The following is a 72,089-nucleotide window of genomic DNA, read 5'->3' as shown; positions in this document are numbered from 1 at the left end:
AAGCTTCCCAAGTAGATGGTTTCACAAAAACAATTTCTAACATGCAAAATATATGCCATGATGCAACTAACATTTATACATCCTAATGCATATGATTCTACCAACTAGTATGCCGAATAAGCTAAATGCAACTCCTAACAACACATAGATACACAAACCGCAACAACAAAATACACCACATCCTCCTTGACATGTAATCCCATCTTCCTCATATGAATAATGAAAAAGAAATGGAAGAGAAATAGAGATTAGAACGATCATATCAAGCGGTCTTCATTTTCCCTTGCTAATGCCTCAAATGTAGTGTTGTATCTATGTGAGAAGAGAACAAAAGCACAAGTATATACAATTCTACACTACTAAATTAAAGAACATGTTTTTGATTTTTCAAATTTTTAAATTTTTATGGATTTTTGTTTTATGAAATTAAAAGACATATTTTTGTGATTTTTCGAAATTTTTCAATTTTTATCATTTTTGGAATATAAAATCTCATTCCCCACTTTATTTTGGACATTGTCCTCAATGTACATGTAGGAGTAGGAATAAAAAGGAAATACATGTTTTTGAATTTTTGATTTTTTTGAAATAAAGTACAAATGCAATGATATGATATGAATGAATGCATGCTCTAACTAAATGCAATTCTATATGACATATATAACAAATGAATGCAATCTAAACTATATTATATGATGCATGTTTTCTAGTCTATTATGGTCACCTATGATCAAACCTCCCCAAACCGATTTAAACACTATTTCTAGTGTAGAAATGAATAGGTTTGGCCATTAGTAACTATGCATGAATTCTAATCTATATGCAACTATCTACATGAATCATGTGAGATATAATACAATGCAAGCTATAGTATTTAAACTAACTAATGCAATATGAAATATAATATAAGTGCAAGCCTAAACTATATCTCATATGTATGTTGCTTCATGGTTTAACCTCCCCAAACCGATTTTAAACACTATTTCTAATGTAGGAAGAAAGGGGTTTAATCATGAGGCAAATACATAAATGCAACTATACATGAGAGATAGGAAAAGAAGAGGGTTCTTACAATCATTTTAGGAGATGAAGATGGTATATAGGAAGCATATATAGCCATGACACGAGCCAAATGAGAGAAAAAGAAGAATTTTAGCCTGAACCCGCTCCAGACAGGACTGACCCGCTCGGGTTGTGGGTGAACCCGCTCCAGATAGAACCAACCCTCTCGGGTTGACAGTAAAGACAAGCATTTCTCTTAAAATCCGCTCGGATTCTTTGTCAGAGAACTTTTCTTCTTTTTTTGTCCTTCAACCCGCTCGGATTTGTCTCGGGATGCTCATATTTTTTGAAATTTTGACCCAACACCTTTCTTATGATAACAAACTTACTCACAAGCCCAAATTCTCCCTTTTCTTCATTTCTTTACATTTTTCATCTTCTCATTTTCATTAATTTCCTTCAAAAGCTCAATTAAAATATAAGATCCCTCCCTTTCATCTCTCATGCAATTTATTAAATGAATGCAAAACTACATAAAATGGATATATACAAATTAATGGTTATTAAGAAACTCCATCAAACCAAAGATTATCAATAAACAATTTCATGGAAGATTATCACTAGCACTCAAAGCACGTAGAAGTCGATCAAATTCTTGGGAGTGAGAAATAAATAAGCATGGATAACAACACATGATTATGCAATGAAATAATGCCCAAGTAAGAAACCGAACAAGCATGTCAAGAACATTATGACAAAAATCATAAGAGAAATGATGGATGGTAGGAACATGAAATGGGTAGTTGGTTGGCAATTCACTCAACTCATCCTCCAAATAGTCAAAATCACCACATTCAATGCAAGTACTCTCATTATCATTCAAGGTGATTCAAGGGTGTCTATTTGGGTTTCCCAAATGTCCTCATCATATTCCTCATCCCAACAAGGTCCATTATCAAAGGGGTTGTCGTAACATGGCTCACCAAGTTCAACACAATTGTCTCCCTCAAATATGTCATCCTCAAAGGGTGAGTTTTCACTCAAGCTCACATCCATATCATTCTCACTTTGCCCATTAACATCAAATTCTATGTACTCCTCCTCATCATCACTCTCCTCATCTAGCACTCCATCTTCCCAAGGTGGGGTAATTTTGTGGGCATTGTAGGTTTACTCAAGGTTATAGGAAGGTTTCTCATCCTCACAAAACTCATTTTCATCATAGTTTTCCTCAATGAATTTTTGAAATGTGCTTTTTATCGCTTCTATACCTTCCTTGGCACTTTCAAATATATCATGTATAGTTTGCTTAAGACAATGGATGGTCATGAACTCAACAAATTCCCAAAATTCCTCACAACTCATCTCACATATCCTACCACCACTCAAGTGAAATGCCAAGTTGCGGGTTTCAAGGTTCATGCCATCATAAACAACACAACATGCTTCATAATTTGAAAGAGTAAAACCATGATGCCAAGCATGAGTCATATAATCTTCAAATCTTGCAACATATTTATCAAATGATTCATTTTCATATTGCCAAAAAGTGAATGTAGACATGTTGAGCATGTGAAAAAGAACAAGTACAAGAAATAAATTCCCAAGGAACCAAAATTCCTCAAGAAGAAACACAACTAAAACTAGACAAAAGAACAATTCAAATAAACAACATCGTCCCCGGCAACGGCGCCATTTTGATGGGTGATGTCGTCGGGTCACATCCAATCAAACACATTTATGATACTCAACAAACAACTAGTTAGCGGTAAGTCGAGGTCGATCCATGGGACGGTGGTTACTCAATTCATTCAATCTAATTATGGTTGTGCTTGGGGTTGTCACAATTATAATGGGTTGATGATTCTAATCTAATAAAAGCAATAAACAAGAAACAAAAGGAAAGATGTAAACAATTGATTAAAAATGCTAGGATATCATGGGTTCATAAGGGATTCATGGGAGTTGATCATACAAACATGTTTCCTACTAGATACAAGCAATTATTGTTGTGATGGATCGAGTTGGTTTATATCTTACAATCCAAGGAAGGTTTGGGTCCCGGAGCCGAATCGATTAGATTGTACAACACCTACAAGTCGACTTAATCCTCCCTATCCAACTATATGCATGGTCTAATGAGACTCGAGTTGATTTATATCTTACAAGTCTCATTGAAACGATAAGTGATGGTTGTAAATGCAAGGATTCATAGGCTTAGCATTTCATCAAACATAACATGTGCATAAGTTGAAATCACAACAAGCAAGCAAATTAATTATGGAAGCATTTTAGATTAAGCATGAATCATTCCCCATGTTTATTTCCCCTAATTATCCATTAATCCTAGCTAAGTAACTACTCACTCATGATTAAGTTTAACATGTTAATAAGGTTATCAATCATACTAACAAAGCCAAACATTATGAACAAGTAAGAAAGATTAACAATAATTAAAACAAGGATTAAGAGAATTATACCTATGGAGATTCCAAAATAATAATGCAAAGAATAATAGAAGAACTTGATGATTGATGGAAGGTTGTCAATCTCCCAATAAACCCAATAATCTTCTAATTACCCAATAATAAACTTGAATTCCTCAATAATAAACATGAACAATAATTAAGGAATGATTAATGTGTAATTTGTGGAAAGATTAAATGATAATCTATTCTAATCTACTCCTAATCTAATCTAAGGAAGGATTGATTTAACCTAATGAAAACTTTTTGGTTTGATTATTACAAATGGGGTATATATAATAGAGCATCATTAGGTTAAGCAAGGCTAAAATAGTAATTTAACAATGCTAATTGTTGGGTAGGGAATCGCCGGTCTCAAGAGAGACTCCGGTCTCCTTTTTGCCGGTCTTTGAAAAATATGCGCGGATCATTGTTCACGTAGCAAGGGAAGGCTTCCTGTCCAGGAATACGCTCGTCCCCAGCGTAATATGAGCGTCCTGGGCTTCAACCCGAGCGGGTTGAATTTGTCCCGAGCGGGTTGAGCTGTATCATGCCTTACTTGAGCTCGGATTGTAAAACGGACGCCATTTTCTCATCCGGACTCCTATTGGAGTGATTCAAAAGCCTAGATCACTTGATTTTTCGACGCCGTTTCATCTAGCATACATTTAGAGCCTAATGAGCAACTCTTGGATTGGGTTTCGAGCAATTTCTTCTTGCAATGTCTTCCTTCTCTTCATCCTTATTCTTAACCCTTTGATCCTTCTATATACACTTTATTCCTACATCCTTGGTCATCATTCTTGTCTCCTCTTCATACTAGTCCATCCAATATCATCAAAAAGCTTCCAAATATGCACAAAAGACGGGAATTTCCGCCTTATTATCTCCTTTCCTATAAAACATATAAAATGCACTAGGAAAGCAAAATAGAAAGTATTTGACGGATAAAATGGTCATGAAATGTTATAAAAGTATGCAAAATACGTTCAATTAGGGGACTTAATGTGCGCAAATAATGTTCACATCACTCATCTTAGCAAAATCCACCCCAGCCTCTTTATCCTACCCAAACTTCTTTAAAGCATCTCAGAAGCTGCGCGTCTTGATGCTTTAGCATCTTAACTATCTCATCAATACTCATCATCTCAGCCCTAAAATACAACGCAGTTCTCTTTGGCGGCAGCTTTGAACAATATAAGAGAAAAGGTAAACATAAACACACATCCCACAACTCAAACATGTATATGACCTGTGCAGAACCTACTCGATCGAGCAACACAACCTACTCGATCGACTTGAGGCCACTCGATCGAGTTGCCCACTTACTCGATCGAGTGCCTCGACTCCAGAACCTGACCAGAAAGCATCAAAAACCTCACTTGATCGAGCCCACTACTTACTCGACCGAGTTGACCTCGCTCGATCGAGTCCCTTTACTTACTCGATAGAGTGCCCAAAAACAGTACACTGCTCAGAAACGATATACTTCCCCACTCGATCGAGTCACACCCACTCGATCGAGTACCTCACCTACTCGATCGAGTGCCCCCCACTCGATTGAGTCATGTTGACTCGTATACTACCCGCATGCTCAACTCAACTACCTTCCAACCAAATATATATATGTAAATCGATAAACACACGAGTATGAAAAACAAACAACAACCTATTTCACATGTTTCTGATAAGCCACATTAGAAATCATTTGTCATGCAGTTCCGTTACTTAATCAACACATATACTCACGTTACTCATCACCTTTCACGACAACATTCCCCATCCTCCACATGCATTCATCCACCAATTCACACAACACATTTCTATATAGATATACAACATACATAGATAAACACATAACGATCCCAAGACACACCCCATAGTGACCGGTTCAAAGTTGTAGGGCGAGATCGCGACTTTGGGACGTCTCCTAAGTATTTGTATTAGCTCCTAACAACTCCTAACTGGGTTCATTTTATTTTGACTCCCTAAGTTCATTAGGTTCATTAGTACAGGTTACAAAATCATCGCTCTGATACCACTTTGTAACACTCCCATACTCCAAGTGCCTTGCCAGGACCACTTAAGGCATGGGAATGCTACCATCTCGATTACCCGAGGCAATGTATATCAAATAGACAATAAAGAAAGATACTTTAATAAATGAATTTAAAGTGTTACAAGTCCAAAACCAAAACTGTTAAAGAAGATACAACTGTTCCTCAAAACAGTTAAACCAACTAAATAAAATGAATGTTTAAGACACAGCGGAAGACTTCTAGACATCTCGTGGCAACTCAACCCAGCTATCCCATGTGCATCATCTCATACCTGCTCAATAACTGCTCACCATCCCCAAATGGATCACCACAGTTTTCAAAACATTTAAACCGGGGTCAGTTACTATTTATTTAAAAAAATACAACAAAAGCAATACAGCAATCATCCAATCTCCATCACAACTCCACACACCTGACTACACACTAAAGTGTGTAGTCCTGCCAGAATACACATCGCAACAAGTATTCCACTCCGCCAGTGAGGGACCGCAGCCGCCCCCACCTAAGCCCCGCTTATCTCATCCGAGCGATAACCCAAGTTCCTAAATGTGCATATCCCCTCTGTGGCGGGTTCCATAGAGGGCGAATCAAGGGCGTGAAGCCACTCCCGCAATTGACTCCACTCAGTCGACGACGCACCTTGAGTACCACAGACAAACAATCACAACCAACTACATTATTCAACAACAATCACCAATTACCAATTCCAATATGATACAAATCAACAACAATGATCAACAATAAACAAAACTATGTAAACAATAACCGAGTAGGGGAACCTTACCGGAATAGCAACCACAAGACATCACAAAGAACTAATTAGTATTGTTCCTCTACGAATCCTCCTCCTATAACACATATTCATATAATTATCACCTAATCAACATAATACACCTAAAACCTTCAAATCTACTCAATTAGGGTTTTAAACAAACTCAACGAAACATTATAAAAATTATATAAGAAACTTACCCTTGACGCGACGAACTAAACGGTGTAAAGAACAAGACAATCCGACGATCCTAGCCCTTGGGATTTGCTAATAATGCGATGAAGGAGAACTACGTAACTTTTTTTTTTCTTTTGAAAGGTTTTAGAAGGGTGAAAAAGTGATTAAGAAAGATGACGGAATCCTTTTATAATAATCACGCGTTATTAACAAAACCCGGTCAAAAATAACTCGTAAGACTCACTTACTCGATCTAGTGACCCTTACTCGATCGAGTGCCCAACATACTCGATCGTGTACCCATCAGGTAGCCTACTGTTTCGTATAAAAACATACTTACTCGACAGAGTAAGCCCCACTCGATAGAGTACCCATAGACATAGAAAACCGTAGTATTACAAAACCACCATTGAAGAAGTATCGATATGTCAGCCAGGAAGATTGGTATAACTTTATCGCTTATAGGCAGTCTGACAAGTTTAAGGTAATTTATCTGCGACTCATCTAGATAACTTTATTAGTAATAACTTAATAAGTAAAGAAATATGCTTACGTTACTCGATACAATTCACTTTATGAAGACTATGAGTAAGAAGAACCTAGAGAACATTTCAAAGAAAGAGAGCGTCTTTCATGGCTCCGAGGGTGGTTATAGATTGATTAAGAAGAAGCTTGTAAGTACTTAATTCTTATATTATTAGGTGTTTTATACCGATATTATATATATATACACACACACACACACACACACACACACACACACACACACACACACACACACACACACACACACACACACACACACACACACACACACATATATATATATATATATATATATATATATATATATATATATATATATATATATATATATATATATACGTTCATAGTAATCATACATATTTTGAGAGGATATCAATGCGATGAATAAATAGAAGCAAAAGCTTGGAATCACAATCGTCACGACGCTTGGGTGGCCGGTCACACTCCTAAGAATGGACAGTTAAAATCTCCATATGATAAGGCCATCAAAGACAAAAATTGTAAGTTTGAATAAATATGTCACTCCTACCACTGGTGGTCGGTTATATAATTGTGAGTTTGAATAAAATTTAGTTGCATAATGGTTTTTTGTGTATGTAGAGGATCTGTGAGAAGGAGGTAAAGGAAGGAAAATGGAAGCCTCAAGGACGTGATGACATTCTTGCTAGGGCAATCGGCAAAGCAGAGCATCCTGGTCGTTTGAAAGGAGTATCGACGCATGTTGGTATCACTAAGTATTTTGGGAAAACTACTCGAAGGACAATGAGTGGTGATGATAGGGTATATAAATACTGTATTTTATTTAACATAATTTATAAATATATATGCTAAAATTATACTACTTATTTTAATCATATTCATTTCTACTACACAACTACAAACAATGGCCAGGTTGATACTCAGAATAATGGAAACAGGGGATAAGCCTTCTGAAGAAGAGTTGGTTATGGTTCGGCAAGTCGTAAAGGAAGCAGGGGAGGAGAAAGAAAAAGCGGGCATGCGAACTGGGGATGACATGGCAAAGGAGAATGAGGTGGAAGCCGAAGTCATGTTAAAGGATCAAGATCGGGTAGTTGAAGAGGAAGCCATGAAGGCCGTGAGAGAGGAGGTGGAGGTAGTTGATGATGACACGTTCTTATCATCTCCAAATCCGGCTTTTGACGAGGTATTAGCTACTACGACTAGTTTATAATTGTTGTATATATACTAATTAATTACATATATTAATTAAAGTAGTGCATGTATATATACTAATTAATTAAAATTTGAAGGACGTTTGGAATAAGCCTTGTGTTCTTTACTACAATGCCCCTATAATACCATCCGGCAAAATTGTTGTTGCTAGGGGAGCCGCTTTCTATTACTACCAGATTCAAGAAGTTGAGGTTCAAGGCATTGCCCTCGGTCAGAATTGGAGGAAAGTGGAAGTGACCCACTTATATCTCGAGGAGTATGGTACTCTAACAGTACCACTTAGTGATAATTGGTGTTTGTAAAATGTCGTGGGTTTTATTATGCAATGGCCTGAAGCATTAATTAATGTTGACATCTCCGGGGTATTTATGCTAAAGCTAACACGTTGTATATAATGAACGCCTTTAAATTTATTAGGGTAACCTTATCTAACATATAGTAAGTATTTTAATTTTTATATTTGCAGGAGTTACACGAAGCCATTATGGCTGAAATTAGGACTACTACGTCAACATCCAAAGTCACTGATTCAACTGTCTCTCCACCCAAAATTCAAGAGGTAGTAATAATTTGAAAAATAGATTATGAGTTTTTCCTTTTTTTTTGTTATTTAAATTATAAATGACGTCTCGTGTAATGTGTATATATATATATATATATATATATATTTTCTAAATTGTAAACCGAGCTTAAATGAGACGACGTATATTATAAGTCATCTAATTTTGGTCCACACAAGCCTGCTGAACCTATTAAAGCTAAATATCCGAGCGATGATTATAAGCAAAAATTGAATACTCCAACGCTCGTAGCTTTGCACCAGCTGGCTGAAAGGAAGGCAGCTACTGGGGATGTACTCAGTGAGATCGAAGAGGATGTTTTGGCGAAGGTATAGTTGTTATGATGGATGGAGAATCACTGTGTCAGTTTCTCGACCTTGACGGGTTAGATGTTATGCACATTTTAATTTGGATGAAGTAAGTTTATTAATAAAACTTGTCATTTGGTTTTAAGAATAGTGATGTTTATTTAAATCATCAATGAAAATAACGTTCTTCATTCCATGTGATGTAATAGGTACCTGTTTACACACATCGCTGAGGGGAACTACGTTTCTCATGACTACGGATTCTTGTCACCTCAAGTATTCTCTCTAAAGTTGCTTGGATATACATACGGATATCACATCGATAAAATTGCTCAGCGGTTGAGGACGCCCAAAAGCCTATGGTTTGCCCCATACAATGAGAATCGGTATGTATAGTACTTTATTATAATGAATCACGATTCTATTCATTTATTAACACGCTTACATGCATGTATATGAACTAACAGTTCAATTTTCAATATTTCATAGCGACCATTGGCTGCTAGTGGCAATCAATGTAAGAAAAAACATAGTGTACTGGATCTTGAGGACATGCTCCCTCTGAGAAATTTGTAAAGTTTATAACTAAGTAAGTTTACAACCTTACGTTATAATGTCAATTGTTATTGTATGACCTTTGAAGACTAGGCTCCTTTTAATGTCCCACCAATATTACTGAGCCAAATGGTAATTATAATTTCCTATATATTTATGAATTAGTGTGTTTCGAGCAATTGGAGCATTAAGTCCAACTATTGCACGGATAAAAGTAAATGTATTCTTAATAATTACTCCTATCATTTAATTTATATTTATGCGAGAGGTTGATCTAATTTAGCTTATTTGTATGTGATTTATATAATAGTCTCCTCTACAACAAGACGACAAACAATGTGCCTTTTACTGTTGTCGGTCCATGTGGGAGATTATCACCCGAAAATATACCAGCATAGAGTCACCGGTTAGTGTGTTTTAATAACTATTTCAAACAGAACTTGAGTTTAATTCTGTGTAATATTCAACTTATTATGTCTATTTTGATTAAGTATATTTTGATTTGTAGTTCCCACTTTCAATCAACACCAACGACTCAACCTATTCGAAGGAAGACATCGCCCACATGAGAAATAAGTGGGCCACTTATTTTCTTTTATTAACGGATGGTTAATAGTCCGCGCATTGTGTATGTGTGTATATAGAGCCATGTGTATTTAGTTTTGGTCACCCTGTTTATAATATTTTGATGCTGGGTTGAATAGATCAATCTGTGTAATATTCAGATGATGCAGGATTGAATTTTTCAATGCGCATTTCTTTGAAATGCAATTTTGCGGAGCATTTCAAAGAGAACCTCTCTTTGCAAAAATTAGCATTTCAGCAGTTGCTGGAACCTGCTAAAACAATTTTTTAAAAAAAATATTTATAAATTCGATTACGGTTAAAAATAAAACTGTGGTCAATAAATATATAGAAAACGGTCGCATTTAAATAGAAACCCGTTGACATATTCATCCATAATGCTACGACAAAAATATAATATAACGAAATAAAACCGTTGTCGAATTCAGGACATTTAAAACGGTTTAATAAGCATAAACCGTTGTTATATTTAATATTTTACAACGGTTTTGTTTCAGTAAAACTGTTGTCAAAGGTTTTCGTAGAACATTCCAACTAATACTACCACGGTTTCAATATTATAGACAATGGTTTTTGAACCGTTCTTAATATTCTATTAGGGTTATTCGAACCCATTATTTACATTTCATAACGGTTCTGCCTTTTTAACAACCGTGGTCACAAAATAACAACGGTCGATGTAATAACGGTTCCATGTTTTGTGTTACAACAGTATATCAACTTATCTAACCATTCTTGATCCTATTATTTGGCATAGTGGTAAGTCTCTAGCGCTTTCTTAATCAGTTTGTGATTGTCTTTTGGAGTTTGCCCTAAATTGGGTTAGGATGGGGGTATAAGCTGATTAGGGGTGGTTTATGGTATGGTATTATTTGATTATTCTTTGCTAGGTGACGATTTTGTAGAAGAGCAATTCTAGCCTCGTTGTTGTTGTTGATGATTTCCGGAATTTTTGAATAAGGTACGGTTTTCCTACTCAGTTGATTATATAATTGATTATAAGATGGTATTTGTATTGATTGAATGGTATTATTATTGTAATTGTGGTTGATTGTGATATCTCTGGTTATTGGTTACTATTGGTGAAGCCATTTTCGGGAGATGGTCTTCATACCCAAGTTCGCCCCTTATGGCTCCCGTCACAAGGGGGATGTGCACATTAATGATCTGAGTTCGCTCGGTGCAATGAGCAGGGTTTAGTGTTGGGGCTGGTGTCCTTTACAGTTAGTGCAAGGACTTACAAATCTCTAAAAGGATCAAAGGGTATACTTTTGTATTATTATCAGTTGGTCCACGTTTATCAATAACGGTTGGCTTGCTAGATAAGTTTGACGTTATTGTCATACAGATGGCGGTGATCAACTGGTCCCTAAAAGTCACACTTATAGGATACGTTTGAGAGATGTGACGGTATGAAAATACAAATCATGTTGATGCCAATAATTGACTAAGCGATTAGTCCGAGTTATTTGACTAATAATTAGTCAAATGTGATGTTGAGATATTTTATTTAATACGGATTAAATAATAATGGCTAAGGCGAATTAAGCAGTTAATTCGTAAATTAAATATAAACGATTTATATTTAATTAATGTATATTGAATTTATTTAATTATACAATATTGTCTTTGTCGGACATGTATTAATATATCAACTGAGTCATGTTACTAGTTGATACGTTAACAACCGATAACCGATGACGATTTATAATTGAAAACCCGACATATACATTTTAGCAATTTCGAGTCAAACCACGAGTTAAAATAAGGAGAAAGTGGAAAGCCCACTTCCTCCCTAACCCACGGTTTGGTCGACCGAATGGAACAAAAGGGGAGTTTCTCTCCTTTTGACCTAAGGGAATTCATTTGCACAAAAACTAGGGTTTCGGGGCAATTCTCTCTAAAACCTAGATCTCACATCAGAAAACCTCACATAAACTCTCTCAATATTGCAAGGCAATTAGAGAGTACTTTCTAGCACAAGGGGCATAGTCTCAGACGGTCTTGGGTGCAACGATTAGGAGGAAATCTACTTTGATTTCTGTTCATTACGCCGCATTTCAAAGGACCCGAGGTTGATTCTTATGCTTTATCGTTTTCTATTGTATTTCGTTTATGACCATAAATCGCATGTTAAATTTACGTTATAGTCCTTAAAATTAAGGGAATTTTACGGATATTTTCCTACAAGTGGTATCAGAGCGAGGCCACGTAAATTTTCATTGTGATTTTTCATAAATCGATTTGAAACGATTTTGTTTTTGTCATAAAACCGTGCGGCAGCAGTTTTTTTCTCACGGCAGAATTTTTTTTTTCGGCTGTTGCGTTTTTCCTTGTAAACCGTGCCATGTTTACACGGTTGGTTTTGTTTTTTTTGTATACCGTGTCATGTCTATACACGGCTGAAACGTTTTGTCTGTGCATATTGTTATTTTACACGATCATTATAGCAATATGTTCATGTTTTGCAATTTGTTGATTTATTTTACCCGGCTTTGATCAAAATTGCAAATTGATTTTGTCTTGACAAACTGTTTTCACGAGGGTTTTGAGTTTTCAGAAATTTTTGTTCTCGATCGAGCATGTTCCTACTCGATCGAGAGGTTTTCTGTCTTGTTTTTACTCGATCGAGTCCTTGTAGTACTCGATCGACCACTTTTTAAACCCCCACTGTTCGATCGAGAGGTCCTCGTACTCGATCGAACAGTTTTGCTGACTAAAGTCCTCGATCGACCTCTAGTACTGTCGATCGAGTACTTACTGTTTGGCATACCTCTCGATCGACTAGCAGTTCAGTCGATCGAGCCCTTTTGTTCCTCGATCGAGCACTTTTGTCCCTGGATCGAGGGATTTCGTTTTTGGCTGTGTTTAAAATTTATTTCTTTTGTTTTAAATTTTTTTTGGCCATAAAATGTACTTTATACGGGTATTGTACACTCGCTTGATAGTGAAACGGTTCACTCACGTACCATTTAGTTATTTTAAAGCGTATTTAAAGTAACGGATTGTAATAGATTAAAATTAAACTGATAGAAGCGGTTTTATCACATAAATTTTAATCGTTAAAAGGTGGTTTGGATTAAATTTAACATAATTACGGAATTATGTCACGATTAAATTTGTTTTAGTTGATGCATTTTTTTATTTATCATTATTGTTGAATGCCTTGAATGTTTTTAATTACGTATTTATTTATTTTACAAACGGTTGTAACTTAGTGTGGCCTTAGTAGAACGTGTTACCGTAATGATGGAACACGGTCTTGGTTGTATTTTGAGATCTCGTATCTCCGTTTTGGATTTTTCACTTGTAATTACAGTTTTTATTTAGAATGTAAATAGGTTTATATTTTGTAAATTTTAAATTGTAATTTTGAGAAGACCAAAGATGGAGAAACGGATGCTCACTCCCGCTACATGGATCAAGATGGAACATCAAGACAAGCTTTTTGGGTCCAACGGTGGATTCCAAAGTTGTATTTTGTTCTTTTGCTAGGATAGGCCACACTAGGAATTTTATTTACGTATTGCATTTATTTTTATGCTTTCATCGTAACGATAGCTTGCATCATATTCCGCCTAAAACCAAACCACCTAATTTTTGCATGAAAACTGACACATATAGAGGTCACGAGTTAGTTTTCTATGACATTCTCATGTCACACGATCAATTTTAAGCCATCACCTAAGTTAATTCATTCACGTAATGCTAGATTTTCGTTCACTTAAAATGAATTAAATCTAAGTTGATGGGATCTTCCTCGTATAAACCAAAATTGAGAATAGTCTTTATAGGTCAAACTCCAATGAGTCCCTTCTTCGTCGGTAGGCATAATATGACCCCTTCTACGTCGGGTAAGTTGGAACCGATTGACCTATTTTATCTCAACACTATGGTCACTCGTACGATCCTGTGATTATGGTGGACTATAGATAGGATTTACGGAAATCTATCGACCAAGAGTTCTTACGGAAGAACTAGCTAAACAGTTGGCTTATCAATTTACGGAAATTGAGTCTTGGGATCACTTGTATCATTCTTGAGGGAGATCAATTATGCAAGTGCAATAAGTCTACACGTTAAAATAAATTTTAAATAGACTTAAATCACCTCGATGAGTTGCTTATTCCGTGTTTGTTTTTCTTCCTTTTTCAGTGTAGAACACGATCATTTAAACTGCTTATAACATAATGGCTGGTCTTACTGACGACCCAATGCCAAGTGTCACATTGGACCGTGAGTCCTGGCTTCGGATCTTCATGAATCAGATGAATCAGTCTACTCGACTAAAGAATGATGGATCAAACTTCGCGGACTGGGAGGCAACATTACGGAATGCTGCCACTGCTGACGGAAAGCTCAAATATCTGATTGAGCCCATGCCGCCACACCCAGGTCCCACGGCTAGAATTAACGACCTCGCCAAGTATAGCGAATTCGCCATGGAAGCGGGTGCGATAAAGAACGTACTCATTTTTGCAATGGAACCCAATTTGCAGAAACGCTTCATAGCCCAAGGTGCAAACAAGATTTTCACCACGCTCACTAAGGAATTCTCGAAAGCACCGAGAATCGTGACCTATGAGCATACCACTCGCTTCTTTGATGCGAGACTCCAGAAGGGCCAACCGGTTAGCCCACACATTCTCAGCATGATTGAGAATGTCGAGAAACTGGAGGCACTTGATTGTAAGATCAATGAGAACATCGTGATTGACCGCATGCATCATTCACTCCACGATGGTTTTGCGCTCTTTAGAGCCAATTACTATATGAATGATTTGAAGAAAAGTCCTCACGCACTACACTCCCTTCTCGTACAGACCGAGAAGGACATGAAGTTTAGTGGGAGCCTTAAACAGCATGTTCTCGTTGTTTCAAACAAGGGCAAGGGTAAGGGCAAAGTTCAGCAAAACCTAGCAGTAGGTAAACCGAAGTTTAAGAAGTCAGGATCAGGTAAGAGTGGGCCTGGTGAGGCAAGCAACTCATCAGGCGCGACAAAGAGCAAGAATGGTAACATGGAATACCATCATTGCCACAAGACTGGGCATTGGAGGCGTACATGTCCTGTATACCATGAGGACATAAAGGCAGGTCGCGTTAAACCTGTTGGTATGTCTTCTTCTTCTACTTTTATTCATATGATTGAGATTAACCACGCAAGTTACGGAACTTGGGTACTAGATACTGGTTGTGGTTCTCATCTGTGTAATCATGTGCAGGGGCTCCGAAACATCGAACCCCTAATAAAGGGTGAGGTGGACCTGCGTGTCGGGAATGGAGCACGAGTGGCTGCCGTCTCGAGGGGAACAACGTGATCCAGCTTCCAAGCGGATTTGAGTTATTTTTATATAACTGCTATTATGTACCAAGTCTTTCGAAAAACATTATTTCAGTTTCTGCGCTTGACAAACTTGGTTTTTCATTTGTAATAGAGAATAATTGTTGCATTTTCTCATTACACGATATGATTTACGGCAAGGCAGTCTCCATGAATGGAATTTATGTTTTAGATCAGACGCCATTTTCTCATCCGGACTCCTATTGGAGTGATTCAAAAGCCTAGATCACTTGATTTTTCGACGCCGTTTCATCTAGCATACATTTAGAGCCTAATGAGCAACTCTTGGTTTGGGTTTCGAGCAATTTCTTCTTGCAATGTCTTCCTTCTCTTCATCCTTACTCTTAACCCTTTGATCCTTCTATATACACTTTATTCCTACATCCTTGGTCATCATTCTTGTCTCCTCTTCATACTAGTCCATCCAATATCATCAAAAAGCTTCCAAATATGCACAAAAGACGGGAATTTCCGCCTTATTATCTCCTTTCCTATAAAACATATAAAATGCACTAGGAAAGCAAAATAGAAAGTATTTGACGGATAAAATGGTCATGAAATGTTATAAAAGTATGCAAAATACGTTCAATTAGGGGACTAAATGTGCGCAAATAATGTTCACATCACTCATCTTAGCAAAATCCACCCCAGCCTCTTTATCCTACCCAAACTTCTTTAAAGCATCTGTAAGCGCGTCTTGATGCTCTAGCATCTTAACTATCTCATCAATACTCATCATCTCAGCCCTAAAATACAACGCAGTTCTCTTTGGCGGCAGCTTTGAACAATATAAGAGAAAAGGTAAACATAAACACACATCCCACAACTCAAACATGTATATGACCTGTGCAGAACCTACTCGATCGAGCAACACAACCAACTCGATCGACTTGAGGCCACTCGATCGAGTTGCCCACTTACTCGATCGAGTGCCTCGACTCCAGAACCTGACCAGAAAGCATCAAAAACCTCACTCGATCGAGCCCACTACTTACTCGACCGAGTTGACCTCGCTCGATCGAGTCCCTTTACTTACTCGATAGAGTGCCCAAAAACAGTACACTGCTCAGAAACGATATACTTCCCCACTCGATCGAGTCACACCCACTCGATCGAGTACCTCACCTACTCGATCGAGTGCCCCCCACTCGATTGAGTCATGTTGACTCGTATACTACCCGCATGCTCAACTCAACTACCTTCCAACCAAATATATATATGTAAATCGATAAACACACGAGTATGAAAAACAAACAACAACCTATTTCACATGTTTCTGATAAGCCACATTAGAAATCATTTGTCATGCAGTTCCGTTACTTAATCAACACATATACTCACGTTACTCATCACCTTTCACGACAACATTCCCCATCCTCCACATGCATTCATCCACCAATTCACACAACACATTTCTATATAGATATACAACATACATAGATAAACACATAACGATCCCAAGACACACCCCATAGTGACCGGTTCAAAGTTGTAGGGCGAGATCGCGACTTTAGGACGTCTCCTAAGTATTTGTATTAGCTCCTAACAACTCCTAACTGGGTTCATTTTATTTTGACTCCCTAAGTTCATTAGGTTCATTAGTACAGGTTACAAAATCATCGCTCTGATACCACTTTGTAACACTCCCATACTCCAAGTGCCTTGCCAGGACCACTTAAGGCATGGGAATGCTACCATCTCGATTACCCGAGGCAATGTATATCAAATAGACAATAAAGAAAGATACTTTAATAAATGAATTTAAAGTGTTACAAGTCCAAAACCAAAACTGTTAAAGAAGATACAACTGTTCCTCAAAACTGTTAAACCAACTAAATAAAATGAATGTTTAAGACACAGCGGAAGACTTCTAGACATCTCGTGGCAACTCAACCCAGCTATCCCATGTGCATCATCTCATACCTGCTCAATAACTGCTCACCATCCCCAAATGGATCACCACAGTTTTCAAAACATTTAAACCGGGGTCAGTTACTATTTATTTAAAAAAATACAACAAAAGCAATACAGCAATCATCCAATCTCCATCACAACTCCACACACCTGACTACACACTAAAGTGTGTAGTCCTGCCAGAATACACATCGCAACAAGTATTCCACTCCGCCAGTGAGGGACCGCAGCCGTCCCCACCTAAGCCCCGCTTATCTCATCCGAGCGATAACCCAAGTTCCTAAATGTGCATATCCCCTCTGTGGCGGGTTCCATAGAGGGCGAATCAAGGGCGTGAAGCCACTCCCGCAATTGATTCCACTCAGTCGACGACGCACCTTGAGTACCACAGACAAACAATCACAACCAACTACATTATTCAACAACAATCACCAATTACCAATTCCAATATGATACAAATCAACAACAATGATCAACAATAAATAAAACTATGTAAACAATAACCGAGTAGGGGAACCTTACCTGGAATAGCAACCACAAGACTGTCACAGCAACTAATTAGTATTGTTCCTCTACGAATCCTCCTCCTATAACACATATTCATATAATTATCACCTAATCAACATAATACACCTAAAACCTTCAAATCTACTCAATTAGGGCTTTAAACAAACTCAACGAAACATTATAAAAATTATATAAGAAACTTACCCTTGACGCGACGAACTCAACGGTGTAAAGAACAAGACAATCCGACGATCCTAGCCCTTGGGATTTGCTAATAATGCGATGAAGGAGAACTACGTAACTTTTTTTTTTCTTTTGAAAGGTTTTAGAAGGGTGAAAAAGTGATTAAGAAAGATGACGGAATCCTTTTATAATAATTACGCGTTATTAACAAAACCCGGTCAAAAATAACTCGTAAGACTCACTTACTCGATCTAGTGACCCTTACTCGATCGAGTGCCCAACATACTCGATCGTGTACCCATCAGGTAGCCTACTGTTTCGTATAAAAACATACTTACTCGACAGAGTAAGCCCCACTCGATAGAGTACCCATAGACATAGAAAACCGTAGTATTACAAAACCACCAACGAAGAAGTATCGATATGTCAGCCAGGAAGATTGGTATAACTTTATCGCTTATAGGCAGTCTGACAAGTTTAAGGTAATTTATCTGCGACTCATCTAGATAACTTTATTAGTAATAACTTAATAAGTAAAGAAATATGCTTACGTTACTCGATACAATTCACTTTATGAAGACTATGAGTAAGAAGAACCTAGAGAACATTTCAAAGAAAGAGAGCGTCTTTCATGGCTCCAGAGGTGGTTATAGATTGATTAAGAAGAAGCTTGTAAGTACTTAATTCTTATATTATTAGGTGTTTTATACCGATGTTATATATATATATATACACACACACACACACACACACACACACACACACACACACACACACACACACACACACACATATATATATATATATATATATATATATATATATATATATATATATATATATATATATATATATATATACGTTCATAGTAATCATACATATTTTGAGAGGATATCAATGCGATGAATAAATAGAAGCAAAAGCTTGGAACTGTCAATCGTCACGACGCTTGGGTGGCCGGTCACACTCCTAAGAATGGACAGTTAAAATCTCCATATGATAAGGCCATCAAAGACAAAAATTGTAAGTTTGAATAAATATGTCACTCCTACCACTGGTGGTCGGTTATATAATTGTGAGTTTGAATAAAATTTAGTTGCATAATGGTTTTTTGTGTATGTAGAGGATCTGTGAGAAGGAGATAAAGGAAGGAAAATGGAAGCCTCAAGGACGTGATGACATTCTTGCTAGGGCAATCGGCAAAGCAGAGCATCCTGGTCGTTTGAAAGGAGTATCGACGCATGTTGGTATCACTAAGTATTTTGGGAAAACTACTCGAAGGACAATGAGTGGTGATGATAGGGTATATAAATACTGTATTTTATTTAACATAATTTATAAATATATATGCTAAAATTATACTACTTATTTTAATCATATTCATTTCTACTACACAACTACAAACAATGGCCAGTTGATACTCGAATAATGGAAACAGGGGATAAGCCTTCTGAAGAAGAGTTGGTTATGGTTCGGCAAGTCGTAAAGGAAGCGGGGAGGAGAAAGAAAAAGCGGGCATGCGGAACGAGGATGACATGGCAAAGGAGAATGAGGTGGAAGCCGAAGTCATGTTAAAGGATCAAGATCGGGTAGTTGAAGAGGAAGCCATGAAGGCCGTGAGAGAGGAGGTGGAGGTAGTTGATGATGACACGTTCTTATCATCTCCAAATCCGGCTTTTGACGAGGTATTAGCTACTACGACTAGTTTATAATTGTTGTATATATACTAATTAATTACATATATTAATTAAAGTAGTGCATGTATATATACTAATTAATTAAAATTTGAAGGACGTTTGGAATAAGCCTTGTGTTCTTTACTACAATGCCCCTATAATACCATCCGGCAAAATTGTTGTTGCTAGGGGAGCCGCTTTCTATTACTACCAGATTCAAGAAGTTGAGGTTCAAGGCATTGCCCTCGGTCAGAATTGGAGGAAAGTGGAAGTGACCCACTTATATCTCGAGGAGTATGGTACTCTAACAGTACCACTTAGTGATAATTGGTGTTTGTAAAATGTCGTGGGTTTTATTATGCAATGGCCTGAAGCATTAATTAATGTTGACATCTCCGGGGTATTTATGCTAAAGCTAACACGTTGTATATAATGAACGCCTTTAAATTTATTAGGGTAACCTTATCTAACATATAGTAAGTATTTTAATTTTTATATTTGCAGGAGTTACACGAAGCCATTATGGCTGAAATTAGGACTACTACGTCAACATCCAAAGTCACTGATTCAACTGTCTCTCCACCCAAAATTCAAGAGGTAGTAATAATTTGAAAAATAGATTGTGAGTTTTTCCTTTTTTTTTGTTATTTAAATTATAAATGACGTCTCGTGTAATGTGTATATATATATATATATATATATATTTTCTAAATTGTAAACCGAGCTTAAATGAGACGACGTATATTATAAGTCATCTAATTTTGGTCCACACAAGCCTGCTGAACCTATTAAAGCTAAATATCCGAGCGATGATTATAAGCAAAAATTGAATACTCCAACGCTCGTAGCTTTGCACCAGCTGGCTGAAAGGAAGGCAGCTACTGGGGATGTACTCAGTGAGATCGAAGAGGATGTTTTGGCGAAGGTATAGTTGTTATGATGGATGGAGAATCACTGTGTCAGTTTCTCGACCTTGACGGGTTAGATGTTATGCACATTTTAATTTGGATGAAGTAAGTTTATTAATAAAACTTGTCATTTGGTTTTAAGAATAGTGATGTTTATTTAAATCATCAATGAAAATAACGTTCTTCATTCCATGTGATGTAATAGGTACCTGTTTACACACATTGCTGAGGGGAACTACGTTTCTCATGACTACGGATTCTTGTCACCTCAAGTATTCTCTCTAAAGTTGCTTGGATATACATACGGATATCACATCGATAAAATTGCTCAGCGGTTGAGGACGCCCAAAAGCCTATGGTTTGCCCCATACAATGAGAATCGGTATGTATAGTACTTTATTATAATGAATCACGATTCTATTCATTTATTAACACGCTTACATGCATGTATATGAACTAACAGTTCAATTTTCAATATTTCATAGCGACCATTGGCTGCTAGTGGCAATCAATGTAAGAAAAAACATAGTGTACTGGATCTTGAGGACATGCTCCCTCTGAGAAATTTGTAAAGTTTATAACTGAGTAAGTTTACAACCTTACGTTATAATGTCAATTGTTATTGTATGACCTTTGAAGACTAGGCTCCTTTTAATGTCCCATCAATATTACTGAGCCAAATGGTAATTATAATTTCCTATATATTTATGAATTAGTGTGTTTCGAGCAATTGGAGCATTAAGTCCAACTATTGCACGGATAAAAGTAAATGTATTCTTAATAATTACTCCTATCATTTAATTTATATTTATGCGAGAGGTTGATCTAATTTAGCTTATTTGTATGTGATTTATATAATAGTCTCCTCTACAACAAGACGACAAACAATGTGCCTTTTACTGTTGTCGGTCCATGTGGGAGATTATCACCCGAAAATATACCAGCATAGAGTCACCGGTTAGTGTGTTTTAATAACTATTTCAAACAGAACTTGAGTTTAATTCTGTGTAATATTCAACTTATTATGTCTATTTTGATTAAGTATATTTTGATTTGTAGTTCCCACTTTCAATCAACACCAACGACTCAACCTATTCGAAGGAAGACATCGCCCACATGAGAAATAAGTGGGCCACTTATTTTCTTTTATTAACGGATGGTTAATAGTCCGCGCATTGTGTATGTGTGTATATAGAGCCATGTGTATTTAGTTTTGGTCACCCTGTTTATAATATTTTGATGCTGGGTTGAATAGATCAATCTGTGTAATATTCAGATGATGCAGGATTGAATTTTTTCAATGCGCAGCTGCTGAAATGCAATTTTGCAGTAGCATTTCAGCAGAACCTGCTACTGCAAAAATTAGCATTTCAGCAGTTGCTGGAACCTGCTAAAACAATTTTTTTAAAAAAATATTTATAAATTCGATTACGGTTAAAAATAAAACTGTGGTCAATACATATATTGAAAACGGTCGCATTTAAATAGAAACCCGTTGACATATTCATCCATAATGCTACGACAAAAATATAATATAACGAAATAAAACCGTTGTCGAATTCGGGACATTTAAAACGGTTTAATAAGCATAAACCGTTGTTATATTTAATATTTTACAACGGTTTTGTTTCAGTAAAACTGTTGTCAAAGGTTTTCGTAGAACATTCCAACTAATACTACCACGGTTTCAATATTATAGACAATGGTTTTTGAACCGTTCTTAATATTCTATTAGGGTTATTCGAACCCATTATTTACATTTCATAACGGTTCTGCCTTTTTAACAACCGTGGTCACAAAATAACAACGGTCGATGTAATAACGGTTCCATGTTTTGTGTTACAACAGTATATCAACTTATCTAACCATTCTTGATCCTATTATTTGGCATAGTGGTAAGTCTCTAGCGCTTTCTTAATCAGTTTGTGATTGTCTTTTGGAGTTTGCCCTAAATTGAGTTAGGATGGGGGTATAAGCTGATTAGGGGTGGTTTATGGTATGGTATTATTTGATTATTCTTTGCTAGGTGACGATTTGTTAGAAGAGCAATTCTAGCCTCGTTGTTGTTGTTGATGATTTCCGGAATTTTTGAATAAGGTACGGTTTTCCTACTCAGTTGATTATATAATTGATTATAAGATGGTATTTGTATTGATTGAATGGTATTATTATTGTAATTGTGGTTGATTGTGATATCTCTGGTTATTGGTTACTATTGGTGAAGCCATTTTCGGGAGATGGTCTTCATACCCAAGTTCGCCCCTTGTGGCTCCCGTCACAAGGGGGATGTGCACATTAATGATCTGAGTTCGCTCGGTGCAATGAGCAGGGTTTAGTGTTGGGGCTGGTGTCCTTTACAGTTAGTGCAAGGACTTACAAATCTCTAAAAGGATCAAAGGGTATACTTTTGTATTATTATCAGTTGGTCCACGTTTATCAATAACGGTTGGCTTGCTAGATAAGTTTGACGTTATTGTCATACAGATGGCGGTGATCAACTGGTCCCAAAAAGTCACACCTATAGGATACGTTTGAGAGATGTGACGGTATGAAAATACAGTCATGTTGATGCCAATAATTGACTAAGCAGTTAGTCCGAGTTATTTGACTAATAATTAGTCAAATGTGATGTTGAGATATTTTATTTAATACGGATTAAATAATAATGGCTAAGGCGAATTAAGCAGTTAATTCGTAAATTAAATATAAACGATTTATATTTAATTAATGTATATTGAATTTATTTAATTATACAATATTGTCTTTGTCGGACATGTATTAATATATCGACTGAGTCATGTTACTAGTTGATACGTTAACAACCGATAACCGATGACGATTTATAATTGAAAACCCGACATATACATTTTAGCAATTTAGAGTCAAACCACGAGTTAAAATAAGGAGAAAGTGGAAAGCCCACTTCCTCCCTAACCCACGGTTTGGTCGACCGAATGGAACAAAAGGGGGGTTTCTCTCCTTTTGACCTAAGGGAATTCATTTGCACAAAAACTAGGGTTTCGGGGCAATTCTCTCTAAAACCTAGATCTCACATCAGAAAACCTCACATAAACTCTCTCAATATTGCAAGGCAATTAGAGAGTACTTTCTAGCACAAGGGGCATAGTCTCAGACGGTCTTGGGTGCAACGATTAGGAGGAAATCTACTTTGATTTCTGTTCATTACGCCGCATTTCAAAGGACCCGAGGTTGATTCTTATGCTTTATCGTTTTCTATTGTATTTCGTTTATGACCATAAATCGCATGTTAAATTTACGTTATAGTCCTTAAAATTAAGGGAATTTTACGGATATTTCCCTACAAGTGGTATCAGAGCGAGGCCACGTAAATTTTCATTGTGATTTTTCATAAATCGATTTGAAACGATTTTGTTTTTGTCATAAAACCGTGCGGCAGCAGTTTTTTTCTCACGGCAGAATTTTTTTTTTCGGCTGTTGCGTTTTTCCTTGTAAACCGTGCCATGTTTACACGGTTGGTTTTGTTTTTTTTGTATACCGTGTCATGTCTATACACGGCTGAAACGTTTTGTCTGTGCATATTGTTATTTTACACGATCATTATAGCAATATGTTCATGTTTTGCAATTTGTTGATTTATTTTACCCGGTTTTGATCAAAATTGCAAATTGATTTTGTCTTGACAAACTGTTTTCACGAGGGTTTTGAGTTTTCAGAAATTTTTGTTCTCGATCGAGCATGTTCCTACTCGATCAAGAGGTTTTCTGTCTTGTTTTTACTCGATCGAGTCCTTGCAGTACTCGATCGAGCCCTTTTGTTCCTCGATCGAGCACTTTTGTCCCTGGATCGAGGGATTTCGTTTTTGGCTGTGTTTAAAATTTATTTCTTTTGTTTTAAATTTTTTTTGGCCATAAAATGTACTTTATACGGATATTGTACACTCGCTTGATAGTGAAACGGTTCACTCACGTACCATTTAGTTATTTTAAAGCGTATTTAAAGTAACGGATTGTAATAGATTAAAATTAAACTGATAGAAGCGGTTTTATCACATAAATTTTAATCGTTAAAAGGTGGTTTGGATTAAATTTAACATAATTACGGAATTATGTCACGATTAAATTTGTTTTAGTTGATGCATTTTTTTATTTATCGTTATTGTTGAATGCCTTGAATGTTTTTAATTACGTATTTATTTATTTTACAAACGGTTGTAACTTAGTGTGGCCTTAGTAGAACGTGTTACCGTAATGATGGAACACGGTCTTGGTTGTATTTTGAGATCTCGTATCTCCGTTTTGGATTTTTCACTTGTAATTACAGTTTTTATTTAGAATGTAAATAGGTTTATATTTTGTAAATTTTAAATTGTAATTTTGAGAAGACCAAAGATGGAGAAACGGATGCTCACTCCCGCTACATGGATCAAGATGGAACATCAAGACAAGCTTTTTGGGTCCAACGGTGGATTCCAAAGTTGTATTTTGTTCTTTTGCTAGGATAGGCCACACTAGGAATTTTATTTACGTATTGCATTTATTTTTATGCTTTCATCGTAACGATAGCTTGCATCATATTCCGCCTAAAACCAAACCACCTAATTTTTGCATGAAAAACGACACATATAGAGGTCACGAGTTAGTTTTCTATGACATTCTCATGTCACACGATCAATTTTAAGCCATCACCTAAGTTAATTCATTCACGTAATGCTAGATTTTCGTTCACTTAAAATGAATTAAATCTAAGTTGATGGGATCTTCCTCGTATAAACCAAAATTGAGAATAGTCTTTATAGGTCAAACTCCAATGAGTCCCTTCTTCGTCGGTAGGCATAATATGACCCCTTCTACGTCGGGTAAGTTGGAACCGATTGACCTATTTTATCTCAACACTATGGTCACTCATACGATCCTGTGATTATGGTGGACTATAGATAGGATTTACGGAAATCTATCGACCAAGAGTTCTTACGGAAGAACTAGCTAAACAGTTGGCTTATCAATTTACGGAAATTGAGTCTTGGGATCACTTGTATCATTCTTGAGGGAGATCAATTATGCAAGTGCAATAAGTCTACACGTTAAAATAAATTTTAAATAGACTTAAATCACCTCGATGAGTTGCTTATTTCGTGTTTGTTTTTCTTCCTTTTTCAGTGTAGAACACGATCATTTAAACTGCTTATAACATAATGGCTGGTCTTCGACGACCCAATGCCAAGTGTCACATTGGACCGTGAGTCCGGCTTCGGATCTTCATGAATCGGATGAATCGGTCTACTCGATCAAGAATGATGGATCAAACTTCATGGATCGGGAGCGGCATTACGGAATGCTGCCACTGCTGACGGAAAGCTCAAATATCTGATTGAGCCCATGCCGCCACACCCAGGTCCCACGGCTAGAATTAACGACCTCGCCAAGTATAGCGAATTCGCCATGGAAGCGGGTGCGATAAAGAACGTACTCATTTTTGCAATGGAACCCAATTTGCAGAAACGCTTCATAGCCCAAGGTGCAAACAAGATTTTCACCACGCTCACTAAGGAATTCTCGAAAGCACCGAGAATCGTGACCTATGAGCATACCACTCGCTTCTTTGATGCGAGACTCCAGAAGGGCCAACCGGTTAGCCCACACATTCTCAGCATGATTGAGAATGTCGAGAAACTGGAGGCACTTGATTGTAAGATCAATGAGAACATCGTGATTGACCGCATGCATCATTCACTCCACGATGGTTTTGCGCTCTTTAGAGCCAATTACTATATGAATGATTTGAAGAAAAGTCCTCACGCACTACACTCCCTTCTCGTACAGACCGAGAAGGACATGAAGTTTAGTGGGAGCCTTAAACAGCATGTTCTCGTTGTTTCAAACAAGGGCAAGGGTAAGGGCAAAGTTCAGCAAAACCTAGCAGTAGGTAAACCGAAGTTTAAGAAGTCAGGATCAGGTAAGAGTGGGCCTGGTGAGGCAAGCAACTCATCAGGCGCGACAAAGAGCAAGAATGGTAACATGGAATGCCATCATTGCCACAAGATCGCCCAGGCATTGGAGGCGTACATGTCCTGTATACCATGAGGACATAAAGGCAGGTCGCGTTAAACCTGTTGGTATGTCTTCTTCTTCTACTTTTATTCATATGATTGAGATTAACCACGCAAGTTACGGAACTTGGGTACTAGATACTGGTTGTGGTTCTCATCTGTGTAATCATGTGCAGGGGCTCCGAAACATCGAACCCCTAATAAAGGGTGAGGTGGACCTGCGTGTCGGGAATGGAGCACGAGTGGCTGCCGTCTCGAGGGGAACATACGTGATCCAGCTTCCAAGCGGATTTGAGTTATTTTTATATAAGCTGCTATTATGTACCAGTCTTTGAAAAACATTATTTCGGTTTCTAAGCGCTTGACAAACTTGGTTTTTCATTTGTAATAGAGAATAATTCTTGCATTTTCTCATTACACGATATGATTCTGACAAAGAAGCGGTCTCCATGAATGGAATTTATGTTTTAGATCAGACCACCGAAATATTACACGTAATGAATAAAAAGTTAAAGGTTGGTGACAAAGATCAAACGTATCTATGGCACTGCCGTATGGGACACATAAATGAGAAACGCGTTAAACAGCTCATACAGAATGGAGCTATCTCGGCCTTTGATTTTCAATCATTCGGCACGTGTGAATCATGTCTCATCGGTAAGATGACTCGTATTTCCTTCAAAGGTGTTGGAATGCGCGCTGCTGACCTATTAGGACTCATACATACGGATGTGTGTGGACCTATGTCAATCACCGCACGAGAAGGCTATAGGTATTTCATCACTTTCACGGACGATTTAAGTAGATATGGCTATGTCTACTTAATGAAGCACAAAAGTGAATCCTTAGAGAAATTCAAGGAATACCAGAATCGGGTACAGAACCTACTGGGTAGAAAGATTAAAACACTACGTTCAGATCGTGGTGGCGAGTATCTTTCTCACGAGTTTGATCAACACCTTAAGGACTGTGGGATTGCCTTACGATTAACTCCACCGAACACCTCGGTTGAATAGTGTGTCCGAACGGAGAAATCGAACACTACTTGATATGGTTCGATCCATGATGAGTCACACGGTGTTACCGATTCATTATGGGGTTATGCTCTTACGTACAATTTGCTCTAATACTTAACCAAAGTCCGTCTAAAGCTGTTGACAAGACTCCATATGAACTATGGAAGGGAACGGTCCCTAACTTGTCCTTTATACGGGTTTGGGGCTGCGAGGCTTATGTCAAGTGGAGACACGAGGATAAGCTCAGCCCGCGATCGGTCAAGACATACTTTATAGGTTATCCTAAAGGAACACTTGGTCATTACTTTTATTCGCCAACCGAACAACGTGTTTTTGTTGCGGCTAGTGCGACATTCTTAGAGAAGGAATTTCTCGAGAATGCAAAGAGTGATAGAACCTTCGAATCATCGGAGATTCCCGGAACCAAATACCGAGCAACCATTGGAGGAACCTGTTCCTTCAATCCCGGCTGCGGTTGATATTCCTGAGGAACCTAGGAGGTCGGGAAGAGTCTCTATTCCTCCGGACAGATACATTGGTATGGTCAAGGAACATGACATAGATGACATTCTACTCTAAACGAGTAGCGAACCCGCAACCTATAAAGGTGCCATGACTAGTTCCGACTCAAAGCTATGGCTTGAAGCCATGCAATCCGAGATGGACTCCATGTATGAGAACAATGTATGGGATCTTGTTGACTTACCTGCTAAGGTTCGTCCCCTTCAATGCAAATGGCTTTACAAGATAAAGCATTCAGTGGAAGGTCAACAAGATATCTATAAAGCACGACTAGTTGCTAAAGGTTTCACCCAAGTGCCAGGTTTGCACTACGATGAAATTTTTGCACCCGTAGTCATGCTGCGTTCCATTCGGATTATCTTAGCGATCGCCGCTTTTCATGACTATGAAATTTGGCAAATGGATGTGAAAACCGCCTTCTTAAACGGCTTTTTGGAGGAAGAGTTGTACATGGTGCAACCCGAAGGTTTCATCGATCCACAACATCCTAAGAAAGTGTGCAAGCTTAAGCGTTCCATTTATGGACTTAAGCAAGCATCTCGGAGTTGGAATCATCGCTTCGACCAAGTGATAAAAGAAAATGGATTCATTCGATCAGACGAGGAACCATGTCTTTATATCAAGTCGAGTGGGAGCAAGATTGTCTTCCTAATATTGTATGTTGACGACATACTCCTGATTGGGAATGACATACCTCTCTTAACTTCGGTGAAAGTATGGTTGAAAAACCATTTCCAGATGAAAGATCTGGGTGAGGCACAAGGAATTCTGGGCATCCGTATCTATCGAGATAGATCACGTCGGATGTTATCTCTCAGTCAGGAGTCTTAAATAGACAAAGTCCTAGAGAGATTCAGCATGACTAACTCCAAAAAGGGGTTTCTTCCTATGGCTCCAGGGGTGCATTTGAGCAGGTCTCAGGCACCAGAGACACCGGAAGAGAAAGAGCGCATGACACGGATTCCTTATGCCTCGGCTATAGGATCAATCATGTATGCCATGATATACACACGTCCGGACGTGGCATATGCATTGAGTATGACAAGTCGATTCCAACAGCATCCAGGTGAATCACATTGGATGGCTGTCAAGAACATTCTTAAGTACCTACGGAGGACTAAAGATTGGGCATTGACTTATGGAGGCGAACAAAAGCTATGCGCAACCGATTCTGTGATGCTAGCTTTCAAACGGATCGAGATAACTCGAAATCTCAGTCTGGATTCGTTTTTACCCTTAATGGCGCTGCAGTCAGCTGGAAGAGTTCCAAACAAAGTGTCACAGCAGATTCTACGTCTGAGTCCGAGTACTATGTCTAGACATGTACAACGGAAAGCTCATCTAATCCGAGATTACGTGGAGCAAAAGGAGGTAGTGATTGAAATGATTGCTACAAATGATAATGTAGCAGATTCTCTCACTAAACCATTACGACAAGATAAGCATGAAGGGCATGTTAATTCCATGAGAATTGAACGTGTTCCTGAGTTGTAGTACTCTTTTATGGATTAGATTCATTCTCTTTTGTACTCTATACGACATCATCGTTTTGATATTTATATTTTTTTTTTTCATGTGGAATTGTACGACAATTTTGAACACCACAAAGTGAACTGAACAAACATTATATTTTTAGTCCTTAATTGCCCACGTGAGCTGATAACTCAGGCAATTATTTTGTGACGTTGGTTGATGATGGGTTCAACGAGCCATAAGTCAAACGGTTGACTGACCAATCACAAAGGCGAGTTGTACGGATATCTCGTAGGACACAATTGTGACATCGACGTGGAGTCCTAAATGTTTTATAACATTCGGTGCCACGTCGTGGATAGGACCTCCATGGTGATCCTAAGAGTCGATTCTTTTGACTATCGACTGTCTCTTGAGACTACGGCAGATTTTGGGTGACTTTGGTTTCTTTCTCACGGTCATCCGTAACGAGCCAAGTAGATTTTTTCTTGGTCATTTCATGTTGTGCTTAGATCGGAAGGAGTCGAGTTGAAGGAAATATTCACCTTTATCGTGTACTCGATATTTCTCGGGGCCACTCGAGGAGTTGTAATCAAATGCATGGCCATGCTCGGATACGGATTCGTTTTATCGGTTAAGTTACTCTCTAGTCGGGGAAACCACTCTTGATACAGATCGATTGTAAAATACGACCTTTGCGGATCCGGATCTGCAAATTGTTTTACATTGAGTGGGAGAAATTTTTAAATGAATATGAGAATCGGTTATCGCACATACACTTGTACGGACAATTGGGAGTTTGTTGGAGCTGTGTCCTCCAGTTAGTGCGGATAACGTCATTGCACATACACTTGTACGGACAAGTGGGAGCTTGTTGGGGCTGGTGTCCTTTACAGTTAGTGCAAGGACTTACAAATCTCTAAAAGGATCAAAGGGTATACTTTTGTATTATTATCAGTTGGTCCACGTTTATCAATAACGGTTGGCTTGCTAGATAAGTTTGACGTTATTGTCATACAGATGGCGGTGATCAACTGGTCCCTAAAAGTCACACCTATAGGATACGTTTGAGAGATGTGACGGTATGAAAATACAGTCATGTTGATGCCAATAATTAACTAAGCAGTTAGTCCGAGTTATTTGACTAATAATTAGTCAAATGTGATGTTGAGATATTTTATTTAATACGGATTAAATAATAATGGCTAAGGCGAATTAAGCAGTTAATTCGTAAATTAAATATAAACGATTTATATTTAATTAATGTATATTGAATTTATTTAATTATACAATATTGTCTTTGTCGGACATGTATTAATATATCGACAGAGTCATGTTACTAGTTGATACGTTAACAACCGATAACCGATGACGATTTATAATTGAAAACCCGTCATATACATTTTAGCAATTTCGAGTCAAACCACGAGTTAAAATAAGGAGAAAGTGGAAGCCCACTTCCTCCCTAACCCACGGTTTGGTCGACCGAATGGAACAAAAGGGGAGTTTCTCTCCTTTTGACCTAAGGGAATTCATTTGCACAAAAACTAGGGTTTCGGGGCAATTCTCTCTAAAACCTAGATCTCACATCAGAAAACCTCACATAAACTCTCTCAATATTGCAAGGCAATTAGAGAGTACTTTCTAGCACAAGGGGCATAGTCTCAGGCGGTCTTGGGTGCAACGATTAGGAGGAAATCTACTTTGATTTCTGTTCATTACGCCACATTTCAAAGGACCCGAGGTTGATTCTTATGCTTTATCGTTTTCTATTGTATTTCGTTTATGACCATAAATCGCATGTTAAATTTACGTTATAGTCCTTAAAATTAAGGGAATTTTACGTTATAGTCCTTAAAATCGCATTTGCCAAATTTCATAGTCATGAAAAGCGGCAATTGCTAAGATAATCCGAATGGAACGCAGCATGACTACGGGTGCAAAAATCTCATCGTAGTGCAAACCTGGCACTTGGGTGAAACCTTTAGCAACTAGTCGTGCTTTATAGATATCTTGTTGACCTTCCACAGAATGCTTTATCATGTAAAGCCATTTGCATTGAAGGGGACGAACCTTAGCAGGTAAGTCAACAAGATCCCATACGTTGTTCTCATACATAGAGTCCATCTCGGATTGCATGCCCTCAAGCCATAGCTTTGAGTCAGAACTAGTCATGGCACCTTTATAGGTTGCGGGTACACTACTCGTTAAGAGTAGAATGTCGTCTATGTCATGTTCCTCGACCATACCAATGTATCTGTCCGGAGGAATAGAGACTCTTCCCGACCTCCTAGGTTCCTCAGGAATATTAACCGCAGCCGGGATTGAAGGAACTGGTTCCTCCAATGGTTGCTCGGTACTTGGTTCTGGAATCTCCGACAGTTCGAAGGTTCTATCACTCTTTGCATTCTCGAGAAATTCCTTCTCCAAGAATGTCGCACTAGCCGCAACAAAAACACGTTGTTCGGTTGGCGAATAGAAGTAATGACCAAGTGTTCCTTTAGGATAACCTATAAAGTATGTCTTGACCGATCGCGGGCCGAGCTTATCCTCGTGTCTCCACTTGACATAAGCCTCGCAGCCCCAAACCCGTATAAAGGACAAGTTAGGGACCGTTCCCTTCCATAGTTCATATGGAGTCTTGTCAACAGCTTTAGACGGACTTCGGTTAAGTATTAGAGCGGCTGACAAAAGAGCATAACCCCACAATGAGTCAGGCAACACGGTGTGACTCATCATGGATCGAACCATATCAAGTAGAGTTCGATTTCTCCGTTCGGACACACCATTCAACTGAGGTGTTCCAGGTGGAGTTAACTGTAAGGCAATCCCACAATCTTTAAGGTGTTGATCAAACTCGTGAGAAAGATACTCGCCACCACGATCTGAACGTAGTGTTTTAATCTTTCTACCCGGTGGTTCTGCCCTATTCTGGTATTCTTTGAATTTCTCAAAGGATTCACTTTTGTGCTTCATTAAGTAGACATAGCCATATCTACTTAAATCGTCCGTGAAAGTGATGAAATACCTATAGCCTTCTCGTGCGGTGATTGACATAGGCCCACATACATCCGTATGTATGAGTCCTAATAGGTCAGCAGCGCGCATTCCAACACCTTTGAAGGAAATACGAGTCATCTTACCGATGAGACATGATTCACACGTGCCAAATGATTGAAAATCAAAGGCCGAGATAGCTCCATTTTGGATGAGCCGTTTTTTCGCGTTTCTCATTAATGTGTCCCATACAGCGGTGCCATAGATACGTTTGATCTTTGTCACCAACCTTTAACTTTTTATTCATTACGTGTAATATTTCGGTGGTCTGATCTAAAACATAAATTCCGTTCATGGAGACTGCCTTGCCATAAATCATATCGTGTAATGAGAAAATACAAGAATTATTCTCTATTACAAATGAAAAACCAAGTTTGTCAAGTGCGGCCGAAATAATGTTTTTAGAAAGACTGGGTACATAATAGCAGTTATATAAAGATAACTCAAATCCGCTAGGAAGCTGGATCACATATGTTCCCCTCGAGACGGCAGCCACTCGTGCTCCATTCCCGACACGCAGGTCCACCTCACCCATTACAAGGGGTTCGATGTTTTGGAGCCCCTGCACATGATTACACAGATGAGAACCACAACCAGTATCAAGTACCCAAGTTCCGTAACTTGCGTGGTTATTCTCAATCATATGAATAAAAGTGGAAGAGGAAGAAAACATACCAACAGGTTTAACGTGACCTGCCTTTATGTCCTCATGGTATACGGGACATGTACGCCTCCAATGCCCAATCTTGTGGCAATGGTGACACTCCATGTTACCATCCTTGCTCTTTGTCGCGCTGATGAGTTGCTCGACTCACCAGGCCCACTCTTACCCGAACCCGACTTCTTGAACTTCGCCTTACCTCGCCAGTGCCGCTTTAGCTTTGCCCTTACCCTTGCCCTTGTTTGACACAACGAGAACATCCTGTTTCATGCTCCCGGTGAACTTCATGTCCTTCTCGGTGCATACGAGAAGGGAGTGCCGTTCATGGGGACTTTTCTTCAAATCATTCATATAGTAATTCGCTCTAAAGAGCGCAAAACCATCGTGGAGTGAATGAAGCATGCGGTCAATAACAATGTTCTCGCTGATCTTACAATCAGCGTCTCCGACTTCTCGACATTCTCAATCATGCTGAGAATGTGTGGGCTAACTGGTTGGCCCTTATGGAGTCTCGCATCAAAGAAGCGAGTGGTATGCTCATAGGTCACGATTCTCGGTGCTTTCGAGAATTCCTTAGTGAGCGTGGTGAAAATCTTGTTTGCACCATGGGCTATGAAGCGTTTCTGCAAATTGGGTTCCATTGCAAAAATGAGTACGTTTTTAATCGCACCCGCTTCCATACAAAAATCGTTAAACTTGGCGATCTCATTAGCTCTAGCCGTGGGACCTGGGTTTGGCGGGATGGGCTCTATTAGATATTTGAGCTTCCGTCGGCGGTGGCGGCATTCCGTAATGCCGCCTCCCGATCTGCGAAGTTTGATCCATCATTCTTCGATCGAGTAGACGATTCATCCGATTCATGAAGATCCGGAGCCAGGACTCACGGTCCAATGTGGCACTTGGCATTGGGTCGTTAGTAGGACCAGCCATTTCGGTATTAGCAGTTTAAATATTCGTGTTCTACACTGAAAAGGAAAGAAAAACAAAAACGAAATAAGCAACTCATCGAGGTGATTTAAGTCTATTTAAAAATTCATTTTAACGTGTAGACTCTCGCACTTGCATAATTGATCTCCCTCAAGAATGATACAAGTGATCCCAAGACTCAATTTCTGTAAATTGATAAGCCAACTGTTTAGCTAATTCTTCCGTAAGAACTCTTGGTCGATAGATTTCCGTAAATCCTATCTATAGTCCACCATAATCACAGGATCGTACAAGTGACCATAGTGTTGAGATAAAATAGGTCAATCGGTTCCAACTTACCCGACGTAGAAGGGGTCATATTATGCCTACCGACGAAGAAGGGACTCATTGGAGTTTGACCTATAAAGACCATTCTCAATTTTGGTTTATACGAGGAAGATCCCATCAACTTAATTTTAATTCATTTTAAGTGAACGAAAAACTAGCATTACGTGAATGAATTAATTTAGGTGATGGCTTAAAATCGTGTGACATATGAATGTCATAGAAAACTAACGCGTGACCTCTATATGAGTAAGTTTTCATGCAATTATTAGGTGGTTTGGTTTTAGGCGGAATATGATGCATATTATCGTTACGAAAAATAAATAAAAGAATGCAATACGTAAATAAAATTCCTAGTGTGGCCTATCCTAATAAAAAGAACATAAAACAACTTTGGAATCCACCGTTGGACCCGAGAAGCTTGTCTTGATGTTCCATGTTTGTCCATGCAGCGGGAGTGAGCATCCGGTTCTCCATCTTTGGTCTTCTCAAAAATTACAATTTAAAATTTACAAATATAAACCTATTTACATTCTAAATACAAAAAGAACTGTAATTAGAAGTGAAAAATCCAAAACGGAGATACGAGATCTCAAAATACAACCAAGACCGTGTTCCATCATTACGGTAACACGTTCTACTAAGGCCACACTAAGTTACAAACGTTTGTAAAATAAATAAATACGTAATAAAAGCATTCAAAAACATTCAAAATTAACGATAAATAAAATGCATCAACTAAAACAAATTTATTCGTGACATAATTCCGTAATTATGTTAAATTTATCCAAACCACCTTTTTAACGATTAAAATTTATGTGATAAAATCGCTTCTATCAGTTTATTTTAATCTATTACAATCCGTTACTTTAAATACGCTTTAAAATAACTCAATGGTACGTGTGTGAACCGTTTCACAATCATAGCGAGTGTACAATATCCGTATAAAGTACATATTATGGCCAAAAGAAAATTTTAAAACAAAAGAGTTAAAATTTTACACGCTGCCAAAACGAATTCCCTCGATCCAGGGACAAAAGTTCTCGATCGAGGAAGAAAAGGGCTCGATCGAATGAAGCTGCCATTCGATCGAGGGGTTTGCCAATCAGAAAGTGCTCGATCGACTAAACACGAGGTCGATCGAGGACCTTTATCGACAAAAAACTGTTCGATCGAGTACGAGGAGGTCTCGATCGAAGCGATCAGGTTTTAAAAGTGGTCGATCGAGTACGGTAAGGACTCGATCGAGTAAAAAAACAAGACAAAAACCTCTCGATCGAGTAAGAACATGCTCGATCGAGAACAAAAGTTTCTGGAAAAACAAAACCCTCGTGAAAACAGTTTTGTCGAAACAAAACAATTGCAATTTTGATTAAAACCGAGTAAAATTAAATCAACAAATTGCAAAACATGAACATATTGCTATAATGATCGATTAAAATAACAATATGCAAAAAGAAATCATCCGTGTATCACATGGCACGGTTTACAAAACATATAAAAACAGTCGTGTAAAAAAAATACCAGCCGTGTAGTTTTTATACAAAAACAAAATTGTTTCAAATTCGATTTATGAAAAATCACAATGAAAATTTACGTGGCCTCGCTCTGATACCACTTCAAGGGAAATATCCGTAAAATCCCCTTAATTTTAAGGATTATAACGTAAATATAACATGCGATTTATGGTCATAAACGAAATATAATAGAAAACGATAAAGATAAAGAATCAACCTCGGGTCCTTTGAAATGCGGCGTAATGAACAGAAATCAAAGTAGATTTCCTCCTAATCGTTGCACCCAAGACCGTCTGAGACTATGCCCCTTGTGCTAGAAAGAATTCTCTAATTGCCTTGCAATATTGAGAGAATTTTGTGAGGTTTTCGATGTGAGATCTAGGTTTCCAGAGGACTAATATCCAAAACCCTAGTTTCTGTAAAAATGAGATGATTACTTGCAAAAGAGAGATGCCCTCCCTTTTGTTCACTCGGTCCGTGGGTTTCATGGGGAGTGAGTGGGCTTTCCACTTTCTCCTCATTTTAACTCATGGTCCGACTCGTCTCGCTAAAATGTATACGACGGGTTTTCAATTATAAATCGTCATCGGTTATCGGTTTAAAATATCAACTAGTAACACGACTCAGTCGATATATTAATACGTGTCTGACAAAGACAATATTGTATAATTGATTGATTCAATATACATTAATTAAATATAATTGCTTATATTCAATTTTCAAATTAACCGCTTAATTCGTTTTCGCCATGATTATTTAATCCGTATTAAATAATTATCTCAACATCGCGTTTGACTAATTACTAGTCAATAACTCGACTAATCGGTTAGTCATATTAGGCATCAACATGATCGTATTTTCATCTTTGTCACATCTCTCAAACGTATCCTATAGGTGTGACTTTTAGGGACCAGTTGATCACCGCCATCTGTATGACAATAACGTCAAACTTATCTAGCAAGCCAACCGTTATTGATAAACGTGGATCAACTGATAATAATACCAAAAGTATGCCCTTTGATCCTTTTAGAGATTTGTAAGTCCTTGCACTAACTGTAAAGGACACCAGCCCCAACAAGCTCCCACTTGTCCGTACAAGTGTATGTGCAATAACGTTATCCGCACTAACTGGAGGACACAGCTCCAACATTTAGGTGGGCAAGGCTATGTGTAGATACCCAGTATCTGCTGAGACTCCAACAAACACCCGATGATTATCGGACTACAACATGTTTTGGGATCGCAGCGTTTGATCGACAGTTTGTGTACAACTTTACGTCGGAAAACTTAAAACGATTTTGAAAACAAAACATTTCAAAACATTTCAAAAATACCTGGAGTGTTTAATGCACGGCGACGGGGTCGCAATGACACTAACTAGAGTCAAAACCGGCACCGGACCAAAAACTGACTCGAAAATTCAAATCCCGACTCCAACAACGAGTCAAACCGAGTCAACCACAAAAACAAAATATCTCAAAGCCTTCTATGCTAAATTTTCCCGGATTCATGTTGGTCAAGTACCAAACATGTGACTACAAAACCTAGGATAGAACAAATCATGATTGCGTTTGTTGTGAAAGCGACAACACAGCTCGAAGACCCGCGACGTGGCTCGCGCCTCTTTGAGCAGCCCAGGTGGCCACGTCGCTCAAAACTCACACAACCACTCATTCTCCTATAAATACCCCTCAAATGCCACCCATTTGAGAGTGACGCGAGTGTCCGCCCCCTCTTTTCTCCCTTAAAATTCTCGACTCGACTTCTAAAGTCACAATCAATCAGCGCGTGTTTACGACCTACCGATCGTAAACACGAGCCTTACACATTGTTTGGTACCGTCATCGTGCATTAAACCACTTGATCTACCACTTCGACCACTACACCATCACTAAACTTTTAAAAACACTCTTTTTACTTACCAAAACGGTTTTAAACCGAGTTTTTTCCGATCAAACAAGTTGTTACACTTACGTCGGCCACTCGCCATAACCAAACATGTAAGTATGAGGGTGTAAAAATCCTCTTTTATTATGTTTTCATTTGTTTCATGACTCTAACATGCTAAAACATGCATAACATGAACCAAAACATGGAATAAACGAGCCAAAACTGATTTTTGGTCTGAGGCAGAAGCCCCTTAGGTCGCCAAATGGCTCGCGCCTAAATGGGGTACTCAGACCAGAGATCAACCGTGTTTTTTCTCGTCATTTCCCTCAATCCATATTTCATATTTGTAATCGGTTTTTGCCATTTCAAGTATTTTCGAAACCTTTTTGTTTCATTTCACATGTTTTAACCATAAAACATTTTTCACCCTTGGTTCTTCATACCATGACGGTTAAACCCGTGTTTCGGTGATAATATTTGGTTAATGACATTTAAAAGGTATTTTAAAGCCTTTTATTTCATTTCTTTACATTTTCAAACAAACATATTAGTCACCAACACGAAGTCATCCTTGGTTCTACATACCATGCCGGATTTTAACCTGGGTACGATGATGAGTATCAACTAATTACATTCAAAATGGACTTAAAACAATTAGTCCATAATCATTTTTCAAAACTATTCATGTCAAGTTTGTCAAATCGAACCCGACACCGAATATTATCAAATAATGATGATTATTCGAGTCTAGTTCTTCAAATCAACAAATGCGGTCTAAACGACCTTTTCAAAATCAAACCGGGTTCAAAAAACCCGTTTTTAACACGATTTATAACGTTTTCTAAACAGTCAGAACACGGCATACAACCGTTGGCTAACCCGCGCCTCAAGCAGGCCTTTTCCTTCTCATTTTCAAAACCAGAGGGAGGCCCCTTACACCGCCGGCTGGCTAGCGCCTCTTATAGCCGTCTGGTACAGGGCCTGTTCCCTTCCAGCATTAGTCCAGGACGATCCTGACTCCGGTTAACCCGGATATAGGACGAATCAGATGACTATTCGATTATTCAAACCACATTTGCAAAATGCCATACTAAGACAAATGGATCTTGTTATTCACCCTAAACCTAATACGGTAAATGGATGTTTAATTTCCGTCTTGCATGCAAATCAATCATTAATCCAACTCGACATCTGATACTTGATACGTGGAGTAAATCAACCGACTTAGAAAGCTCTCACATGTTAGGTTTTAATCATTGGATGCACATTCATGCATTTAAACCGTTTTATCAACTTTTGCATTCAACCAACCAAGATCGATCAGTAGAGGCCGCTAAACGCGGGCGGGATTGGGTGTCTGATTAAAGGGCTTCCCAATATGTACCTTCACCTCTTACTCAGAAACTTTGGATAGTGGACGACCTTATCCAGGGCGTACGAGAGTCATTCTAGAGATAGGATGCTAAAGAGGGACGATTTCCTTATCTTTAGTACCTATGTCAAACGCTGCTTTGTGCTTCGATTTGACCGAGGTATAAAGTGGATTTCGAACGGGTTCCAGGCATCCCACAAATGCTTGGTGGCGACTCCGAACATCTCTACTCGTTTCGAGACCCTTACCGAGACGAAATCGACCGATCTAAAACGATCCGGTCGAAGGCATTTTTACGCCGCCGAGCGTGGCTTTCAAAAAAGACCGCTGCCATTGTCCACAGATCGGCTGGGCATACGCAGGTGGGCCATGTCCACAGATTGGCGACTCCGCTGGGGAAAACTAGGACACTTACGTCTTTGTGATACCTAGATGGTGATACTCGAACGAGGTTTTGGTTGGAATGCATTAATTGATATTACGGTCACGGTCGGATTCCTTGTCCGGGCCCACAACCTAACCCTTTTCGACCAATTGGCTCGTCTCGTCGACGTGAGTTTTCTCATCCCCGCGTTTCGAATCCCGATTGAGTCAAGCATACCATTGACGTCACACATTTCTGTTTCTTCAAAGAGCTTTCATCACTTTCGAGCACGAGGCTAGGGCACCCTCCTTACACATTTTGTTTGGATTGGTATCCCTCTCGCAAATCGGGGTTTGATTGCTTGGTGTGTAACCCACCCTTTTAAGCCAAAACCCGTGTCAGTATAATGCATAATATAATGAACTGTGAGTGTTTATGTGCTACTTGATCATAAGTCCTTCCGTGTCATTTTCGAACTTTCAAAAACACCCTTTTTGCGCCGTTATAATGGTCATTTCAAACCTCGGTCTTTCGCCGGCCGCCGATACACGCCTTTCTAGGCCGTCGTAATGACGATTTTCAAACCCGATTTTGTATATCCATTTCAAATCGCCTTTCTAGGCCGTCGTAAGATTTTCAAACCCGGTTTTGTATAACCATTTCAAATCGCCTTTCTAGGCCGTCGTAATGACGATTTTCAAACCCGGTTTTGTATAACCATTTCAAATCGCCTTTCTAGGCCGTCGTAATGACGATTTTCAAACCCGATTTTGTATAACCATTTCAAACACGCCTTTCTAGGCTGTCGTAATGACGATTTTCAAACCCGGTTTTGTATAACCATTTCAAATCGCCTTTCTAGGCCGTCGTAATGACGATTTTCAAAACCCGGTTTTGTATAACCATTTCAAATCGCCTTTCTAGGCCGTCGTAATGACGATTTTTAAAACCCGGTTTTGTATAACCGTTTCAAAATCACCTTTTTATGCCATTATAATCGCCGCGTCTAGACACGGATTTTAACCCGTTTCGCGCCGACAATGGCTCTTTCAAAACCCGAGAAAAGCACACACCCTTTTCTCGATACACTTTCGAGATCCCGAGGACCATGCACCGTCCCCGAGACCTTTCCAAACATTTCAAACTCGATTTTCAAAACATACAGTTTCGAATTTCAAAACCGTCTTGAGAAGCAACACACTGTTTTCCGAGCCGACTCAAACTCAAACCGTCTTTTGCAAATGAACTTAAGACAACCCTTTTCAACTGATCGAATTGCGGAGATTTCTATCTTCGGAAGCCGCCCATTAAAGCGCAAATGAATCTTTTTGAAAATTTCTATTTTCGAAAACTTCGGTCCACCATTCCAATTCCGCCTCGTGTCTATCGAGTCAAAGCAAACGTACTTATGGGTCTTTACTTATGAGTCGTCTCACCACGAGACCCGTCCAATGGCGTCACGCCGTCATGTTGGACTCGTGTCAAAGGTTCAGTCAAACACCGTCACGTCATAAATCGAGTCAGCACCGAGGGACCACACACGGTCGCCCCGTCTTGTTGAGTCTGTCTTTGTCTCGTCTTCTGTGTTGTCTGCATTCAGTCTTGGAACCATGTTGGATTGAGTTGTAATGTGAGTCGTTTTTCTGCCTCAGAGCCATGGCCCCGTCTTCAACTTCGTCTGTCAACCACAACAACAATAATAACAACAGAGATGTCACAACTGATAAGCTAGCCAGCCTGCTTACCGCTCTTAAGGTCACTCTGGATCGCGTCGAGACCCGTATCGACGCCCTCGAGAAGAAGGAAATTGGGGAACACAATACCCCACCTCTGACTGAAACTGAGAAGAGGCTGAAACTCTTGGAAGAGCAGCTCCTAGCCCAGGGCAACAATATCCACCTTGAAAATAACCGAAGGTTCGAACCTGTTGGGGACCAGTTACCCGACAACTTCACCCTGACCGATGTGCCTAAGTTCAAGGGAGTGCAGGACCCACTCAACCACATCCGTGCTTTCAAAGACTACATGGCCATTAAGGGGGTCAAACAGGAGCTCTTTACCCGGATCTTCCCATCCTCTCTAGAGCCGATTCCTCGCCAATGGTACTACTCATTGGATCCGAAAAACCTTACCACTTGGGATGAGATCGCAGTTGAGTTTGCCAAACAGTATGCCGACAATGTCGAAATCCACGCCAACACCCGTACTCTCGAGGTGCTAACCCAAAACGACAAGGAAGGATTAACTGAGTTTCTAACCCGTTGGAGGAGGGTGAGTACTCAGCTGGTTAGTAAGCCGAGTGAATCAACTCTGGTGGAAAAATTTGTCAACAACCTCCGCCCGGTTTATGCCAACCTGCTGAGGTATCAGAATATCAAAACTTTTCAAGATCTGCAGATTCTGGGGACACGTATTGAGGACGACCTCCGAAATGGTGTCTTAGCAAAGACCACTGGCAGGGGTTACCAGGTATCCACCTCAACCGGATCTCGCCCTTACGGTTAGACAAATAAGATTGATAAGGTCAACCTCGTCGAACCATCTGCCAAGAAAACTGAACGCCCCCAGAGAGTGTTCACCAACATAGGGACGACTTATGAAGGTGCCTTAAAAAGGCTCATGGACCAAGGGAAGCTACAACCGATCGGACCCACCCCGGACCCGGCCGACGCCAAGAAGTCCCGATTTTGGAACCCCAACGCCTACTGCCAGTATCATCGAGGGAAATGGCATGATACCGAAAATTGCTTCAAACTCAAGCACCTCATTCAGGACATGATTGAGAAAGGAGATTTGCCCATACCCCCACCAACTAAACCGAACAACAAAACGAATCCCCTGGGAGTTCACGCCATCTCTGACGACGAGCCGACCCTAGACTGCTCTCATCTCATCTTGCCAATTGACGACGAGGTGAATGTTCTGGAAAAGGACCCTTCAGACGGAGTGTTCGTGTTCAGTGCTGCCACCATGCTCACTATGTTTCAGCAAGTTGAAGAGGCCATAGCCAGCCTCTCTGAGAGAATCACTCGACTCGACGACGCCTACCGTCGACTCATCTTCAATCCCCCAACACCGCGTCCGAGGGAGAATTCCCTAAGCATTTTAAACTACCCACCCCCACAAAAATCGCCCTCACAAAAATATTCCCCACAAGAACTACCCACCGAGGAATACCCCTCCAAGGTATCCTCGAGACCCTGAAATTAACGGCATATGGCGGGACGATGTTGAAGATGTCTATGTCATACCGGGGAAGGAAAAGCGGACGAAGGAAATCGGACATCTCACCCGGTCCGGACGTCCCTATCAGAATCCAAGCAACCCAGCGGTTATTCCAACAAAGAATGACCAAATCGTCCCAGAGGTGGACACTCAACCAAAGGCCCCTGAGAACTCAATCCTAAAACAGCTCCAGAAAGGAAAAGCCGAAATCTCAATTTGGCAACTAATCGCAACGTCTTTTGAGCATCGACAGGCATTGCTGCAGGCCTTGGGAAAATTAACTGTGCCCTCCACCTCTTCTCCAGAAGAAATAGTGGCACACATGACGTGAGACGCCCCTGATCTGAGCAACCTGGTCGTCTTGTCTGACGAGTATATTCCCCTGTTCGGAGCCAATCATAACCTGGCCCTGTACATCACCGTACAATGCCTCCAAAAGAATATAACAATGGTCCTTGTGGATGACGGTTCCGCCGTGAATGTCATTCCTCTCAAAACCGCCCACAGGCTGGGCATCAAGGAATCTGATTTAATCCCAACAAATCAAGGAGTACGCGCCTACGACAGCACTCGTCGCAAGGTCGTTGGGCTAGTCACTTTGGCCGTCGCAACCGGACCCTTAGAAAGACAAACCAGTTTTCTAGTGGTCGACATCGACGCGTCCTTCAACATGCTCCTGGGACGTCCCTGGATTCACGCCGTCAAGGCGGTCACATCAACGCTCCACCAAAAGATCAGGGTCCCCTTCAACGGGAAAACGATCACGATCCCCGCTTCCCCAGTCAAAGCAGTTATGAGAAGAGGGGTAGCCTCCCAAGCCATTAAGGAGGACGACAAAGAAATGTGGGGTTTCCAAGCCGTAAACGCCATAACTAATGAACCTGCAACCTCTGAGTGTGACCCGTTCACCAACCTCACGATCAACCGTATCATGATGCGTCAAGGTTATTTCCCGAGTTTGCCACTCAATTCACTAAAGGACCCATTGCCTCCCTTGAAACAGGCTAAGGTCCCCAACATTCCCTTTGGGCTGATATACGAACCTACCAATGAAGACATCCAGGAGATGAACCTCCTAATACGAAAACGCAAGAAGCACAGAGTCATCCTCCGTCCATACCACCTGACTCTCAACGGATACTTTGTCCCCGAGGGAGAGTCTGAACTCTACCACGGCTTTCCGGAGCCGATCTATGACTCTTTGGCAAGGGCTAGATACCCGGGAGTGGAAGTCTTCCAGGACTGCTACTTTATTCCCGACAACATCGAAGCTGCATCAACTGAGTCCAAACCGTCACCATGCCTTGACGGACAAGCTGTCACACTCCTCTTCGGGGAAGATAACATCAAGCACCTCGACTATGAGGACATCATCAACATCGCCCTGAAAGACAATTAGTTTGATCCAACCGCCTTGATCTCCGATACTGACCCGGAGAAAGCTACCCAGGGCTGGAGGAAAACCATCAAGTGGACCGATCGCCAAGGCCGCATTCTCAAGATAACAACTGGAGAAGGCCCTATGTTCAAGGAGGGAAGTGAAGAAGGATCCGAGTCTGAGTCTGAGTCGGAGTCAGAGTCTGTTATAGATCCTAACACTCCAGATGTCCCAGTCAAGGCCCCCTTCCCACTGTTTTATACAAAAGTCGTGGCTGATTCAAAGGCTGAGTCTACTAAGGTCACCCCCACTCCAATGAAAGGTGACAACCTGGAGTCTGTTCCAGGGGCCATTTCCTCTGTCGTGTCGCCTCTGACTCACCACGAGATGTCTGTCCTTTCCGAGCTTTTCGTTCGTGTCAACTTAATGAACGCTAAGTTTGCTTATGACTCATCTCAATTTAACTGCAATGCAATTCTGAATGATCATGAGGAACTTGACTTGAGTAACTTGTTAGAGCTTGTGTCCTCCACAAATTAGTGTGATATCATTTGTAAATCTCTTACAGGTTCACAAGGGTATACTTCGTATATTTAATCAGTTGATTAACGTTTACCTAATAACGGTTGGCTTGCTAGAAAGTTTGACGTTATTATCATACAGATGGCGGTGATCAACTGGTCCCTAAAGGTCACACCTATAGGATGTGTTTGAGAAATGTGGTTATAGAAATATGATCACATTTAATACCCGTCGTGAGGTGTCAAAAATAAGATTTATAATTTCCAACTACAACTATAGCTAGCGGCAGTCGGGTCGAACCACAGAGAGGCAGATGTAAATTCTAGTTGTCTAATTCTAGTCTAAGGTAACGATAAAGTGGGGGGTTTGATTTGAATTGGTCTACAGCTAAGAGTAAATAATAAACTAGAAAGACGGATTAAACAGATAAATAAGGGGTACTAGGATGGTCGGTTCATTAAAGCTTCGGCGGCAGCATACTAAACAGGTCTAAATCGAACACAAGTGAGGCGGGAAACAAGAGGTCCTCTCGGTCCACTCTTTACAAATAGCATCTTTCGATCTCGCTATAGGTCCCTAATATCACTAATACTAACTCTCGTCCTGAAAAGTGACTAACGGTCTAAACTATACCTATCTTTCGATCTCAGCACAGTTTAGTCATCTTTATTGGTGATCAAATAACTTTTCCTATCTTTCGATCTAATGTGTCAGTCATAAATTAAGCATCTAACTGGTCGCATGCATTCGATTCGTTAAATACAACATTAAAATCAATTAAAACGAAGGGTAACCTTACGAGGTCAGTCGATCGACCGAAAATGTCAGTCGATCGACTGACACGCGAATCAGGCCGTGTTCAATACTTTGCCGCCTACGCTATAATTCGCCTACATCCTAGCACAAACTATTTAGCTACTCATGTTGAAAGTGATAACAACAATAATACTAGGGCAACAGAGTATTGAATTCATGAGTAAAGCGGTAAAACAAACAATTAACATGCAATAATAAGATGGTTTCGGGAATCTAGCTATCGATTCTATACTAATAACGAAATAGAAGTAAATTGAAATAGGGCAGAGTAATACCAATATTGCAGAAGAACGATTAAGAACAAGAATGAAATTCCAATGCTAACAATATTCCAAACCCTAATTCTAAAAACCGTATGTAGAAATTAATGTAAAAACTGAATGTGAAACTTGGATAAAAACTGGATGTCAAAACTGAATTCCTATGTTACGTTATATAGCAAATAACGTAACATTATTTCCTAAACCTAACACAACTTTGGGCTTCAAGATTCACGGTCTTTTAATTCTCGTCTGTTTAGCGGTTTGGTCGATCGACTGCTAGGACTGGTCAATCGACTAGTCTTCAGTAAACAGTAGCTTCTGGAACCCGATGGTTGGTCGATCGACTGATGTCAGTGGTCGATCGACCGCTTGAGCTGCTACTTGATTTCTTTAAACTCGTGGACTTGTCTTTTGGGCCTTGAATTGCGCACCAAGCTCGTCCCTCAGGTGAATACTTCACGCCATATGCAATGCAGGATACTCGGGGACGGATTTAGCTCGATTTCCGCTGGATTCTTCACATTTCTGCAACAATGTACAAAAATACGGAAGTAGACGGAAATAGGGAGAAATGTAGCATAAACTACATGAATGAGCTCTGAAATGCGTGTAAAATGGGATATAAAACATCATATAAAAGACACGCATCAACATTGATGCCCAATATGACTAAATAGTTAATCAATGTGTTGATGAGATAATTATTTAATGAAAATTAAATAATATTAGTTGAGACGAATTAATCTGTCAATTCGTAAGATAAATATAATAAGTTATATTTAATTAAATATGTGTAATGTTAGCTTGGACGAATTAATCTGTTAATTCGTAATCAAATATAATCAGTTATATTTAATATCAACAAGATGAATGTGTCATAGTGGTAATAGTGAGGGTACACATACCAAGAGGTCATGGGTTCGATCGTCACTAGATGACAATTCAACACACTTTATATATTTTTGGAAAGACCAAAAATATGGAGAATATACTCCTTATTTCGGTCAGTTTGGCCGAAATTAGGAAAGATTTTTCTTTCCTAATTGACTCCAAAATTTTGGTCAGTATAAAAAGAAAAGGGAGATGTTTATTCTACCCTAATTCTTTTTCTTGACCTAGCCTCTCTCTCTCTCTCATCAGAAAAAACACAAAAACAACTAAATTTTACAGAAAATTTTAGATCGATTCTAGCACAATCAATAGGGCATATCTCATATCGTCTTGGGTGCAACTGATAGGCGAATATCAATTTTGATATTGTTCTTAGGCCGTTTTGCTAGGACCGGAGGTTATTTCTGAATACTTTATTTTGTTTTTGTATTTTTATTTCCCACATAACTACCCACCTCACTTAGCCAAAGAACTTAACAAGCGGGAAACCAGAACCCCCATCATTGAGGAAACCGAGCCTATTAACGTAGGAACCGACAATACACCTCAAGAACTTAGGATAGGGACAACCCTGGACCCCTCGGAATGACAACAGTTCATTGACCTCCTTCACGAATACAAGGACGTGTTCGCCTGGTCTTACAGAGATATGCCTGGGATTGACAGAGAAATTGCAGAGCACCGGATACCCATTAAACCCGGAGCTAAACCTGTGAAGCAGAAGCTACGCCGGATGCGTCCAGAATGGGCCCTAAAAATCAAAGAAGAGGTGGACAAACAGTTCAAGGCTGGGTTCATCAAAGTGTCTGAATATTCGGATTGGGTGGCCAACATTGTGCCGGTACCAAAGAAAGACGGGAGAATTCGGGTTTGCGTCGACTTCAGGGATATGAACAAGGCGGGTCCAAAAGACGACTTCCCTTTGCCACATGTTGACATTCTGGTGGACAACACTGCCGAGCATGCTCTCCTATCATTCATGGACGGGTATGCTGGATACAACCAGATTAAGATGGCTGAAGAAGACATGCACAAGACTACGTTCACTACACAGTGGGGTACATATTGCTACACGGTCATGCCTTTCGGCCTCATCAACGTCGGGGCAACCTATCAAAGAACCGCTACGACTCTCCTACATGATATGATGCACAAGGAGGTAGAGGTATATGTCGATGACATGATCGTCAAATCAAAAGAATGGGACGGCCACATCAGTGCCCTCCGGAAATTCTTCGCTCGTCTGCGGAAGTATAACATGAGACTAAATCCTCAGAAGTGTGCATTCGGGGTCACCTCCGGAAAACTCTTAGGACATGTCGTCAGCAAAAGAGGCATTGAGATTGATCTAACCAAAATCAAAGCCCTTCAACAAATGCCTCGGCCTAGGAACGAGAAGGAGATTCGGGGATTTCTCGGTCAGGTCCAATACATCAGCCGGTTCATTGCCAAGCTTACTATGATTTGCGAACCGATATTGAAGAAGCTTTGTGCCTCCGATCACACCGATTGGGACGACGACTGTCATAAGGCGTTCGACAGGATAAAGGAAATCCTATCCAAACCTCCTGTCCTCATGCCACCTCAACCGGGGATTCCTCTATCCCTATACCTGACTGTTACCAACACAGCCAAGGGCGCAATGCTAGCACAAACAGTTGGCAACGAGGAGCGAGCCATCTACTACATCAGCAAAAAGTTCATTAAGTACGAGACGAGGTATACCCAACTGGAAAAGACATGCCTTGCCCTAGTATGGTCAACAAAGAAGCTGCGGCATTACATGCTCAGCTACACGGTCCACATCTACTCCAAGATGGACCCGGTTAAATACATCTTCGAAAAACCCGTACTAAACGGAAGGCTGTCTAGATGGACACTCATGTTGTCTGAATTTGATCTCAAGTTTGTACCCCCAAGGTTATCAAGGGAAGAGCAGTCGCCGATTTCCTAGCAGAAAATCCCGTCAACGAGGTTCCAACGACCGACACATGGTCACTTCCTGACGAAGACATCCTTTGTGCCGACTCCGACGCATGGGACCTATACTTTGATGGTGCATCTAATCTGAGAGGCTTCGGGGTAGGAATCCTTCTAATATCACCAAAGGGAGAACATGTTCCGATCTCGGTCAAGCTAGACTTCGTCGTCACCAACAATGCCGCTGAATATGAAGCATGTCTCATCGGCCTACAAGCAGCCATCACACTTGGCATCAAGAGATTGAGGGTCCATGACGATTCCTCACTCATCATCAATCAAATTTCCGGATCATGGAAAATCCGATCTGACAGCCTAGCTCCCTACCAAGCGAAGATCAGTCAAGAGGCCGAGTTCTTCGACCAAGTCGACTACTTCCACTTACCGCGAGAGGACATGACATCGATGCCCCTATGTGTCGAGAGAAGGAGTGAGCTAGCTCACATTTGTGCCATTATCGACGATGAGGAAAGCCATGATGAACCTTGGTACCAAGCCATCCTCAATTACAAAACCAAAAACGAATTCCCTCCCAACTCTGATCAAAGAGGACAAAGAGCCATCCGTTTACTTGCATCACAATTCGTGATAAACCAAAATCAACTCTACAAAAGAACGCCCCAAGGAATTCTCCTCCTTTGCATTGACCATCAAAAAGCAAAAAAAGTCATGGGAGAGGTTCACGACGGAGAATGTGACCCTCACATGAGTGGAATGATGCTTACACAGAAAATCATGTGGCTAGGTTACTACTGGACATTCATGGAAGTCGATTGCCGTAACTACGTCGAACATTGCCACAATTGTCAAATCTTCGCCAACATACAACATATACCACCATCCCTTTTATACACCATGACAACACCCTGGCCATTCTCAACCTGGGGCATCGACATCATCGGGAAAGTCAACCCGATAGGCACCAAGGGGCATTGCTTCGTCCTCGTCGCCATCGACTACTTCACCAAATGGGTGGAAGCACAGTCATATGCAGTCTTGACCGCCAAATAAGTGGCCAAGTTCATTCAAAACAACATCATCTGCCGATATGGGGTACCCCATGAAATCATCTGCGATCAAGGCTCTCACTTCCCGGCAGAAACCCAGGCTTTGCTGGACAAATACAAGATCAAACGACATCGATCATCCCCCTACCGTCCCCAAACCAATGGAGCGGTGGAGGCAGCGAACAAAACTCTTGTCACCATTATCAAGAAAATGCAAGACAACTATCGCGAATGGCCGAGCAAACTCCCATTCGCACTCTGGGGATACCGAATCTCCATTCGAACACCGACAGGCGCCACACCCTTCTACCTAGCATACGGTATGGAGGCGGTTCAACCGGTAGAGTTAGAGGTCCCATCTCTACGCATCCTACTAGAGAGTCAAGTCCCTGAGGCGGAATGGACCCGTCGAAGGTACGAACAACTCACTCTTCTAGACGAACGGCGACTCAACGCCTTGCACAACGTCCAGCTATACCAACGACGTATACAACGGGCATTCAATAAGAAGGTTAAACCCAGGAACATCCAGGAGGGCGACTTGGTCCTCAAGTCAGTTCGAGCACCATTACCCGTCGATCCGAGGGGAAAATTCAAACCCAACTGGGCCGGGCCATACCTGGTCAAGAAAATACTTTCGGGGCGCGGTGGGGACCGAGTGACCTAGACGGGGAGGACTTTACAAACCCGACCAACCTAGACCAACTCAAGAAATACTACCCTTGAACCATAGCAACCAACAACCTAACCTAGTTTTACAACTAGCATCGACCTCAACCCTTTTCAATTCAAGTTCCTCAATACGTTCTGATTTGAAATTGCATGTTTTATCGAGTGTAAGCTACGGCACCTTGCCCGTTTCGAATGTCCTTTGATCCGTCAAAGGCAACGTCCATTTGCACTACAAAAACAAACTCCCTGAACTACGAGCATGGTTTGATTTCACCTCTTCAGGTGAATACGTAGGCAGTCCCTCTTATGCCTGAGGGATACAACCACAAAACCCAATTCAAATTTACAAAACATTTCGAACTACGATCATGGTTTGATTTCACCTCTTCAGGTGGATACGTAGGCAGTCCTTTCTTACACAAGAAGGATACAACCGTTCCCACAATCAAAAAACAACATACCCATCAAAAAAGAAGAAAGGGAAAACCATTCCCTTTCCCACAAAAATACAAAAGTGAGCCTTTCTCCCTTTCCACAAAATACCACTTTCCCAAGTGCAAACGTTTAGGACGGTTCAAATCGAATTGCCTTTACCAATGGATGGAAGAAACAAGTGTTCACAACTTTCTACGCGAGCAATCCTCTTATTTAATTAATAATGAGAGGGATTACAATTTCAACAAATAAAGCTCGACGAGTCTACAACTTGTCAAAGCAAAGGTGTCAACTAACACACCTCTCATAATAAGACTAGCACAAAACACACAACAACTAGCTAGTACAACATAATAAAAACTCACAACAATAATACAACATAATAATAAAGCGGGTAATGGAGGTCTTCACTCTTCCATTCTACCCTTGCCTTTTCCTTCGGCGTACATCTTCCCCTTGTTCTTCTTGTTGGCCCGCCTAGCATCGGTTTTCCTCCTCAGAACGGATCCTCAACGGATCCAAGACGGCGACGGCCTCCGGTCTAGCACAAGACCCCATATTTGACCCAATACGAGCCAATGCACGGCCCACCATATTCTTGGGGCCGGAACTCCTCCTCTTCGGTGGTATCATCACATCGGGGGTAGCTCCATCAACATACTCCTCAAAGAAGGCACGGTTGGCCTTACCAACCTCTCGATACTTCAAATCGACAACCTCGTCCTTACGAAATTTGGATCTCTCTTACAAGGACGGAGCACGTGACCACTTGACATAAGCGGGAGTCACCCATGTCGTGGCAGCGGGGTTTGGCACCTCCCAAAGCGGCCGAGTGGCCCACCATCTTTCAAAGAACTCCACAAGCTCGGAGTTCCGGAACACATTCTCTTGGACAAGAGTATCTTGAGCGGGCACCTTTTGTTGACGCCCCATTTGCCTCATGAGCCTTTCGGGATATATGAAGGAAACAACCTTCAAACCCACCGCCATCAAAGAACGAGGACTGGCACCCGAAGCGAGCAACCCCGTGAAGGACCTTAAGTGCCACCACGGCACCACCCAGCGGATATGAGGACCACCCTCCTCCGCCAATCTTGCGGCCCAATAGGCCTCGGTGGAAGCAAAACTATCCGGGTACAACTTCTTCCTCATAGTAAGCTGACGGAAGGAGTAAGAAGAAGGATTAATCGGAGGCTCTACATACCTTAGCCTCTCCAAAATCCACACTTGGAGGATCCTTGGCGATACAAAAGAGGGAGCTTCTCCACAAGAGCCTTCCTTGTCCAAAGCTTGGATAATCTCTCCAAGCACCAACCATGATGGATCTCTACCATGCTCCATTTGCTCTATCACATGGATAAGGGTCATGCTACCATGACATCTTGGCCCCTCCTTTTTCAAGACATCAACAAAGAGGTACACATGGACAAGGCAAAATGCAAGAGCCCTTCTCCTAGCAACCTCCGAGACATTAGCATCTAACCGATTCGAGAAGATGTTGATAAGAGCCAACATATCCACGCCATGGGGAGCAAGAAGAAAGTTGATTTGGCTTGTTTATAAGCCCAACATAGAACGGAATTTCTCCTTGTAGCACAACCGAGTCGGAGGAAGCACCGGAGCACAACCCGGCCACCCGCCAATGACTCCGACTTCTTCGGCGAGATTACAAATTTCACCTTTTGGGAAAACGAAAACATGATGTTTCGAATCCCAAAACCGAGAACATGCTTCAAGAAATGAAGGTTTCACCTTGACTTGACGAAGCACCAACAATTGACCAACTCCCATACAATCGAGTTGATACTTCTCGGGAGGCGACAAATCCCGGCACCATTGCCGCAAGGCGTTCTCGAAAGCATCCATAAAATATTTTTGTGGAAGAAGAGGAGGTTTTGTAGAGATGATTTTGTGTTTCGGATGATGAAACAATGAAGCGCAAACGTCCCTATTTATACAAAATGATTAGCACATTTTTCAGAAAAAGAGGAGAGCCGGCTTCCATCGCCAAGACGCTCGCGCCTCTTTGAGGCTCCTCCAGGATTCCCGCTGTTGACTTGTCTCTTCAACATGTGTTTTCTCCTGACACCTCAAACCTCCCCCCAGGAACCTCGCGCCTCTTCGGGATGATTCCGGGAAATTTTGTGTTTCTTCACACTCACATTTCCTTGTTTTCGCGTTTTACGAAATCCGACACGGTTTCCATGACGCGACTTTAAACATACGGATTTTTATTTCTTTTTTTAAGGGGGAAGGGCTAGTCGCCCCGATCCGCGATGGATCGTTTCCATGTCGATCGAAATTCAAAATTTTTTTTCGCTTTTTCGCAAAAAAAAAAATCAAAATCGAAAATTGATAACACGACATCAATTTTCCTCAAAAATCCAAGCACTCACAAATTCGAGTCTTGACATCAAAAGCCAAATATACTCGTAAAAATCCTTTTCTAAAATTCTTTCCTGACGGTATGAGTTTCATATTTTTTCGAGTCAATTTTCAAAATTTCGATGCAATTTAATTCACGACACGAGTTAATTGCTCAAATTTTCAGCATTTCCTTTGAATTCCGAACGTGACGATTTGTCACGGAATTTTCAAAAGTCATTTCAAAGTTTCAAATTTTAACTTCAAGTCATCTTTGTTAATTTTTGTTTCAATCAAATGCTTTTACGTGTTTGCGTTTATGCGTATGTGCTATCTATCGCCTGTTTTCTACACTAACGATGCAGGAACTGGTGCAAAGCAAAAGGAGAATCAACAGCCGACAGTGCTCCTCTGAAACACAACACAAAAAAGCAAAAAATCACAAAATGAACCACAATCCAAAAACACATATATACAAACCGCCTTACGCAAAATACAAACGTCTATCATACAGACGCTGGCCTAAAACAAACGTCTATCATACAGACACCGGCCTAAAACAAACGTCTATCATACAAACACTTGCCTAAAACAAACGTCTATCATACAGACACTGGCCTAAGACAACGAACTGGGGGTTATCTGCCACCTACCGAACTAAGCACTCTCTATCCTCTCAAATGGAAAAGAAAGAGAGCAACACGGAGAACAGAGGAGCAACAGCGAAAGCAGAGGAGGTTACCATGATGATAACCCCCCGCTCCTGCTCCACGACAAAAAAGAAGACAGTGTCTTGCAGACTTCGGATGATGACGAGGCCAAGAACCATGATGCAATGCACCATTCTGATACAGAACCCCACTCAACAGCCACCCTGTCTATGAGCCACAACGAAAAGGACAAACCGGCCATGTCAGCCGCCTATCCTCCTCTACGGAAGCATCCTCCACCACCGCCTCGAATACGGCAGCCCCCTCGACCGCTACAGCCCCTCCAGGATCGACTTCCTCCTCCAAGGTCTCAACGACGGACCCCATAGGTCCCAAACAATACCCTGTGATAAAAAAACAACAAACAAAAAACGTCAGCCGAAATTTCGGCATTACGACGGCATGAAATGGATAAATCCAAGAACAAAAAAACACAACCTGCAATACAAAAACAAGGGGAAATCCCGCCCCAAACCATTCACAAAAAAAAAACACAAAAACGACTCGCCCCTCTTTTCAAGCAAAAGACGAGTCAAAACCACAAAAACGGCATTTCAAGACCCATACGAGGTCTGCCAACAACCCAAAATACATTCCCGACACAGTGGGGATTTTACATTCCCGACACAATGGGGATTTTTCTACGGTTCAAAAAGGCATTTCATACACTAATTTGAGCCCAAACCGGTCAAAAATTCAAAAACGACCGGAAAAAGGCAAACGTGATTCTATCACGCCTCAAGGTGACCTAAAATACCAATAAGGTCCATTTCAAGGCAAACTGACTCAATTCAAGCCCAAACAGGCGCTTATTTTGTCAGACGTAAGATCGTCGCAAAAGGCAAAAGTCCAATTTTGCCCGCAAACATCCAACGAAGGTTCTAGATGGCAAACACGGGTTTTCCCAACTACAATGCAACCTAGTGGGACCCACTCCCCATGAAAATAAACTTGGCATTGTGAAATGAGACGGTTTCTCGTCTCATTCACGTTTTTCGAGCATAGGGAGCAGGAACGGGGACCAAAATGCAAACTAAAAGCACCCCTATACTCCTAAACAGGTTTCTAACCTAATGCAAACATCAATTTCACTCGAAATTGGCTCAATCAAAAACGCCCAATTCGATTTTTAGGGCAAAACTTCGCCCTAATTTAACCAAGCTAAAATCGACAAATTTGAAAGGATTCAAGAGGGAATACTTACCTTGAGATGACATTTGTTGACAATGGCACAAGAGAAAGCAATCTAGAAGGTCCTTTAATGGCGATTTTGCGAGATTGTTGAGGTTGAAGATGAATGATCATCCGCAGCTCAACCTCGCGTCTTTTTAGCAGAAAATAGGGAAGCCGGCTTCTATCGCCAGATGGCTCGCGCCTAAACCAGGCCTCCCCTTTGCTTTTTCAGCGAAAATTGGGCTTTGGCCCAATTCCCCACAACAAATTCGAATTTTCGTTGACGATATTGAATGTCGTCATTTCCTCGAAAAACAAACAAGACCAAATAGTGAAAATTCAAATTCGCTATTTTCAAAAACTTCAAGCAAAACGGCGATCGAAACCGCCAACTTCAAAAATAATAGCGAAAATTCAAATCGTTATTTTCCTCCAACTTCAAAAATAACAGCGAAAATTCAAAAACCGCTATTTTTCAAGCAACGGCGGCACATAAACCGTCCCTTCAATCAATAGTGAAGATTCCAAATTCACTATTTCTTTCAAATGTCAAACGGCGGCACATAAACCGTCACTTCAATCAATAGTGAAGATTCCAAATTCACTATTTCCATCACATGTCAACGGCGGCACGTAAACCGTCACTTCAAACGCTATAGCAAACTCAAATTTGCTATTTTCCTTCAAAATTAAAACAAACGGCGGTCAAAACCGCCACTGCAAATTCAAGCCGACGAATGGTGAAAGTTCCAAATTCACTATTCTTTCAAATACTAGCATGGGGCTTCCTCGCGGAACCCGCTCATTCCAAAACAGTGATAGTGAAAATCCATACTCACTATTTCCCCAGCGGCATCACGAGTTCGTTACTTTCAAAACAAGCCCAATTGGCGCGGTTATTCCTATGGTCCATTAACCGACCGTGTCATGGCTGGCGAGCCTTTGTCCGCAACCACATCAAGGACACATCCCGAAGATGCCTCGGGTACATTTCCTTATCATGGCTGGCGAGCCTTTGTTCGCAACCACATCAAGGACACATCCCGAAGATGCCTCGGGTACATTTCCTTATCATTGGCTGGCGAGCCTTTGTCCGCAAGCATTCAAGGATAGATCCCGAAGATGCCTCGGGTACATTTCCTCACCAGGGCTGGCGAGCCTTTGTCCGCAACCTTTCAAGGACACATCCCGAAGATGCCTCGGGTACATTTCCTTGTCGCGGCTGGCGAGCCTTACAACGCCCCGCGGCTGGCGAGCCTTACAACGCATCGCGGCTGGCGAGCCCTCCTTACATACGCACCAGGGCTGGCGAGCCTTTGTCCGCAACCTTTCAAGGACACATCCCGAAGATGCCTCGGTTACATTTCCTTGTCTCGGCTGGCGAGCCTTACAACGCCCCGCGGCTGGTGAGCCCTCCTCACATACGCACCACAGCTGGCGACCATTTATCCGCAACCACGCAAGGACATATCCGAAGATGCCTCAGGTATGACTCTTTCTTATGGCTGGCGAGCCTTTGCACGTAGTCTAATGGACTTTAAACGACCCGCACGGACAGTCGACAGACGTTAAAATGTTCCCGACGACAGATCCTTTGACTTGTACCCTCGAGTCGCCTTGGCGTCGCCCTTCCCGACGGCAGGTCCTTGGCCCGAATCCTTTCGAGCCGCCTCGACGTGGCTTGGGTCTTCAGGTTGTAATCTTCGATTGACCTGGGGACTCTACTTTGACTTTCGCCCTGTCCAAGCCTCAGTCAAAGTGGGGGCTCTGTAGATACCCAGTATCTGCTGAGACTCCAACAAACACCCGATGATTATCGGACTACAACATGTTTTGGGATCGCAGCGTTTGATCGACAGTTTGTGTACAACTTTACGTCGGAAAACTTAAAACGATTTCGAAAACAAAACATTTCAAAACATTTCAAAAATACCTGGAGTGTTTAATGCACGGCGACGGGGTCGCAATGATACTAACTAGAGTCAAAACCGGCACCGGACCAAAAACCGACTCGAAAATTCAAATCCCGACTCCAACAACGAGTCAAACCGAGTCAACCACAAAAACAAAATATCTCAAAGCCTTCTATGCTAAGTTTTCCCGGATTCATGTTGGTCAAGTACCAAACATGTGACTACAAAACCTAGGATAGAACAAATCATGATTGCATTTATTGTGAAAGCGACAACACAGCTCGAAGACCTGCGACGTGGCTCGCGCCTCTTTGAGCAGCCCAGGTGGCCACGTCACTCAAAACTCACACAACCACTCATTCTCCTATAAATACCCCTCAAATGCCACCCATTTGAGAGTGACGCGAGTGTCCGCCCCCTCTTTTCTCCCTTAAAATTCTCGACTCGACTTCTAAAGTCACAATCCGACGCGTGTTTACGACCTACCGATCGTAAACACGAGCCTTACACATTGTTTGGTACCGTCATCGTGCATTAAACCACTTGACCTACCACTTCGACCACTACACCATCACTAAACTTTTAAAAACACTCTTTTTACTTACCAAAACGGTTTTAAACCGAGTTTTTTCCGATCAAACAAGTTGTTACACATACGTAGGTCACTCGCCATAACCAAACATGTAAGTATGAGGGTGTAAAAAATTCTGTTTTATTATGTTTGCATTTGTTTCATGACTCTAACATGCTAAAACATGCATAACATGAACCAAAACATGAAATAAACGAGCCAAAACTGATTTTTGGTCTGAGGCAGAAGCCCCTTAGGTCGCCAAATGGCTCGCGCTTAAATGGGGTACTCAGACCAGAGATCAACCGTGTTTGTTCTCGTCATTTCCCTCAATCCATTTTTCATATTTGTAATCGGTTTTTACCATTTCAAGTATTTTCGAAACCTTTTTGTTTCATTTCACATGTTTTAACCATAAAACATTTTTCACCCTTGGTTCTTCATACCATGACGGTTAAACCCGTGTTTCGGTGATAATATTTGGTTAATGACATTTAAAAGGTATTTTAAAGCCTTTTATTTCATTTCTTTACATTTTCAAACAAACATATTAATCACCAACACGAAGTCATCCTTGGTTCTACATACCATGCCGGATTTTAACCCGGGTACGATGATGAGTATCGACTAATTACATTCAAAATGGACTTAAAACAATTAGTCCATAATCATTTTTCAAAACTATTCATGTCAAGTTTGTCAAATCGAACCCGACACCGAATATTATCAAATAATGATGATTATTCGAGTCTAGTTCTTCAAATCAACAAATGCGGTCTAAACGACCTTTTCAAAATCAAACCGGGTTCAAAAAATTCATTTTTAACACGTTTTATAACGTTTTCTAAACAGTCAGAACACGGCATACAACCGTTAGCTAACCCGCCCCTCAAGCAGGCCTTTTCCTTCTCATTTTCAAAACCAGAGGGAGGCCCCTTACACCGCCGGCTAGCTCGCGCCTCTTATAGCCGTCAGTGCACAGGGCTTCCTTCCAAAGATTAGTCCAGGGGCGATCCCGACTCCGGTTAACCCGGATATAGGATGGATCAGATGACTATTCGATTATTCAAACCACATTTGCAAAATGCCATACTAAGACAAATGGATCATGTTATGCACCCTAAACCTAATACGGTAAATGGATGTTTAATTTCCGTCTTGCATGCAAATCAATCATTAATCCAACTCGACATCTTATACTTGATACGTGGATTAAATCAACCGACTTAGAAAGCTCTCACATATTAGGTTTAAATCATTGGATGCGCATTCATGCATTTAAACCGTTTTATCAACTATTGCATTCAACCAACCAAGATCGATCAGTAGAGGCCGCTAAACGCGGGCGGGATTGGGTGTCTGATTAAAGGGCTTCCCAATACGTACCTTCACCTCTTACTCAGAAACTTTGGATAGTGGACGACCTTATCCAGGGCGTACGAGAGTTATTCTAGAGATAGGATGCTAAAGAGAGACGATTTCCTTATCTTTAGTACCTATGTCAAACGCTGCTTTGTGCTTCGATTTGACTGAGGTATAAAGTGGATTTCGAACGGGTTCCAGGCATCCCACAAATTCTTGGTGGCGACTCCGAACATCTCTACTCGTTTCGAGACCCTTACCGAGACGAAACCGACCGATCTAAAACGATCCGGTCGAAGGCATTTTTACGCCGCCGAGCGTGGCTTTCAAAAAAGACCGATGCCATTGTCCACAGATCGGCTGGGCATATGCAGGTGGGCCATGTCTACACTATGGTCTCCCACTGGCGGCGGGGGTTACCTGTTGTGATAGATAACCTAGCAGGGCTACACACTTAGTTGTGTAGTCGGTTACCGGTTACTATTGGAGTTTGGAGGATGGTTACCACAGTTTGGATAGGTTTGAGTATTGTTTTGTGTTTGTGATTTCTTATCCGTTTATTGTTTTCAAAACTGTGGTGATCCATTGGGGGATGTTAAGTAGTTGATTTAGTAGGTAATGGCTGTGGATGTAGCTCGCGGCTCTTGGATGGGGTCGAGTCATCACCGATTGCTTAGCTAGTTTCCGCTGTCACTTAAACCTTAGTTCTTTTGGTTGTTTTGGATTTGTAATAGTTTTAGTTTAACCTTGAGTTGTATTTTCATTTAAATAGTTTTGATATCTGTTAATAGACGTTCTTTGATGGTTTATTTGATATAATTTACCTCGGGCAACCGAGATGATAGCACCTTGATATGCTAAGGTGGTCTTGGCAAGGCACCTTGGTCTATGGGGTGTTACATCGGGTCTCCAGGCAGGAGCTTGAGGGAGTTGTGCGGGTTGTTAAGAGTGGTCCTCGCCGCACCATGAAGTCTTGCGATGTGAAGAGGCAGAGGGTTGAGACAGAGGTGGACGACACTTTGTCAGGGAGTTAGAGAGTTTACGATTTTGGGTTCGGCGAGGGCTAAACCTGTGTGCAGCGCTTGCTTGGGTCGGGCGCTGGGACGGTAGCTAGTTTCTTCTGTGGCTTGACACTCACATATCCTACCGTGCACACGAGGGCCTGGTGAGTTTGCCATTTTGCTGGCCATTGTCATTTTTTTTAGCCTCAATACGCGTTCTGATCCTGTTTTATTTTTAATTTCAGGAGGTTGCTACCATGAGGACCTTCTCGGGTTTCTCGACTTGCATGGATTTCTACGACATCCTACTAGCAGGCTCAAGGGCATTGATAGAAAGGTCGGCCATGGGCATGCTGGTTGCTGCTTGGCGCGAGATTCACTGGTCTACGATTAGCTCGAACTTGTGTTTGATCCGTGCCATGTTGGATCGTTACTGGGATACGATGTCATCCTTCTACATGTAGTTTGGGGAGATCGGCATCACCTCAGAAGATTTTGTTATGGTGTCGGGTCTTCCTTGTGGTGAGACATTGGTCGAGTTTGCGGAGACACCGGAGAGAGTGTCTTCTGCCGTGATCATGGGTTTGATCGGGAATGTTCTACCTCCACCGACCGACGTGACCCCTTTCTTGATGGCGAACTCTTACGTGAGAAATCACTTCAAGGTGAGGGTGGCTGGGTTTGTTCCAGTACCGTTGACGAGTCCTGAGGCGGAGGCTCAGGCTGACGCGGAGGAGGCGCGATTGTGGTTGTGGTACTTCCTGGGTACTACGTACTTTGGTGACAAGGGTGAGGGCTTTTCGACCAAAGTACTTACCTTGCTTGCTGACTTGGACGCCTTGGGCCAATATCACTCGCTACCTGTGTGCATCTGTCTGTCTAGAGACGATGGATGAGGGGAGTGCTTCTGCCTTGGTTGGTCTCGGCCTCATCCTGGAGGTACGGGCGTTTTTGTGTTTTTTGTTTTGTTTTTTTGTTTTTTTTTTTTGTGGAGTTGAGGGTGTTGTAATTCGATGTTTGGAAAGTTGGTTGTTTTATTGTTGCTGTGTTTTATGTTGCAGGCTTGGAAGTAAACTTACCTGCCTACCTTGCGTCCGAAGACGGTGGGCAAGGCGCCTCGGGTTTACCCAGCTGTGAAGGGATGGACGGTGGCTCGGAAGAAGACCACAAATTCGACCTACTTGGAGTGCAGGCATCAGGTGAACGCCCTTCGGCTTGGCAACATGAGTTTTTATTCCTTATCCTTTCCATTTTGCGAGAATAGGTAGAAATAGAGTGACTAGATAGCTCGAAACCCCCAGTTAGTTAACTAGTCTTATTGTGAGTCCAGTTTGTTGCGAGGCCCTAGGAGTACTACACAGGGGTGCCTACCTTTTTTGCAGAGTGCTTATGGCCTCGTACTTGTCGTCGCCTGTACCAGGAGACGGCGATCGACCCGGTCTGGTACCTGGTGAGCGTTTGGCTTGCCAGTGCTTCACCGAGACTTTCGTGGTGCCTGTCGACCCGCCTAGGGTGTTGTTCTAGGAGTCGACGCCTGACAAGGCTTCGGAGCACCTTCAGGGTTGTGGAGGTGAGGAGTTATTGTTGCTGGGGGTGTCCTAGGAGACCTTCCACTTTGACATGGCTAAAGTCGTGTCAACTATATTAAAGTAATCCTATCTTAGTACTAAGAAATACCTAGTTATAAGACAAGTATCGAATCCACAGGGAGGCGGTAATATTCAGTTTGCTAATATTTAAAGTGTCTTAAAGTAACCGTTTTTCTTGAAGATTTGGTTTGTTTTTTTTGCTACGACTAATTGCAATAAAGTAAGAGTTGTAAAAAATAATATTAAAAAGTCTAGGGAGTGGATTCACTAGGTCAATTTATCCGGGGCTGTATTTTAACCAATTGTATGGTCAATCGAATTATCTAAGGTCACGAGATCGGTCGATTCAATTATGCCCTTTAGATTCAGTTAACATGCAATAATTAAACTTAACCTATATGATTATCGTAGCCTATATTAATTCTAACCCGGTCGGTAAAAGTATTAATTCGCTAGACTAAATATCAATTCAGGCCTAAATCAATTAATTAGAATAAGAACAATAATCAAACGATAATTCATGGATGTTGCTAACAATTAATTCATTAACCCCCTTCTAATCAACCTAGATCCCCTTTTACCCTAGATGAAGGATTTAGCTACTCATGTTACTAGAATTAAATAATAATAGAAGACATAATTAAAGACATGCAATAAGAACAATAGAGCAAGTGAATAAACTATATTGAATAATTAATGAAGAAAGATTAAATTACCGTAAACAAATGATTGAAGAACGAATGTTAGATCCAACATAATGCTAGCCGACTAACACTTAGAGTTTTTGGAGATCTGAAAGTAATTAAAAGTGTAACTAATAACCTAATACGAGCTTAGTATATATAATATAAATTAAACGAATTTTAGGAAATATCGGAAAAGTCTTCAGTGATTAGGATACTCGATCGAGTACAGGTCAACTCGATCGAGTACACTCCACTCGATCGAGTACATGCTCTTCTCAGCCTTCTTTCATGCAATCTTCACTTCTTATCTTCTAGTCTTCTTCTTTTCCAAGCCATTCTTTATGTATCCCGTCATGCCAAATCCACGGTGCTTAACTTTACTCGTTTAACCTCATAAATGCGTCATACCTGTATTTTAACAGAAAGTAGCGGCATTATCGACATTCTAATGTAAAAGGTATATAAATAACGTAATTAGCACGGAAATCGTATCAAAAACAACTTAAAGGGAGTCATAAAAGTATATATAAATATGATTCATCAAACTCCCTCAAACCAACTCTTTGCTTGTCCCTAAGCAAAGCAACACACAATATAAAATAGCAATCATACAAATGGTGAATGAATAACTCAGAGCTAATGTCAATGCACATACAAATCCTAAGCTATCCATATCTATAACAAAGTAATGACCAAAATTGTGCCAATAAAACAAATTCAAAGGCATGGGTAATAGAAGAACGCAGCTCAACTCAAGATGTAACATGATATCGCAACTCAGCCAAATACCTTTCAATCTTGCAAGACAAATTATTCGGATTCTCACGGATTCACTCATGCACTCATAAGGGGTAAGTTATATGTAAGATATAATAGAAAGAATAAAGACACTCACTCAACTTATAAAACAAGCATGCATTCTAATGTGATAGAAATCTCTCCAACTAATACGCATTCACAATAAGATAAAAGTACATGTATTAAGGACAATAGGGTGGCTAATGGGAAAATGGTATAGAAGTGGTATGTGTAACACCCCCATACTACAAGTGCCTTACCAGGACCACTTAAAGCATGCAAATGCTACCATCTCGGTTACCCAAGGCAATGTATATCAAATAGCCCATAAAAGAACGTACTTTAATAAAAAAGTTTAAATGATTACATAAGAAAACCAACTGTAAAGTAAAGTACAAATGTTCTAAAACCAAACTACAACTGAAGTACAAAAGTATAAAGACAACACAGCGGAAGCCTACTATCGGACTCGTGGCAACTCCATCCCCAGCTAATCCCACTTGCATCCATTGTATACCTGCTAGACAACTGCTCACCACCCCCAAATGGATCACCACAGTTTTTAAAACATTTAAACGGGGTCAGTACTCATTACACAAATAACACAGCTGCAACAAAAGCAATACAACAAACCAACCAAACAACCCAATCTCGAACATACCAACACACACATGACTACACACTAAAGTGTGTAGTCCTGACAGAATACTCATCGCAACAAGTATTCCACACCGCCAGTGGGGGACCGCACCCGTTCCCAACTAAGCCCCACTCATCTCATCCGAGCGATAAACCCAAGTTCCTTAATGTGCACATCCCTTCTGTGGCGGGTTCCACAGAAGGCGAATCAAGGGCGTGAAGTCACTCCCGCAAGTGACTCCACACAGCCAGGGACGCATCCCGAAGATCACAGACAGTTATACAATAATCACCTTACACAATCAACATTTACCAAAAACCAATTCCAATATGATAATTAATCAACAACAACTATTACCAACAACACTATGTAACCAATACCGAGTAGGGAAACCCTACCTGGAAAAGCAATCACCAATATCGTCACAATCAGCTAATCATAGACGTTCTTCAACGAAATCACCTCCTATAAACACACAATCATACAATCACAATCTAACATCAACAATACTCCTCAAAACCCCCAATTTACCCAATTAGGGTTTAAACAAACTTATCAAAACATTATAAAAATTGTATAAGAAGCTTACCCTTGACACAACGATCACAACGGCATAAAGAACAGGCCAATCCAAGAAACCAAGCCTTGGGATTTGTTAACAATGCGATTGATGCGATGTACGTAACTGTTATTCGTCTCTTTGAAAGGTTTTAGAATGGTAAAGGTGATTAAGCAAAGTGACGGAATCCTTTTTATATTACTCTTGCATTATTAACATAACCCGGCTTAACAATCCCGTAAGACACACTTACTCGATCGAGTGCCCCTTACTCGATCGAGTGTCACACTTACTTGATCAAGTACCCATCAGGTCAGCTACTGTTTTGCGTAAAATGATACTTACTCGATAGAGTAAGCCTCACTCGATAGAGTACTCATAGACATAGAAAACCGTAGTATTCTAGTTTTCCCTCCTTAAAAAGAACTTCGTCCCTGAAGTTCAACCCATACTCAAAACAAACATGCTAACTCGACCAAAACACAACAACGCAACTAAGAACTCAAAACGAAACCCCAACCTATAAAACATGAATTCTTAACACCAACTCCACCAACTATGCTACGTCCACAACATGACTCACGATATCGTATCCACCACATTATAGTCTGTCGACACTAACTCCATAAATTTCCAAATACCATCCACCAACGTCGCTAGCTTCGTCTCACTACATATTATCCACTAGAATCTCCAATATCAAGACACTCATACACATCAAACGGAATGTTACATTCTACCACCCTTAAAACGAACTTCGTCCTCGAAGTTTACTCACACTCATAAACATCATCATCCAACTATCAACACTATCGGACTCATAAACATCATCATCCAACTATCAACAGTATCGAAGTATTCCTAAACATCGAACTACTACAAGCACGTCCATGACCTTTTTAATAATATCCACCACAATACAAATCCCTTCTTTATGCTACACCAACACTCTACTTCCAATTATACTACAACATGTACAACCATCAAACTCTCTTTTACCGCATCCTACTCCTCTTAAGATAAATGTTACATCCTCGTAACTCACTAATACTAGATCCTTAGCTATATCTTCTCATTATCCTCATCACCACCGCCTGTCAAAGATAACCGCCTATAACCTCAACACCTATAACCATTCATATTTCCAAGGCTCTCTTACTTAAACAGTTCTCATGCCTCAATTCATTCGGTACACCACGTAACCTCAACCACAAAACGTTAGCATAACCAATACTCCACTTCTTCCACATTACTGTAAAACGACATACTCCTCTATACAAAGCCCCTATCTCCAAAAGCGTAACTCACAATCCACACTTATTACCCACACTCACACTAGATCCTCAAGTTCCTTTATTTCATTACCGCAAAACTCATTCCTAACTTAACATGATACTAATTCCCAACACCCTATGTTCACTGTCTCTATAAGAGATTATGAACTAATTGCAGCTTCCAGATCAGTATAACATCAATTCCCCAAATCACTTGCCATTACTATGTCAACCCATGCCTCATCCAAAACAAGGTCAAAATTACTCTAACAACCTCTCATAATTGTGTCCCACCAACAGGATATCACTATACTATGACAACAATGGAAACATATACAACTCTCTTCCATATTATACTCTACCCTCACCCCCAAACTGAAGCTGGTAAGAAACATCGATAAACAAAACAACCGTCTATCTGTTCAAACTGAAACTCGCAGGAAACCGCAGTAAACACAACAACAATCGATGTATAACTGGTATATAGTTTAGAAAACTCGTATCGTAATCATCCCGCCTACTCCACCACAACCGATGACGGCATCGCAACACCGCCACCAACAGGCGAACTGCAGCGTGAAAATACCCGCATCAAAACACGAAATACCGTGCTCGGATCACCACCCGAGGCACAACAGCCACATCGGTAGTCATCGCAACACATATAATCCCATAAACACTAACTCGTAGAATTTCCTGGACAAGAAAACTTACTCAAAACCGCTTTACTAGATCACAACGCAACATATCACACGGAATGAATAGATAAGAACCTCATGAATATCATCCATACCTTTTCACGGAACAAACATATATCATGAATACACATACAAGTATAACTAGCCATGCCAGATCACTCAATTATTACTTTTTGATTATCATTCCATTAGGTTACCATACCCAACATATATTACAGAACATTCAGACAACAACTTTATAAATATCACACCATACCACCTCTCGTGAGGCCAGAACCTCACACATACATTTATACACATCATAGACCCGTAATCACATCCAACTAGTCAATCCTGATTACATAAGTTACCACTTGATAAAGGTTACCTCTCGCCCGGGCTTAACTCGTATGCCCCTCATAACACATTCTCTCATTCGTATAACCGTCACTTTCTGCCAAATAGAACCATACCGCTAATACTCCACTACTAGCATCTGCCTCCTCTAACCACATCTTATACTTCCTCACAAGTCACAACCGTACATATCAATCCGGCCTCCACAAAATCAACCTCTTTAGAATTGATATCTTTCTTATCTATCATCACCCTTAACTACTAGTGACAACACCACAACACCACAACACCACCACTGTTCGTATAACAAATCTCTTACACTCACCTCTAAATATAGCAGTTCCTTTCCTATCTTTAGTTAACATTCCAAATAACGAACATCAAATCCACCAACAAAATTTACCTCAACATTCTTCCCAATACCATCCTTAATTGTATCGTCATCTAACTCTCCACCAAAATCTCTTATCGTGCAGATACTCTACCAACTTCTTACTCCCTTAATTCTTCGAAACTCATGACTAACATGTTGTCCTGAAACTCCTATATAACCATTAACTCTCTTTCTTATGATAGTATCATACATCTCGACGATTCCTTACATCTATATCACATAACTCCGGTCAACATTCTCCTAGTTTACTCCCCTCATTCTTTTCCTTTTACACTCGACAAAATCAATTAACAATTCAACTCCTTATTTCTTCTACCTACTCTTTAGCGCTCCGGTTACCTTCTTGTTGCTCCAAAACTTAAATCCCATTATTTCGTATCAGTACCATCTCAATCTTTCTTGCCATGGATCTTCTCTTATCATGCTATCACCCACAAACCAAAACTCGTTTCATACCATAAATTGCCCAAGAAAAGCACACACTAGTTTTACCTCTTAATAAACCAAATCGCCCAAACTCACTCACTGTTTGCAAATCCACGTCGCGACATGTCTCCATCTAAGTTCACTATATACCACTCTTCTCCATTCTCCTACAACGACCTTTCATTACATATATTCTTAACCAACACAATCTAACCATCTCCCTCCATAATTCCTTACACATCTCAAGTTGCTACTATCCACATCCTTCCTTTCAACCTTTTCATTCTCACGTTCCTTACACTTACATCACTCCTTGCTCATATACACTTACCTTTACATTACTCAAATTCGCAATTATATCACTCACCACGTCTCACAAATCTTGCACCATGCCTCAACCAACTCATCAATGTTCCTTTTCTTTTTCCACTATCCATCACAACCACATATAACTCATGTCCTCCCCACCGAACTCATACCCACCATAAGGTGCCACTCACTACATTATAAGATTGGATAACTTATGCATCGATATCGACACGCATGTAAAGCAATGCATAAAGAAGTAAAATAACATCTTTGAATTAAACGTAATATGCAACGAAGTCAAAAGATAAGCATATGACCCAAAACAAAGGTCACTAGATCGAGTACAGCCTACTCGATCGAGTAGGTGAAGGTCAGAAGCACGTATAATAAATTACCAGGTCTACTCAATCGAGTAAGGGTTACTCGATCGAGTAACAAGAGGTGCACTCGATCGAGCAAGGGCCATTCGATCGAGTACCCTACGCATTTCACAGCACTGTCCAATTTCCGTAAAGCGGTCATATCTCACTCGTTTCTTGGTCATTTTGGGCGTGTGACCTATCGTTAGAATCGTACAAACACAAGCTATCACCTCCAATTGGAATCACATCAAAATCATATATACATCTCAAGTTGTAACAGTTTAAAAACCACTTCGTTGTAATCGGACAACATAACTATTTGATTTTCTCTTTCAAACAACTTAAACATCAACAAAGTGTATAAAAGCGACTCGATACTTGAATAACCACAATCCCTAACCACATGTTAGTATCTACCAAAACCAAACAATAACATCTATCATGCTCATACAACTTTCAACTTATCAATCATGTACTACCCGCATGCTTTAACTTTATAACTTTTCGTAAAACAAAACATACTCATACCTTACAAATCCTATTTCCATGTTACTAATACAACAATAGTACAAATCCACTTCGTCACCTAAACATACTCTTAATCACAATTGTAACACCCCCATACTTCAAGTGCCTTACCAGGACCACTTAAAGCATGAGAATGCTACCATCTCGGTTACCCGAGGCAATATATATCAAATAGACCATAAAAGAACGTACTTTAATAAATAAGTTTAAGTGATTACATAACAAAACCACTGTAGAGTAAAGTACAACTGTTCTAAAACCAAACTACAACTGAAGTACAAAAGTATAAAGACAACACAGCGGAAGACTACTATCAGACTCGTGGCAACTCCATCCCAGCTAATCCCGCGTGCATCCATAGTATACCTGATAGGCAACTACTCACCACCTCCGAATGGATCACCACGGTTTTTAAAACATTTAAACGGGGTCAGTACTGATTACACAAACAACACAGCTGCAACAAAAGTAATACAACAAACCAACAAAACAACCCAATCTCTAACATACCACCACACACCTGACTACACACTAAAGTATGTAGTCCTGCCAGAATACTCATCGTAACAAGTATTCCACACCGCCAGTGGGGGACCACAGCCGTTCCCACCTAAGCCCCGCTCATCTCATCCGAGCGATAAACCCAAGTTCCTTAATTTGAACATCCCTTCTGTGGCGGGTTCCACAGAAGGCGAATTAAGGGCATGAAGCCACTCCCGCAAGTGACTCCACTCAGCTAGGGACGCACCCCGAAGATCACAGACAGTTATACAACAATCACCTTACACAATCAACATTTACCAAAAACCAATTCCAATACGACAATTAATCAACAACAACAACTCTTACCAACAACACTATGTAACCAATAATGAGTAGGGAAACCCTACCTGGAAAATCAATCACCAAGATCGTCACAAGCAGCTAATCATAATCGTTCTTCAACGAAATCACCTCCTATAAACACACAATCATACAATCACAATCTAACATCAACAATACTCCTCAAAACCCCGAATTTACCCAATTAGGGTTTAAACAAATTATCAAAACATTAAAAAAATTATATAAGAGGCTTACCCTTGACACAACGATCACAACGGCGTAAAGAACAAGCCAAACCGACAAATCAAGCCTTGGGATTTGTTAACAATGCGATGGATGAGATGTACATAACTGTTATTCTTCTGTTTGAAAGGTTTTGTTAACAATGAATCAATCTCTCTTTTTTTTTCTAGGTTTCTTTTTCTCTTTTTCTTTTTCTTTGCTTCATATTTTTTTTCTTCTTTCCACCATAAGAGATTAACACAATTTCTACAAAAATTTAAGCTACTACCCACTTGACAATAAAAGTCTCAATCCCAACCAAAGTAGCAAAAATAGACATGAAACTCAAGCAACTACGACTGTCCCGATAAGGTAGGTAAATTCTTGATTATAGCTATTAGATGGGATACAAAACAGCTACAAGGGCTCAAATGGACTAACAAAAAGGGTAATGTATGGCTTATTTGAACGGTAAGAACCACCTTTCCGCATGTACTTTATCATATGAACGCGCAAAAATTAATAAACTAATGTCACAATTATGCAATTTGATATTACACATTTCACAAAGAGAACCACACGATCAAGCCTAGTTGACAAATGAGACCATTTTATTGATGTTCCTGGCCTAGGAAGCTCTATAGACATCAGAAATTTAAGTGGTTTACCAACATAATATTGTCAAATTTACCTAGCATAAGGCATATTATTAGGGTCAAGACTTGAGTTATGAGCTTTGTTTCTTGAATAACTAGTCAAAACAATGTACATGGAAAACTATATTGGGATTCAAATGCAAATTATCATCACTGCTACTCAATTCACCAAGACTCGACCTAAAACAAAGTAAAACATGTTTTTGGATTTTTGAAATTTTTTAATTTTTATGGATTTTTTTTTAAACACACAATATAATTAAAAGCACACAACTGAATAAATCCTCCACCAAACCTAAATGTCACAGTATCCTCATTGTGAGGCCTACAACATAGCAATGACACAACAAATCACCAGCAACCTAAAGGCCTAACTAAGAGAATAGGGAGATAACTAAAAACCTAAAGATAATACACTAAAAGAAAGTACAAAGTACGATAATATCAGCTGTAAAGCAGAAGCTCCCCCAAACCAGTTGCAAAGTGGGGGATGTACTGACTAGCCGTCACTACTGCTCATCTCCATCATCATCATCATCATTATAATCACCTAGGACGGTCTCATTGATAGGCTATGTCACACACGTAACAAAGATAAATTCCCTAGAGACAAAATTAATGTAGTAATAGGGGTCGAACACAAGGAGACGGGAATTGCACTATGGAATGCTATGAATAGATTTCTATCAAGGTCGATTACGATTGGTTTTGTTTGGTTTGTTTTGATGATTAGAAAATAAAATGATATAACAAAATATGATTAAAGGAGTCTAGGGGAGTCGGGTAACACATGCAAATGTAAATATATATTCATGCTAAACTCAGAGATAATAACATTGTCAATTGTTTAGGCTTAAAGACACCCACCTCACGATATTAGTGTCAACCATAGACCGGGTCCTAGAGAAACTCTCGTATATGACTAGGTCGTCCTACTACACACGCTTAGTCTAATCCGATTCCGTGCCTCTCGACTTATAGAACGAATTAACAAACTTAATCAATGAATAAGGACTTTAAACAAAGATTAAACGTGACGATGCAAACATGTGATAGAAACATGTGATAGAAACAATTAGACAATATTATATCAACCTAATTTGTCATTTTACATATACTAGATATTGCATGGCTTCCCTAGTCCCTAGACTAAGGAAAATTAGCTACTCATGTTGAAATATAAACTACAAATTATGTTGTATGAAATACTAGACATGCTTATAAAAATGATATAAACTAAGTGATGAATCATAAAATGTAATAGCAAATAAAATGATATAATAAAAGTACTAATGATAAAACTATATGATAATTAAAATAGAAACGTAAACTAAATAAACTAGAATTAGAATTACCGAAATGAAAATGGAACTTGAACTAGAACTTGCAAGGTAGAACAAAATGAGAACCAAAAGCTTGAATAATAACCAAATGTTTAATAACCAAATGCTTAACAATATTAGAACTACAATGAAAACTAAGAGAGAATTGTTTTGCTTAAGGCTAATAGAGCGTGAAATAGTGTATGAAAGACGTATGTAAAAGATATATCCCTAATGACGGATTAAGGCCCCTATTTATAATAAAATAGGGGCATAAC

This window comes from Silene latifolia, chromosome X (genome assembly GCF_048544455.1).
Source record: "Silene latifolia isolate original U9 population chromosome X, ASM4854445v1, whole genome shotgun sequence".
Lineage (NCBI taxonomy): Eukaryota > Viridiplantae > Streptophyta > Magnoliopsida > Caryophyllales > Caryophyllaceae > Silene > Silene latifolia.
This window is presented reverse-complemented; position numbering follows the sequence as displayed.